This window comes from Bidens hawaiensis, unplaced genomic scaffold (assembly GCF_021521415.1).
Source record: "Bidens hawaiensis isolate Kalapana, Puna unplaced genomic scaffold, B.hawaiensis_p1.1 tig00021378_1, whole genome shotgun sequence".
Lineage (NCBI taxonomy): Eukaryota > Viridiplantae > Streptophyta > Magnoliopsida > Asterales > Asteraceae > Bidens > Bidens hawaiensis.
Window position 1 is genome coordinate 220,146 of NW_027493320.1, and position 72,089 is coordinate 292,234.

A 72,089-nucleotide genomic window follows, 5' to 3' on the forward strand; every position below is an offset into this window, starting at 1 on the left:
GGAATTTTCATATAGATGTCACTATCTAGTGATCCATACAAGTAAGCTGTGACAACATCCATAAGACGCATCTCTAACTTTTTAGAGACTGCTAAGCTGATTAAATATCTAAACGTAATAGCATCCATGACAGGAGAATACGTTTCTTCATAGTCAATTCCTGGCCTCTGAGAAAAACCTTGAGCTACAAGTCTTGCTTTATATCTTGTAACTTCATTTTTCTCATTTCTTTTTCTCACAAAAACCCATTTATATCCTACAGGTTTCATTGACTTTGGTGTAATGACAACAGGTACAAAAACCTTTCGATTGTTTAGTGAGTTTAATTCAGCTTGCATAGCATCTTTCCATTTGTTCCAATCTTGTCGATTTTTACAATCATCTACAGATTTTGGTTCAGGGTCATCATTTTCTTCTATGATATCGCTTGCCACAGAATAAGAAAATATATCATCAATATTTTCCATTTCATCTCGATCCCACATTATATGTGATTTACCATAGTTTATTGACAATTCTTTATTGGAATCATTTATTTCTTCCTGAGGAAATGTTATATCATTTATTCTTTCCTGAGGGAAGGTTTTGTCAATCATTCCTTCCTTAGGGTCAGCATCCTTCTCAGAACCCTTTCTTTTTCGAGGATTTTTATCCTTTGAACCGATTGGCCTTCCACGTTTTAAACGTTTTTGAGATTCATGAGGTGCATTATTATGGTTTTGCTTGCTTGGAATCTCAACTCGAGCTGGAGCATTAGCAGCTGGTATATGAGATTTAGTGACCCTGTTTATATCAGTAAATGCATCAGGTAACTGATTTGCAATTTCTTGTAGATGTATTATTTTTTGAACCTCTGTCTCACTTTGTTTTGATCTTGGGTCTAGGTGTAACAATGATGGTACACACCATGATATATCTCTTTCTTGCTTTTTCATTTCTCCCCCTAATGCTGGGAACATTGTCTCGTTAAAATGACAATCAGCAAAACGTGCTGTAAATACATCACCTGTTAAAGGTTCAAGGTATCTTATGATGGAAGATGTTTCATATCCAACATATATTCCCAACCTTCTTTGGGGACCCATTTTTGTGCGTTGTGGTGGTGCAATAGGAACATACACAGCACAACCAAAAATTCTAAGATGAGAGATATTTGGCTCATTTCCAGAAACAAGTTGTGTGGGAGAGTATTTATGATTTGCACTTGGTCTTACGCGGATTAATGATCCAGCATGCATAATTGCATGACCCCAAATAGAAACATGGAGTTTTGTCCTCATTATTAATGGTCTAGCTATTAGCTGTAGGCGTTTGATCAACGACTCGGCTAAGCCATTTTGTGTGTGTACATGAGCAACAGGGTGTTCTACAACAATCCCCACAGACATGCAATAATCATCAAAAGCATGTGATGTAAATTCTCCCGCATTATCAAGCCTTACTCTTTTAATGGTATAATCCGGAAAATGTGCACGTAATTTGATAATTTGAGCAAGAAATTTTGCAAAAGCAACATTACGAGTCGATAATAAAGAGATATTAGACCATCTGCTAGATGCGTCTATTAAGACCATGAAGTATCTAAATGGTCCACATGGTGGATGAATTGGTCCACATATGTCACCTTGAATTCTTTCAAGAAACATTGGTGTTTCTTTATCGACTTTTAATGGCGAAGGCCTTGTAATTAATTTTCCAAGAGAACAAGATGTACATTGAGGCATTTTATCTATTTTGTGGATCTTTTGACCTTTCAGTGGATGCCCATGTGTATTTTCAATGATCCTTTTCATCATTGTGGATCCTGGATGGCCTAATCTGTCATGCCATAAGTTTATGATACCAGAATCGCAACAATTTTCTTTGACTGCCATATGTGCTTGAGGCACATTTATATATGTATAATGCAAACCAGAATGGAGCATTGGCAATTTTTCCAATATTTGATCTTTGCTTATGATATGCAAATATTTTTCATTACTAACAGTCCTTGACTGAGTATCATATCCATTATGATATATGTTTCTGAAACTCAACAAATTTCTTGTTGATTTTGGGGAAAATAAAGCATTTTCTATTTTGAGCTTTGTACCATTTGGTAATGCTAAATTAGCTTTTCCCACTCCTTCTATCAAGTTTGTAGGACCTGATATTGTATTGATGATCCCTTTTGTTGGTTTCAGTTCATAAAAATATTTTTTAGATCTAAGTATAGTATGCGTGGCTCCACTATCCGCTATACATATATCTTCTTCATTTGTTTGATCTTGTGCTCCGGTGATTTTCATTTTAAATCTTGAAAAATATTAAGAGAGAAAAAAAATAAGTGTATAACGAAGACATATGATATTTTAATAAGAACTTTAATTGGAACACAAGTAGTACATGGAAGAGAAACTACATAATTAAAGATAATGAGAACACACTTAATAATTGCATCTAATTATAATAGTCAAGCAACTTTGTTTCAAAGTTCTATCCCAAAGTCTTCAACGCTCAGCTCAGCATTGATATTATTAAAGTTATCAACATGGTTTACTTCTTTCTCTTTTCCTTTTAGAGAGGCTTGGTACAGTTCACACAGATGTGGAGCTGTGCGACAAGCCTTTGCCCAGTGGTTTGTACTTCCACATCTAAAACATGAAGTGCCATTGTTTTCGGACCTACCAGCTTCATTCCATTTATTTTTGTGGTTGGAATTGGTATTGTGTGGGACATGATAATTATTGGCTCTCTGGTTATGACCACGACCACGGCCACGACCACGACCGTAAGAGTTATTGTTCCATTTGAATGGATGCTTACGATCATTAAAATGCCTTTTGTCAAAATGACCACGTCCACGTCCACGGCCTCGTCCTCGACTTTGTTCCCATTTATGATCAGAATTTTTATGAGAACTTTTGTGAGCAACATGTGCTTCTGGTATTGCTAGTGAACCCGTGGGACGAGATTGATGATTTTTCATCAATAATTCATTATTTTTCTCGGCTACAAGGAGTAATGCATTTAGATCAGAGTATCTCTTAAAATTCTGCAAACGATAATGTGTTTGCAAGTTTATATTTGATGCATGAAACGTGGAGAAAGTTTTCTCTAACTTTTCTTCCTCTGTTACGGGATACCCACAAAATTCTAGCTTTGAACAAATTCGGTATAAAGCAGAGGTGTAATCATTTACCCTCTTAAAATCTTGGAACCTAAGACTGTTCCATTCATCTCTAGAAGTAGGAAGTAAAACTTCCTTTAGATGACCGAATCTGCTTTTCAAATCTTCCCATATCATATATGGGTTATCATAATTAAAATACTCATGCTGTAGCAATTCATCAATATGTTTATGGATGAAAACATCAGCTCTTGCTTTATCCTGGTCAGAGCAATCATTGTGTTCATGGATTGCGTCTAACACATCCATAGATTTTAAATGTCTTTTGACATTTGCTGTCCAAGACATATAATTTTCTCCAGAAATGTTGAGTGCTGGGAATTCGAGTTTTGCTATATTTGACATTTTGTTGCTAAACATAATAGAGCAAATAATAAGATAAATATTAGAATCCATATATATCAATCAACAATGAGATACAATACATTGGTAGAGCTATAAACATATAAAAGAAAAAGAACATGCCGAACTCTTCAGATGGGAGATTAAAAATTAGAATGAGAAGTAGTATAAGCATTATAGTGACCAACATCAAAACCGGGTGAATCATTTTGAGAATTTTATCTTGGATAAATTTAATAAGAAGAATGTTTGTTGTAATGAAATGGGGTTAATGATTGGTTATTTATAGTGGAGGTTTATAACCCATTTATAACGGTTATATTACCGTTTATAACGGTAATATTACCGTTTGTGTGTGTGTGTATATATAATATATAATATTAATTATTTTAAAGTAAGATAATAAATAAGATATTAAATACAGTTTATTTTATAAAATATATATAATTAGTATGCACAATAATAAGAATAGAATTGTTAGTGTAAATAAATCTAACTTCTAAAATAGTTATCAAATTTTAATAACAATGTTTATACACATTATTGCTATTACTCAGTATATTAGTTAGTATATGTATATGCATAGATATATATCTAATGTACATAATTAAAGAAATGTTTATGATGCTTATGTAGATACCTTTGTGTCTATTACCTTTCTTGGTTAGGATATAAGCGGCTCGTGCTGATAACGTGTTATGATATTACTCTTAATTACAACAAGATTATTTAATTGATAAAGAGACAGGGGATAAGAAAAGTGAGAATGTAATATCTTTTGGGATGCCAGTACTCGTTATACATACACTCTATTTATAATGTTAGAATACTGTTTGTGAATACTATTTAGGGGGGACAAACATGCATTATTGCTTTGAAAGAAATGGTCATAAAAAATCGTCGGTGGATTCACCTTTGAAAAAGTGGTCATCCAAAAAAACGTCGGTGGATTCATAATAAAAACTTTATATTTTTTCTCTTTTCACAAATGAACACGGGAATATAAGAAAGAAAGGAAAGAAAATAAAAGATTTTCCATCACTTTTTTTTCATTAACTTGTCACATCTCTTTCCTTTCATTTCCTTTCAATTCGGAATGAAACCAATCATCTAATCCCTTCAAATGTACTCTTCAATTTCCTTCGCTACCCCCTCCATTTCTTTTTATTTTCTTTTCCTTCAATAAAACTCGGGAACACAACTCATATTGTTCCTTTCATTTCTTTAAAAAAAAACCTGTGGAATACAACAGTTTTCTTCTTTCCATTCCTTTCCTTTAAGTGAACTCGAGAACACAACGTTAGGGTTATATGAATATTGAATCACCCACCACAGACCACACGGTATATGCTGGGTTTTGTGGGCAGTTGCAAAATACACTTGTACATTTTGTACATTGTGCATCAAAGATAGTTATGAAATTACATTTTTGCCCATCATTAAGTATAGATAAGAGTATAACCCTAACTATTGGACAATGACGGTTTAGTTCCTCAACTATCGAATGCCTAACAATATAGAACAACTACAAGCCCCGAGGTTTTCAAACTAAAAAATGACAACATTTGAAGCCTATATTTACATAATTTTGACCCGCCAGTGACCCTCGGGTCAAACTAAAAAAATTCCTGATCCTTGCCTACCTAAAAACTACCCATTTCGTGTTTCTTTTTACCCACATTTTTTTAAACGGTTCAATTGTTGTAATACAATGGTGATTCTTAATTTGGGATAAACTTTTGCCTCTTTTGTGTATACTGATTCTAATTTATTTATTTATTTTTTATAAAATTTATGTTAAAAATAAAAGGATCAAATTACAATAAAGATGCAGGTAAGCGGGCAACAAGCTGCGCCGCCACCCCCTTTTGAATGGCAAAACCGATTCTACTGAAAACAATCGTTCTTCGGCGTCGATAAGATACTGTGCACGACCCGCTGAACTCTTTTTAGAAACGCAACAGCATCGGGGGCAAGAGACCCGAATGTGTCAAAAGCAAAAGAAATGAAGGCGTGTTGATTCTCCACACACGCCTTCTCGTGCATAGCAATTTTTCCTGCTTCTGCCTTTAGCACGACATGCCTAGCAACAAACCCAATGTCCCTAAGCCCGACAAGAGGGGACACCCCAGTAAGGTCCACACAAGCATGCTTCCCCCCCCCCCCCCCCCGCCCATCCAAACACAAGAATGTCCACTGGTCGGAGAGTAGACCTTCCTTCACGTGGATCCGACAAGAAATTCACAGGAGCCTCTTTTCTTGCCGAGATTTCCGCCCGTTTTAACACATCACAAAGGACATCCCCTGACCAAATCATGTCTATATTTAAACCCAGGGAGTTCTTTGCAATGAACCGCGTGTTCACCAAAATTATCTAAACAAACCTTACGACAGATCGGGCATGACTCATCAACTGGGAACAGGGGGATCATTAAACGATATTTAAGAATGGTTCGGTACTCCACTGCTGACATGTGTTGGCCTAACCCTTCGATTGGGGTGACAGTCAAAAAGTCTTGAGCATGAGGAGCCTGAAGACATTCTAATACCGCTCTTTGACGAGAGGACATGCCAAAATTTTCTCCCAAACTTTGGAGGGTTTTACTATAAAGGGTACTCGCCAAAGCATTTTGGGCTTTAGGTGGGCGGTGTCCTTATTAGCAAACCCGCCAAGATCAAAATCGGGAATAGAGTTGTGCAAATAATCCATCGCACACCCAAAATCGGAATCCAACCCATCACCACCACAATCACGCAAAATGTGGTCATGTAACTTCCAAGATTGTGCTCTCGAGGCGACGAAAGTATATGTGAAAACATCCTAAGCTGAATATAACCCTAAACCACCGAAATGGATAGGGAGAGAGGCTAATCTCCATTGAAAATCCCCAAAAACAGACCCCCACATACCACAATATCCTCAATCGCCGCTCGAAGCCCTTTGTCAAAAACAGAGACAGCTTCCTTAACAAACATAGGCTGACATGTTCGGAGTCCAAACAACAATTTAGCCACCCCCATACATGAGCGAAGCAAGAGAAGCTCACATTGAGGCAAGGGCGGACACAAGCTTTCAGGAAGGGGGGCAGCCGCCCACCTTAAAATTTTTCATTTTAGCGTAATAAGTATGTGAAAATCGCGAGCGCCCCCGTCAAATTTTATAGTCGCCCCCTTTGAACTTTTAAAACTATTGAAGAAAAGAAAAGAGTAAATTTTGATTGATCGGAAAACTTTTCCGGCAAAGTCTGTATAGGAAAACCTCCATTTTCTCTTTATGGAGAAGATGACTTTCTTTCTAATCCTTTTATGTAATAGTGTGAGTCTTTACACAAAAGCTACATACATCAATATACTATTCAAACTTTAAATAATTTAATTATTTATTATAATCTAATAAAACTTTCTCATATGGAAATAATGTATATTATGTTTTTTTAATTTTCATTATTCTTTATTTATCCTTTTATAAATATATATTTTAACTAATAAATATACATAAAACATGATATTACTTAGCATATAATTTAAATACAAACTAAAATAACAGTAAAGAAAAAAAATCATTTTCTCACTTGTTGTACATTTATAATTTATTTGTTTCTGTTCCGCCTTAAATTTGTTTTAATAAATTTATACTTTCTTAGTGTACAAAATTTAGTTTATAAGACGTTTAGATTTTTATGTTAAAAAGTTTTTTATGTTATTACTTCATTAGTCTATTTTGCATCAGTTGAAAAACGTATATCATACGATACAACCTTCGGTTAAAAGTTTAGTTATGCCACTTATTATATATAAGTAATAATGTTTGATGTCTTTGTTAATTATATCAAATTTAGTTGGGCTATATTTTATTTAAACAGGCTATCGAAATTTTTTTATATAATATTAGTCAAACGACCGCTAAAAATTTCTGCCCACCATAAATATTATTTATGGGTCCGCCACTGCATTGAGGGTCACGCAGATGAGTAAGACATCTCATTAGTTCCACAGCTCTTGAAGCTCTGGTAATGGCCAAACTACTGATAAACCCAGCATCCCGGCTAACTGCACCTCCAAGGAGTTTTACCCCTAACTCCGGTCTCCCAATCCCGACAGGAAATAAACCTACTTTTGTCTTTACCCCATTGCACGACGGCCAGTATACTTCTGTCTTTTTAATATTAAGCTCAAGCCCTAAACTTGGCCCCTTAGATCTAATTATATCCAAGGCTTTAGCCACTTCAATGGTGTCTCCTATAATCGTGCCATCATCTAAGTACCATGCATGGAAAAGTAACTTGCAACCATCTCGTACTTGATGAATGAGGGGGTGTAAAGCTAAAGTAAAGAGAAGGGGTCCTAAAGGATCACCTTGTTGAACCCCAGTAGTTGACTGGATACAATCATTCCCTACATATAGCCTAGCAGGTTGCCCGTAAAGAAAATCAACCCATAGGGAAATAGATGGGCATCTGGCACGAACTTCTTGCAAGAGTGTGGTCCTATCCACCAGGTTGAAGGCATTAGAAAAATCTACTGTAAGCAAAGTCAACGACCCATCCGAGTGGAACATATTAAGAAATCTATTCGCGCTATGAAGCACCGCCTCCGCTCCACTCGGGATCCCCACCCAGAATTGAAATCACCAAGGTATTTTGCCATCTCTTTCCCAACACTCCTCATAGCCACTTTGGATACAAGTCTTCTCCAAATCGCGCCAACGGACTTAGGCCTAACCCCAATGTCGGGCTTAAGCAGTGGCGTTAGAGGGGCCGAAGCCACAAACTCCGCCAAAGAAATAGGGCATCTCCCCCCTAACCACAAGTTAACCACCTCAGTGATAACCTTAAGCAACCCCACGGCAATCGCGGATCCTTCCCCGCATAGGGCATCCAAAATATGTTGGGCCCTAAGCCCATCTCTACCACAGGAAGTCCCTTTAGGAAACGATTTAATACACCCTAGGACACTTTCAACGTCCACAACCAAAGGGGCCACCGAGAGTAAGGCAGGCGGGGGAAAAACGGGATTCTTATCAAGCAACGCTTTCATAGTAGCGTCACCAAGAGGAGCAACACCCGAAGAGCACAAAACTTTAACTGCGGCCGTGAAGTGCCCATCAACAACTTTCCGAATACATTGCTTAACATTGATGCCCTCCCTCGAATGATCACCCCCGAAGGAGCCCTCATCGGCTCTTGAGCCCATATCCATCGGTTGGTTAAAGAGCGATTGGATAAGATCAACACATCCGCTTCCATCACCCCAACTTGCTTGGGCCTGTCGAATAGAATGACATTGTAAGGATTTCCTATTCCCCGACCTACGCTCCTGTCGGTTGGAAGGCTTGACAACTTGTAATGTGCAACGGGGTAATATCAAAAGTTTAACCCACGCTTCAATGGACTCTGACCTAGACACCACCTTGCACAATGAAGCAGATAATTTATAGTTGCATGTGGTAATCATATACTTTTTTGATATAACTTGTTGCATGACTTGCATCTCAAATTTTAGGTACACATTTTCATTTTCTTTTCATGTAATTTATACATACATACATATATCAAATGATATGGACCAACTTAGTTTAACAACTCGTGAACTTAAGCAAAGATGATGAAGATTGAAGATTCATTTTAACATGGTTAACCCAGTTATCACAATTGTTTCTTGATTAATAGTTTCATGTTACATGTTGGTACTTCAAGTTATCACAATTGTTTCTTGATTAATAGTTTCATGTTACATGTTGGTACTTCGTAGTCAAATGTGAAATGAGTAAACCATGTGTTTAATACCCTTAAATAAAATAGAACGATGTTCGATTTTGTGTAGGTATTTTACGAGAGTGGCAATATGTCAGCTATATCACAACTTAAGATAGTTTGAATTTGTTGCATGAAGTTGCGTGACACGCTTAAGACATTTGGATGATAAAACTCAAACAGAAGTTAGGATATTCATGAACAAATAGCCATTTTCTTTCACATTATTGCTCATCATGAACCCACATCTCGAATATTAGCAATGATTTGTATAATTAGTTAAATTAATACCTCATAATATGTCGTAGATGAAAAAGATGGTATGTAAACATTGAAGCTAAGCTGTTATTGTGCATAAGCAAAAGACTTTTGAGTCCTGCTATTCCACAATTAAAATATATTTTTAAGTCTTTCAAAATTTAGGATGCTACAAAATTATTTTGTAAATGCATCAATGTTACAAGATTTAAGATGTTACGAACACTAGTCTGGTCTAATAACAAATGCGTATGGCCTTCAACTAAAGAGTTGTGGGTTCTAATCTCACTTAAGACATGATAGAAAGTAGAAACATTAGTTCAAAAAAAATACAATATGACGTTGTCAACTATAAGAGTGGGGTCTTTTATTTTTGGGACGAAGGAAATGAATGAGCATTAATATATAGCAAAATTGTATAATAAAATTGATTGTGAAGCCATCTAGGTCGGGGGACTATTCATTACCAATTTACCACAACACTATACAACCTCTCGAATGTCTTCCACATTGAATCTAGAGATTAAGGATCGGCCTTCGAAGGATATAATATTTTGAATCTTTAGATGATTAGTTTTCTCTTTCAGAAAATGATTCATTGAATTTATGATGGATTTATCGTTTTGCTTCCTCTTTAATGGAATTTGGGTATGTTCCCCACAACCCGTTTATAGTCAAGCCATTAACACGAAATGATAAAAAAACAACCAAACAATTATTAAATGTGATAACAATGTTTTCATCATATCAATTAATCGTTTCCAGGACCAGATATCATATAAATGGCTTAGGTTAAATTTTTATTTTTAACAACATTTTGATTTTACTGTCATCCACATTTCATGGGATTTAAACCGTTACTTTTAAAACGACAAAACAAACATCATACAACTTAACTCCTTGACATCACTAGCTTAAAGGCCGTTGGCCTTAGGTTGTCCTTTATTAACTAATTTATTTAAAAGATAACTATTAGACCATCTCCAATGGTTAGTTTTTCTAGGTTCAAACCAAACCAAAAATCATCTAAACCATTGGAGTGGTTGGTTCAAACCAAAAACCAAGGTTTGAGGTTTGGTTTTTCAAACCAATAAAACAAACCATTGTGGGCCCCAAACTCACATCTTTCACTCCACACACAAATATATATATATATCCATATTTATATTTTTAAAATATATTAAAATATTATACATATATACATATTTTTTATATTTATTTCAAAAATCATGTCTTTTTGTTTGTGTATAATTTACGTAACGACTAGTTTAACGGTTAAATTTTTTAGCGGCTAGTTTTTTAACGATTTTATTATCGATTTTACAACGCTTAATTTGATTTTATTATTTATTTTTAATGATTTTATTATCGATTTATTAATTGGCATTTTAAATTATGTAACTTTTTAGTTTATCTATTTGTTATAGTTTAGTTAATCTACTTTTTCCTAAAATTTTATTATATTGCTATTTATTTAAATAAAAATTATAAAAAATAAATATTATATAGTATTGTGAAATTCTTATTTAAAATAGTTGTAAAAGTAAGTGATGATGTGAAAATGTAAAGATGGTTTTAGAAGATGTATTGTTGGAGTAAAAAAGATGGTTTTTAAGAAAGTTGATGTGGCAGTGATATGGCTGGTTTAAACCTAAAACTATTGGAGATGGTCTTAAGTCAGCTAAGCCCAATATACGACTCAGATTGGCATTTATTAGTTGTACTTATAAAATTATTTATTTAGTGAAACAACAATTTCATAAAAGAGTTATTGATATCAACTTAAAAATGTTATTGATACCAACTTAAAAACGATAAGAAAAGAGAGCCCCATGTGGAGTTAAATACATTAGACATGGGTAGTCTTAAATGGCCATTTGTTTGTCCCACTACAATTTTTCGTTCTCACAAACTTTCCTACATTTAAATAGGAAATCATATATACGAGAGCGTATGAGAAAACTTTGTAAACAAACATTTCAAACATTTTTTTTTCATTCTTTCTATATCTTATTAATATTTGGAAAAGAAAAAGCAATATATGTAGTTAACAAGTTACATATGTATACTCTCAAGTTACGTATATGTAACGAGTATAAGATATATAACTTCATAAGTTATATATATGTAATTTTGTGAGCTATATATCTTTTCACAATACTAACCTTATAATTAAAAGAAATGAAAAAATAAACAAAAAAAAGTGATTGGTTGACAGTAGTTTTCTCGTTTTTCTCATAATATTTTTTTGGCTTTTCTATGAACCATTTTGTATAGATAAGTACAAACGGTGTTAGTTAAGTGGACCAAAATTTTCAAGAAATGTAAATCACACGTACATTGCCAATGCAAGATTCAAACCTTTAGATAAAAGTGACAATTTTTGCTAGAACACATAGACGGAAATTAAACTTGTATTTTCTATATAGTATTTCAAATTAGGAGACTCTTTCCATCTAATCGAGTGTTTTTACGACATTTTAATACCTCATTTTATCTATTATGAGACTTAAACATTTACTTTTTAAAGCGCAGTCTATCTTAACAGATACATTGATACCATTAAACTACAAATCTATTGGTTATATGAAATAATAAAAATATATGTAAAATGGACAAAATGAATAACCAACCAATAAACAACCGACTAAGGTAGGTGGATCAGGAAATGAGAACCATAGAGCATTTATACCTTTATTGCGAACTTCATCAACCACCCTCTCACATCCTAAATTATTACTCTCAACCCCCTCTATAATAATGTCAAATGACATAAATACAAACTATATAAAAATGGAATATGAGGCAATTTATACTCTCAACCTCCTCTTTATTAAATGGTAAATGACATAAGTTCAAACTATACATGGAATATGAGGCTTGATTTGGTTCTAGAACCATTTTATGGATTTATTAATAACTTAAAGATGGATATTTTAAAGAAGCAAGTAAATATTAAATTAAGTTTCAAAACTTTATATAATTAGAATAGATATCTTTAAAAAGTTGAGTAGTTCAACTCACAAGAATCAAGTGCAAATGCAAGTACAAACATTAAGCATGAGTTGGTCACAAGATTTATAGTAATTGTGGAATAATAACTACATTTTAGCTTTACTAACATGTACAACTTCATTCTCCATTAAACTACCAATTGTATTGTAATAATTTGGGTGTTCTATGTGTGAGAACTGTGTGGGACTATGATGTGTGTATAGATATTTTGTAATAAAATATAATCATAGTGTTTCAATTAATGAGGATGTTGAATTATGTCTTAAGTGTTCAAATTTATAATGAGTATTAAATTTGATATACACCCATAACTTATTTTGCTATTTCTTTTAGCGACCATATTTATTTCTCTTTTTAGAATTTGAATGTCAAATCTACCCTACATCACATCACTGTAATATAACTTGAAAATTGAAATTTAATTGTAATAAAACATAATGAGTTAAGTGTCATTTTAGTATCCGTGGTTTGCTTTATTATGCAACTTTAGTATCATTTTTGAATTTATTGTAAATTACTACCTCACTTTTCTAAAACTTGTTATTTTAGTACTTTAGTCTAACATCGTTTATTTTTGTACGTTAAGTGAAGGGTAATTTGGTAACTTCGTTATTCTATTTATTTTTTTTTTCTTTTTTGTCCGTTTTATACTTCCATAACCACCCACCATTGCCATCGTTGTCAACACCAAAATCAGCATATACTTCAATTTTGCAATCCAAAAACATATTCTGTTAATGAAGCTTTAAATCAAGATTATACACTTCCAAATGAATCGTGGAGGCGACAAGAAACACCGGCCCAAACGTCGCCGCTGTTTGGAACAGATCTGGAATGGTGGTGGTGGTGGTGGTGGCCAGCAATACACTACTAAATTATTTGAGCAATCAGGCAATATGGCTGAACAATGGCCATCGATTCCTGTGGAACAAACCACAATCAGCCATATTTTGAATGAAATTGCTCCATTGCTTGAAGATTCGATGATCAATGAAGCCGGGAGTTTGAAGAATCGATGAACGATTGATGGGCAGGTGTTAGGATTTGGGCATTTAGGCTTATGAAAAAGCATAAAGGTGAAGTCATTTAATATTAAAGAAAAAAATAAATAAAATAACAAAGTTACGAAATACCCCTGACTTAACGCACAAAAATAAACGAGGTTAGAAGAAAGTACTAAAATAGCAAGTTTTAGAAAAGTGAGGTAGTCATTTGCAATAAATTCAAAAAAGGTACTAAAATTGCGTAATGAAATAAACCACAGGTACTAAAATGACACTTAACTCAAACATAATTTAACAATAAATGTTAATGAATAACTATAACTACAATACTTTTATTTCACCTACTTATAGCGACTATTATGACTTAAATGTCACCATTTTTAGTTTAAAAATTACACCACAAGCACTAGCTTAATTGCATATAAATACTCAAGGCTTTTTAGCCTGGTGAAACCAAAATATTGGATAATTTTTTTTTTAACGAGTGAAGGTTCAAGTCTAATATTTGATAAACATGTGTTTAACTGTTTAAGTAAATACACATTTAATTAAGAAATAATCCAATTTCAATAAAGAGACACAAACTATACCGTCAAATCTAATAGTCAATAAACAGATGTTTAAGTTGTTTTAAAAAGTTACAACTAAATTTATTACCATTCTTGTTCTCAAAATGACATCTTATTTTAACCATGTCATCAAAATCATGAAACCAATATCATATTAGCTCTCAAAAAGACAGTTTTCACCAACCTAACTTTTAAATGAAACATATTTATGTACATAACTACATATACTTTTGACTATAATTTCCATAAAGAGTAAAACAGTCTTTTCATACCACCTCTCACTATATAACCAAGTAGCACTCTCCAAACCTAAAGACGTTAATAACCATGACAATCTCCACTACCACCACCGTCGTCGCTACCGCTACCATTACCTTCTGCCTCCTTCTTACCCTAACTTCCGCTACCCCTCCCCCACACTCCTTCACCAAAATCTACGCCTTCGGAGACTCCTACACCGACACGGGCAACACGGCCTCTGACACAGGCCCAAGTGGCTTCAGCCACGTGTCCAACCTCCCATACGGCCGTACATATTTCCACCACCCAACCAACCGTTATTCAGACGGCCGTTTAGTCATAGACTTCATAACACAATCCCTAAAACTACCTTTCCTCCCACCCTACCTAAACCGAAAAGCCGACACCTCGAACGGCATTAACTACGCGGTTGCCGGGTCCACCGCGATCCGACACGCGTTTTTTGTCAAAAATAACCTTACATTATCTATAACAACACAATCATTACAAACACAATTAAATTGGTTTATTAAAACATTAGAGGGGTTGAAATGTAAAAATGCAATATTAACACCTAGAGAGTGTGCTAATGTGTTTAAGGATGCATTGGTTTGGGCTGGTGAGATTGGAGCTAATGACTATGCTTACACCATTGGTTCGAGTGTCACCGGAAACACCATTAGACGGCGAGCCATTCGCAGTGTCACAGGGTTTGTTGAGGTAATTATTATTATTATTATTATTATTATTATTATTATTATTATTATTTATGAGAAAATAAGTAGACGTTATTTTTATGGTTGAGTAGGTGACAAATGCAAATTTTGCTTATCTATAAATAACTAAAATAAGGAAAACTAGAAATTATTAAATAAATAATTTTAACTTTTGTGTATTGGTTGATAATAACTTTAAATATCATTATCAGCGGTACCAACTTTCAGCTATTTTTGTCTTGGTGGAGCTCCGTTATAAAACACTTAACATCATTAAGTTTTTTCTGAGTTTCAATTTTCAAACCAATGTTTTAGGGCTTTTGATCGGAAGAACAATACGATTCGACTGATGTCAAACTTATCTCGAAACGATGATTCAAATGACTTGATTTTTGTTAATTGGTAATTCAAACATCCTAATTGAAACATTGTTTTGTCGCTTGGACCAACGTTTCGAGATAAGTTTTACATTGGTCGACTCGTATCGTTCTTTCGATCAAAAGCCCTAAAACATCGGTTTGAAACTCGGAAAAAAACTTAACGGCATTAAATGTTTTTAACAGATGTTCATTGAGACAAAAATCGTTGAAAGTTGGGACCGTTGATGATAATTTTTAAAGTTAGAATTATTATCGGGCAATACACAAAAATTAATATTATTTATTTTCAATTTGCAAAATATAAATAAATAATATGTTTTGTCTTTCCAACCGGTGAGGATTCATATCTTATGAATGAACATTTTTTTTTTAAAAAACAGTAGTTCAAAAAAATAAACAAATACGCGTAAATAAAATAAATCCCGAAATTAATTTTCAAAATATCAATAAAAATTAGCTATTCTTCGGAAAAGGATCCTATTGTCGGTTGCCGATCGAACTTTTTGGACGATTGGATCGGACTCAAAAAGGATATTTACTAGGTGTAAACAGTTATGTGTAAGTAAATATTATTTCACATCAAATTACCAAAATAGTTATTTTTCTAGACAGTCATATGTTAGTATTATGTCAAATTATTCTTTTTTGATTGCAAAATGCTTGAACTCTTTTAGCTCATTTTATGTTCTTGAGAAATATATAAATCTGGCCACTTATGAATTTTTTAATGTATTACTTACAAGAATTGAATATTCTTTTGCTAGGCATTACTGAGCAAAGGTGCAAAATACATAGTGGTACAAGGCCTCCCTCCAACGGGTTGCCTAACCCTAGCCATGTACCTTTCACCCGAGACTGACCGTGACGACATGGGTTGCGTAGGCACGATCAACAACCAAAGCTATATCCATAACACCATTCTCCAAACCAACATTCGAAACCTAAGAATAAAATACCCGAAAGCAATTATTGTCTATGCTGATTATTGGAACGCTTATCGTTATGTGATAAAGAACGCACCAAGGCTAGGCTTCCGTGAGCTTTACAAAGTATGTTGTGGACATATTGGTGAACCCTACAACTTCGACGTTGCTGCTACTTGTGGGTCCCGAGCTGCAAGCTCGTGTCAAAACCCCTCTCAGTATATCAACTGGGATGGAGTTCACCTTACCGAAGCTATGTATAAAGTAGTTTCTGATATGTTTCTTAATGGTCCTTATACTCGGCCACCGTTTAAGTACTTGTTGAGAAGTAAACAAAACTCAGGCTAGATGACAATAAATGTCTTTTTGTAATGTTTATTCATTTAGCAACAACAACTTCATAAGTGGATTGATTTGAGTTATTTGTATCTTTAGCGAGTTAATTAATAAAATTAGGGTAACGACATTCAAGGATCATTCATCGAAGAGCATGCGAAATCAACTCCTTTTGGCAAAGTGTAAATCACTTAACCAAGTACTTATATAACTTACATTTTATAATTACCATTGCTGATGAGCATACAATCGTAGTTAGTAGAAAATGCAACACACGACATGTTGTATCATTGTCCATCGGCTCGATTGTATATGTCCTTCACAATCTTTAACTTCTTATCTACCAATCGTGTCACAAAGGTTATTTTTTCTTGAACCTTGACATCGAAGTTTGTTTTTACATGATCCGAGCACATGAAATGTAAGATGATTGTTGAAGGGTATGAGTCACTAGAACATTACAATTCTAGCAGACCCTGCCCCTTTATTATTGATAGATAATATTGTCGTTCTTTTTCTTCGTTTGATTATGAGTCTTGTTAACTAAGAAAACAAAACCGTGGTGTTTCCCCTTCACGAGTCGTATCTAGTATAGGGTCTAAATAGTTTCTTATGTTTATTAGTTATTATTCTCGTTGCACTTGTTTTTCTTTTTTGAACTAAACAACAGTTTGAGCCGTTTATACTTTTTAATTTGCAATATTAACCGGCTTTGGCATATGCTTATTCGTACTTTGAGAAGTGAGCACTCTTGAGTATTTTTCTTCATCTTTTGGTGTCGATCATCATGTTTATTCGATGAAGAGACAACGGGTTCGAACTCGATTACCAAACCCAAGATATAAACAAGTAGGTTGTGAGTGAGTCCAGTGGGTCAAATATATGAACCTAAACTCATGATGTCCAAACTGGGATGGACTGGGTTGTTGAGAAGCCCAATGATAGAAATGTAATAACCTAAAATCAACCGATTAGCCTGTGGAGTATTAGGCCCAAAAGAACCATGGTCCATGGCTACTTGGCCCGAAAACTATGCTTGATTTACTTAAGACAATTATTAGAGGTGAAAAAAAAAACTCGAACCCAGAATCAGGTTTTTTTATACATAGATTTTTACTATCTGAACTTGTACCTGACCCTACCCTATCTTACCCATAGGGTACAGATAACGTATGCGTTTTAGTACCAAAACCCGCAGCCGAAACTGGATCCGATTTGTACCCGGTAATGCCCGAAAACCGAAACTGATTCCATACCCGGAACCGGGTTTTTCAATACCTGATATCGTGTTTTTCAAATACCTGATATATATATCCGAAAAATATCTGAAAAATACCCCAAAAAATGTGCAACACCTTAAAAAACCCAATCTATACCAAAAATAGGGTTTTTAATACTCGGTTCTAAACCCGACCCGAACCCGGTGCATAAGGTATGTTTTTAGACACAATACACGGACCCGAAACCAACCTGGGTATTGCCAATACCCGATTTTCCAATATCCGACCATACCCGAACTTAATTCCTTACCGGGAATCGGACATTTGAAAAACCCAATTTATGCACCTTTAACCGTTATGATTTATGAGATAATAAATTAACAATGATCTCATTATCTCAAGTAACAAAGTACCAAATTACAAATATATGAAAAAAAATAATATCAAGATGAAAAGTTATTTGAGGGAGTCAATGATAGAACTACCTTCATCTCGAACTCAACTTGCATGTTTATAGTTATGCTAAACTTGAGCCAAATTATAATTGAATTATAGTCGGATTTTTACTAAGCTAATTGCAAGAGAGTTATATAAACAAGTTGTGAACCAATTTTTTGTTGAAATCTCACATGAAATTCATCCACGACTGGTATTTAACTTTATTAAGAAATAGGATTACTATAAATATTTTTACCAAGCTCGTTTTCATTCATATCAAAGATATAAAAAAGTTAGGAATAGTTATTAGATAAGTGTTATAAAAAAACGTACAATAGGAACAATATTAAAAGTTGTTTTATCCTCAACACCATTTTAAAGGTCGCGTCTTCTCCCCTTGCTAGACATTAATTCGAAACCTAACGGCATACCAACCTAGGTGAGCCTTGACACCTTTGAGGTGATACATAAGATCAGTTTTTTCTCTTTAAATTGGATTACAATAAGGTTAAGATAAGTAGTTTAACTTGATTAGATTGGTGGTGTTCTTTTATTTCTCTGTTAAGGTGGTGTTTGGGATTCCTTATTGAAACCTATTTTGGCAATTTTAACTTTCGATGGAAGTTAATAGTTTAAAAGTTGTTTGGTAACCCATAAATCCTTTTAGATTTTAACTTCTTAGAGAGTGTAAAAATAAGGTTTTTGAAAAGTTTAAGAATCCCAACTTTATGAACTTTTGAGTTTGGTGAGGATGAGTATTACCCATTACACTCTTCTCAATTACAATCTTAAACATTTTTTTTTAAACAACTTAAAAAATGTCATTTTACATTAATAAGGTAAGTCAACCTTTTTTTTAAAACAACTATAAGGCCAATAATTTGTGACTTACGATATCAATATGGCGAAACTCATATTATATATTTATGTCAAGCGATTACTTAAAGTTGGCGTGAATCGCTTAAAGTTGGCGTGAATTTCGGATCCAAGACGAGAATTTCGGTGCACAAGTTTATGTCAAGCGATTACTTTTGTTCGATCGTTTGTTTATACCACACTCGTCTCGATCATTTATCAAGAACAAAATCCGTTCGTTTGTCCGATTTTAGGACCTACAACAACTTATTGCTTAAAAGTTAATCCAAACATTTTTTACTTTTTAAAACTCATTTTCAAAAAGTCATGTGTTAATAGGCCTTTTTGCAAGAAATTATTTTGGACTTGAATAAGGAATCCTAAATTTAAATTGTAAGTTGTATTGAGTTTGTCAGTTAGCATCTTGCTAGTTTTCTAATTTTAATGTTACTAACATAGTAACATTGTTATATTTAAAAAAAAGGTTCTTTTAAACTTATTTTATTTCATTAAAATAAGTTGATAAGATTGGGAAAATCTATATAAAATTTGACACAAACAATCACGACCCACAACTAGCTGACGCAGGTAGTTGGATCCAGTAGTTGAGAACCATTTAAAGCTTCATAAAAAAATTCACCACCTCATCATCTGTAACTATAAATACTATAAATAGAATACAAATATTTTCTTGTTATAGACTTATAATAGTATTTGATGTGTACAAGTTGTCTACACGGATTTGAGCACAAAAGTTTAAAACTTCATTCATTATATAGAAACATAGATATTACATCAACATAGCAGGTAGGCGGGCAACAAGCTGCGTCGCCACCCCTTTCTGAATTGCAAACCCTAACCTGCTAAAGACATACCCCTGCCTCTTTGGAGTCGACACATTGCTATGCACAACCCGTTGGACCCTGGTTAGGAAACGGATAGCTCTTAGTGGTGAGGGATCAGTCACTTCCATGGGTCTGCTCTCAGCCATCACTGAAGTCGTCAACTTATGGCTAGGGGATCTGTGCCCCAAGGTGCTCGCTGAGTTTATTGCTTCGGCCCCCCTTACCCCTTTATTAAAGCCGGATAATGGAATTCGGCCCATTGCTGTGGGGGCTATCTGGCGTAGGTTGGTTTCTAAAGTGGCTATGAAGATGGTTGGGAAGGAAATGACTCAGTATTTAGGGGACTTTCAGTTTGGGGTAGGGACCCCTAATGGGGCAGAGGCGGTGCTTCACAGCGCGAACCGGTTTCTTAACTCCTTTCACACGGACGGTACTTTAGTTATGCTTACTGTGGACTTCTCCAACACCTTCAATATGGTCGACCGCACAGCCCTTCTCCGGGAGGTTCATCATCATTGCCCGTCTATCTATCTATGGGTCCAGTTCCTTTATGCCCGGCCAGCTAGGTTGTACGTTGGTGATGACTATATAGGGGCTACTACTGGGGTTCAGCAGAGAGACCCCCTTGGGCCCCTCCTCTTTGCCTTAGCATTACACCCTCTTGTTCTCCGGGTACAAAATGACTGTAACCTCCATTTCATGCTTGGTACTTGGATGATGGGACTATTATTGGTGGTGCCAACGAAGTCGCTAAAGCCCTAGACATTATCAGCTCGGAAGGGCCATCATTGGGGCTGCAACTTAATATTAAGAAAACCGAGGTTTTTTGGCCAGCGTGTAATGGGGTGAAAGTCAAAGATTGGCTTTTCCCTAGTGGGATTGGTAGACCAGAGAGATGGGTAAAGCTCCTTGGAGGGGCTGTTAGTCGAGATCCCTACTTTATTAAGGAGTTGGCGAAGCGGAGAGCATCTCGTGCGGTTGATCTTATGAAACTCTTACCTTGCCTTAGGGATCCCCATATCAAACTCCTCCTGCTTAGGTCTTGCATGGGGGTTGCTAAGTTGCTTTTTGGGTTACGAACATGCCACCCCCATATGATGGATGATGCGGTTTCCTGTTTTGATAAGGGGCTTCGAGAAGCCAATGAAAACATAGTTGTATGTGGAGGCACGTTCTTTGGTGATCTTCAGTGGCGACTTGCATACTTGTTGGGGTTTTCGCTTTTGTAGCGTCGAGAGCTCAGTCTTGGAAGCTACAAAATCACATCTTAAGGAATAGCGGAGTTGTCGACCTGGACTCAGACTACGTGCAGGCCCTGGAACGCCTAAATAGCGCTCTCCCAGACTTTGACATTGGCGGTTTCTCTAATAAGGACACCGCCCCACCAAAGCCTCAAAAAACTTTGGCGAATTCCCTTTTTGGCAAAATCGCTCAGAGCCTGGGATAAGTTTTTGAATTGTCCCCCCGACAGAAGGCGGCTGTTGAATGCTTACAAGGTCCTCATGCCCAAGATTTTCTGATCGTTATCCCGATTGATGGCTTGGGCCAAAGCATGTATGCGGTCGAGTATAGGGCCATTCTTAAGTACCGTTTGATGGTCCCAATGTACCCAGAAGACGAAACATGTCCGATCTGCCGTAAGGCTTGCCTGGATAAATTCGGAGAGCATGCAGTTCATTGCAAGGAGATGCATGGGTTCAAATACCGACATGATTGGGTGCGGGATGTTCTTTGGGACATCTTAAGGCGAGCTGGGATATCAGCTAAAAAGGAAGCCCCCGTAAACTTCCTTACAGTCCCTACGGAAGGGAGATCCACTCTACGACCGGCAGATTTGCTCGTCTTTGGTTGGGCCGGGGGAAAACACGCTTGTGTTAACCTCACAGGGGTATCTCCCTTAGCTGGTTTGAGGGATAACGGGTTTGTAGCTGGGCAAGCAATGAAAAGGGCTGAAACGAAGAAGGTGGAGAAACATGCTAAAGCCTGCGAAGAGAACCAACATGTTTTTGTCCCTCTGGCTTTTGATACCTATGGCTCCTTGTCACCGGAAGCACAAAAGTTCGAACCTGAAAATCGCAAACATATTAACCCATAACGCCATATTTGGCTAGAGTTTTTGAGGTTTAACACGACACTAAGCGTTTGATCGGAATTTTTTATTTTGTGCATATAAATACTTTTAATTTACAAAATTGCAACAGAAATACAAAAGGTAATAAAATAATTATGTTTAAACTACAAAATCCCTGACTAATTTTTTTATTTTTAATCTATATAAAATGAATAATTGCATATATCATCTTCTAAACTTTTCTAATTGCTTAGGCAACTCAAAACAAAATTGCATATATCACCTTCCTCATTATAAAATTTTACTTTTTAAGAAAATAATTTTTTTTATAATTAGTCATTCTCCACACTTATTTGATTTATATATTTTTTTAAAATGATTTTTACATATCTTGCATTACAAAAAGACTCCTAATAAATCTTAAAACGTGAAACAAGCCATTTGTCACAATTCAACTAAATGGTATAGTTTTATATTTCATCGGGTTGGTTTTGGTTTTTAATATTTAAAACTGTGAGGATTGGTTTGGTTCATTGTTTTATTAAAGAACTGTTAAAATTAGACTATGAACGCCCCTAGTTATTGATATATGGTATTAGGAAGATACACTTTAGGAAAATCTTACCTCTACACTTCCGAACAATAACAAAAACTCTGATATATAAGTGAAACGTATTTAAATTCATTTATTAAATTAGTTATTAGCTCCAAATCTCCAATTTAGTCTTTAGCTCGATTCAAATTCAAACTCAATAATACTATAATGTCATACTTATCATACAAGAACAATGAATTTCAGGTTCATACTATTAAATATCCTATAACAGAAAGATATTCTAAATAATAATCTGTCACGTGAATTGATCATTCAACCATTACCAACAAAGTCAAATAGATGATAATTCATATATATATATATATATATATATATATTTAAAATTCATAATTGATAGCTAATTTTCTTATCTTATGAAATATAATACTCAACCATAACCTATTTGACGTGCACAATCAACCAATTATATCCAAAGTCAACTTTAACATGTATCTCTATAAAGGGTAAAATAGTCTTTATAATCAACTCCCAAGTATAAATATAACACATCAACAAGTTGTCTAAACAACACTTCAAATATAAAAAACGTTACAAAGTAGTAACTACTAATTAACCATGCCAATTTCCGCCACCACCACCGCGACCACCACCATCACCATCCTACTTCTCGTTACTCTCGCCTCCGGCAACCTTTCTCCACCATTCGATAGGATTTACGCCTTCGGAGCCTCTTATACCGACACTGGCAACACCAACTCCACAACCGGCCCTAGCATCTTTCGATACGTCTCTAACCCCCCTTACGGTCGCACTTTCTTCCACTACCCAACCAACCGCTATTCAGACGGCCGTTTAGTAATCGACTTCATAGCCAAATCACTCAATTACCTTTCCTCCCACCCTATCTTAACAACCAAAACAACAAAAGTACAAAAAGTATCAACTACGCTGTCGCGGGGTCCACCGCGATCCCATACGAGTTCTTTGTCAAAAATAACCTTACGTTAGATATAACACCTCAATCTTTACAAACTCAGTTAACATGGTTTGAGAAAACATTGGAGGGGTATAATTGTAAAAGTGCAATGTCAACTCCGGTAGAGTGTAGTAATGTGTTTAAGGATGCGTTAATTTGGGTTGGTGAGATTGGAGTCAATGACTATGCTTACAGTCTTGGGTCTACTACTGTGAGTAGACAAAACAATTCAACAGCTTGCTATTGAAAGTGTGACAGACTTCTTAGAGGTAAATATTTATTAGAGTAGAAACTTACTATATATTATTTATGTCAGTTTTTTTAATGTCCAAACCTACTAACCATTTAATGAACTATGTTCTATTTAGTTTTTTACAAATTTAACTTACAAAGCTACAATAAATTAAAATACAAATATTGATATATAGTAATAGTTATGTTTAAACTACAAATCCGTATACTATTTTTTTATATTTAAATTTATATTTAAAATATATAAAATATCAAACCACATTAAGTGAGTTACATAAAATACATGCAAAAAAGGTTATGAATTCCAACGAGACAACAAATGAATCCGTTGGGTTGACCTGAACGTGACCTGTTTGAGGGTTGAATCTAAAACCAAGTTGAGGTTAAACTCAAAATCGATAAATTTTGTGTTAGGTTTGTATCGATTTCTTATGAGATACCAAACTTATCACACCCTTAATATATTTGTAAGCATGTAAGCGCAAGCATGCAATAATCACTTTGTTAATAAGATACTTAGATTTAGTTTGGATTATGACTTCTTTAATTATTTAAAAAATAAATCAAATAGTCAGTTTCAAAAATTAGTTGCACAACTAATTAATGTTACAAATAAATTTAAATAATTTTGTTACAAGTAGTCAAGTACTACACCAATTGTGATTATGAATTGAATATTTTGTTATGTTTACATGTTTGATAATGTGTTTACTGTTTACGGGTTGAATCTAAAACCAAGTTGAGGTTAAACTCAAAATCCATATAAAAGTTTGTGTTTGATTTGTGTCGAGTTTGAGATGCAAAATTATCACACTCATATATATTTATAGGGTTTGGATCAAATACAAATGAAATTAACGTGCTAAACGTGAAAATCAAGTAGAGCAATCATTTTATGATGTAATTACATAATTACTCTACTTAATTTTCACGTTTAACATATTAATTTCATTTGTACGTTAGCTTTCCTCTATATTTATAAGCATGTAAATGTAAGCATGCAATAATCACTTTGTTAGATTGATTTAGTTCTGATTAAAACTTCTTTATTTAAAAAAAGTAAAATCAAATAGTCAGTTTCAAAAATTAGTTGCAGAACTAAATGTTAAAAATAAATGTAAATAATTTTGTTACAAGTAGTCAAGTACTACACCAATTGTGATTATGAATTGAATATTTTTTATTCTAATATTAAACAATACGAATCAAATAAGGGTGTTAATGCTTTCTTTACGTCTCACCTTAAATGCCATGATTCTAATTTCAAGTTTTCAACTAGTTTTTGTCCAACACAACAAGTTATATATCAAAAGCGGTGCAAGTTTGATCGAGAAAAACTCTTTTGATAAATAAGTAACATCTAATCCGATCAATCACACGACTACTTAAGTTTGGTGTACGTAACCTGAAAGTATACATCATAAACATGGTAAAGTTAAATACATATACACACACATACATAACGTACATGTTGAATAGGATTAAGGAACAATAATATGGTTACATAGTCTTGTGACTTTCTACGAAAATTCATTTACCGTATGATCGTATCCGAGCTGTCTCTCTGCTTAACTTGTATGATCAATCGCGTAGGCTAGAAAAGTCTCACATTGCGTAGGCAACTATTTCATTACTTTCAACTTCGAGTTCATGGTGACATTTTTTTTTGTCACGTTGATAGTAATATGTTTCTCACTTTGTGTAGAAAGTTGGATGACCTTTTTCATTTTTATTAATATTTTCCTTCCACCTCAAGGATATCATTAAACAAATATAACTTTTACTTTAGTATGTCGACCTCTAAACTAAAGGGTTGTGCAATTTACTAGCATGTGTAACAATACTAAAACCAAATAACATATGTTTAGGGGTTGTTTGGTTCATTCAGATCTGAATGACTCTCTGTCCCATTCAGCAACAACAATACGTCTGAATGATTTAGACATAATTTTAACCATTCAGATAGTTTTTTTGTTTGAAACCAAACATTCTGAAGTTTGAATGAATCAGATGTTTACATCTGAATGGTTCCATTCAGATGTAAACAAACAGCCCTCGATAAAGAGTTTGATCAAGAAAACACATGTCACACCTTGTATAGTTGTATAAGGCCACCTTAGCTTTCTTGTCCATAATCTTTAATACTAAACATATGTGACTTCAAACGCCATACTTGTTTCTTTTTAAGAAAAAAGTATAATAATCTATAAACAAATAGTGATAAAATTCACGAGAAACACCTCAAGATTACTAAAAACTTCAACGAAAGTATTTGAGTTAACAAAATAATCATCTAAGAACACTTAAATAAGATAGTTCCGTATAGATTTATAAGTATCTTCAAAACAAGATATAAAATAATGTATTGTTATGCAAAATAGTAGTAAAAAACTTTACTAAACACTCATCTATAATAATAATATTGTGTTTAACCAATTTTCTTTCAAATTTATAAATATAGACTGACTATTTATATTTGTTGGTTTGATAGACACTACTCAACAAAGGTGCAAAATATGTGGCGGTACAAGGCCTCCCTACCACCGGTTGCTTATCCCTGTCTCTCTACCTTTCACCGACATCTGCCCGTGATGACATAGGCTGCGTAGCAGCGTCCAACAATCAAATCTACATCCATAACACCGTTCTACAAGCCAGCATTCAAAACTTAAGAAGAAAATACCCGAAAGCAGTTATTGTCTATGTTGATTATTATAATGCTTATCGTTATGTAATAAAAAACGGACCAAGGCTAGGATTTCGTGAGCTTTTTAAAGTATGTTGTGGGTTTGGTGGTGGACCCTACAACGTTGACTTGAAAGCCATTTGTGGGTCCCAATCATCGAGCTCGTGTGATAACCCTTCTCAATATGTCAGCTGGGATGGACTTCATCTTACTGAATCCATGCATAAAGTACTCACTCGTTTGTTTCTTAGAGGCCCTTTCACTAATCCCTCGTTCGAGTACTTGTTGAGACGTAAACAATACTCAAACTAGATGACAATAAGTGTGGTTTTGTGATATCTTATGACATTTAATATTGTCAACAATATCGATCTATTTCTGATAAATAGGTTGATTCAAAGTGTATCTCCTTTTAAAGTATGGAATATACGAAATAAGAAAGAAATATTATAAAGGATCAAATGGTGCATGAGGTTATTTTTCATTAATAAAAACTAGACTAAATTGTAATGAGAGATAATGGGTTTAAAAAATAAAAATGTTTGTACAAACGAGTGAATCTAAACAAGCATAAGCGAAAAAACATACATGAATGTCCATGAACATAAATTAACAAATAAGCATGTGTTCTTGTTCATTAATTTAACAAAATGAACAATATATTTTGTTGATGTACACTCGTTCATTTGATAAAGGAAATAAACGATATTTCCGCCAAATGATTCATTATACGTTGGATTGTGTTGTTATACATAGTTTCATGCTATTTATGATCCTAAAAGCCATTTGTGGATTGAAATCCACGAGCTCGTGTAATAACTCTTCTCAATATGTCTGCCGGGAGTCCGGGATATACTTCATCTTACCGAGACTATGCATAAAGTACTTTCTCATATGTTTCTTATAGGTCCTTTCATTCATCCATCGTTCAAGTACTTGAGACGTAAACGACACCCAAACTAGATGACAATAAGTGTGTTTTTTTGTGATTTCTTATGACATTTAGCACGTGCCACCAATATCGATCTATTTACTCATAAACAGGTTGATTCGAAGTGTATCTCCTTTTAAAGTATCATGTAATGATAATTCCTAAAAACACATACTTTCATAGAACAATTACACCAAATATTATTTGAGCAATAAACATATTTTGGATAATCATTCAAGGGTCAATCACCCCAAAAGCAAGCGATATCAACTCGTTCGACAACAAAAATCCATCCGGATCACTTAACCGAATAAACCCAATCTCACTTTCCAGTTTCTCATCATCTAAAACCAACGAACTAAACTCGTCTTCTGTAATTTCTCGTCTTTCATCATCCAAAATCAACACGTGCCCGCTTTTCATATAAGGCTCATAAACCTTACACAATTCAACACCAACCTCACTTCCAAAATCTTCTATAAAACTCTTAAATTCCAACCCTTTTGAAGTTCTTAAAGAAAGCATAATAACATCCATAGCCATTTCCCATTCATCAACATCATCATCATCATCATTTTCTTGGCCCATATTAATTAACCCATCTTCCAAATTCTTCACATAATTTGTGTACTCTTTTAGCTTTTTTGGTCTTGAATATCTTGTACCGTTTATGCAACTCGCGGAACCTAAACCGTATGCATAAAAAGGTCTGTTTATCCAATATGTGTAGTTGTGCTTGCACTCAAAACCGGTTTTGCTGTAGCTGCTGACTTCATAATGGTTGTAATTAGCCTCACCGAGCTTTTTTGAAGCCATTCGGTAGAATTTTGCAGATTGGGTGTCGGAAGGCAGTGGGAACTCACCTGGAGTGTACCTGCAAATCATTGTGTACCCGTTTTTATATTTGTAAAAACTCATTCGGGTAACAGATAGATAGGGAAAACGGGTGGGTCGGGTAATGGGGAAAACGATGGAACACAAACAGCTAAACAAACAGAATTTTCTTGTTCGTGCCCGTTAGTTAAAAAAATGAACGTGTTTGTGTTCGTTTACGTTCATTTGTTAATAGTATTAACGGACAGTTCAAGAATGTAGACGAACACAAACGAACGAACATAACTGAACATAGATGAGCATACATAAACTAAAAGTAAACGTAAATAACCAACCTGTTGGGCCTAAAAAAAAGAAAAAAAAAACTTGACCAAAATATAATGCATGATACTTCGGTTTCTTAAATTAGACTACATTTCAATGGGCCTAAAAAATTAGAACCGATTATATAATCAAGCATAAACGAACAAACATAACGAATTTAAATGAATGAACATAAACAAATTTAAATGAACGAACGTAAATAAAGTTCACGAACATAAATTAACGAAGAAACATGTGCTCATATTTTCTTTTGTCCACCCGTTCAGTAAACAAACGAACATAAATGAGCGGTTCACTGAACGTTCTACTAACTAAAAGAACAAAATTTTTTAACTGATTTTCTATTCTTATATATAGTTTTGTATTCAACATGATCACAAAGACCATATTATTATAACAATAATCACACCATTTTACGACACAGCGATTTGTGAGATTTTATGCATTGACTACAGTTTGAATAACTTTCGACCCGTTTGACCCATTGAACTCGTTTTTTTAGTTCATTTTATTTAACCTAACCTCATTAGATCATGCAGATATAAAACATAACTTAAACCATTAACCTAATCTAATGGCAGTTATGTATCAACATGATTATATACATGTAGGCACATATCTCGATATATAATATGTACAAATACAGTAAAACTTACAATGATCCAAATTTGGTATCTTTTTCAATCTGCAAGTCATAAACCGAGACATGATTCGGCTGCGCATCAACCGCAAGCCTCAAACTCTCTTCCCACATCGCCTCACTCTGATTCGGAAGCGACGCAATAAGATCCAAACTCCAATTCCCGACCCCACACGCCCGAACAATCTCAATCGCCTCGTAAACCTCCTTAACACCATGCGCCCTCCCGCACGCCTTCAACAACTCATCTTGAAACGCCTGAACACCTAAGGACACGCGGTTCACACCCAACTCCATAAACTCACTCATCTTCACACCATCAAATGTTCCAGGGTCCATTTCCATTGACACCTCAGCATCTGAACACACACCTACTTTTAACCTCAGTGTTTCAAGAATCTTGGAAACTAAACTTGGTGGGACCAGTGAAGGTGTGCCGCCACCAAAAAACACAGTTTTGAGAGGTGGGTATTGGTCAAAATTTAACCTTGTGGCTTCAATTTCACGGATGATAAGATTAATGTAGTTTAATATTCTTGGGTCATTGTCTAGTGTTTGTGGGGTTGATGAGCCGAGAGCGAGTATTGGGAAGTCGCAATAATGGCAGCGTTTGCGGCAGAATGGGAGGTGGATGTAAGCTGAGGCTGGTGGGAGTTTGTATGATGGGGTTTTGAGTGTGTTTTTGGTTGAGGCATTTCGTCGAACAGTTGGGGTGCATTGAGGTTTTGTGTTGTAAAAACTTGGTGGTTTGAAGGTGAGAAGGTGGTTTGGTTTGGGTTTAATGTGGAGGGTTGATAGGATTGGAGTAATGGTTGATTTCAACATGGTTTTGGGTTTGGTTTTTGATTGGGAAATTGAGTTGGTTTGTGTAATATGTTTGAAACTAGTGTGTCATGGCAGGTTTAAAAGAAGTAAAGCACATTTGGTTTTGTTTACAATGAGTTGGGTATCGGTTACGAGACGGGTTTTGATAATTTTAGTCGCATACTCATTGTAAAACTGTATCGCTTACTCGTTGGATATGGGCTACTGATTATGAGTCAAGTTACTAAGTTTATTAACAAGTGTCGTGCATATTTGTTTATAGTTATCCAATTATATTACGGGTTGAAATATTTGTAATTCGACGGGTATCACCTAATACCATTCATATCTTAAGGCTACAAAATATTATAATTAGTTCCATACTAGAATACCTGTAATTTATTCAACGTTAAAGGCAAATCAATGACGATGGCAAATTTATTAATGACATAAAAATGATGAAAAGAGGAAAAACCGCAATTATTAACTTTTAGATATTTAATATAGTATTTCTATACTTTAGAAACGATTTTTCGAAAAGATTGTTGTATAGTTGGTAAACGTTGTGTGACTATATATGGTTGTGTTTTTATGTGTATGTGATTGTGCGATTATGTACATAATTCGCATATATTATCTTTTTTTTTGAACCATAAACAAACACCCTCTAGTTCATCTTCTAAAACTGCACCATTATTCAGTAAGAGACTCGAATCCTCAACCTCATAAGGACATCATATTACACACCATGATACCACTAGGACAACGACTATTTGGTGTGCGTGGTTATATATATACAACAACTATGCTAGTAAAATCTCACAAATATCAAAAGCTAATGTTAACGAAGTGTGTGAATGTTTGTTATTGACTGCACCCTATACAATAATCGTGTTTTCAGTTAAACCATTACGCGTTTTGAGTGAAAAAACTATTATGTAAACCTGATATCACAACCTGTCGTCATGGGCACTCATATATAAAATTATCCACAATGACATATTTTAAACAAGTGGAAGGTTTTGAGATCTTTGTAAAGTTAAACATTAAAAAGTGACCATTTTGAAACTAGCAAAGCCTGATATGCATAATTTTCACAATCATCAAGGCTACTATAACAATCAACAAATGTTATGTTTCATAATTATCGGGTCGTACACAGTAACTTATCGACACCGAAGAACTATAACTTTGTTTTCAGTAGGATTGAGTTTACCATTAAAAGAAAATAGCTAATCAGCTTGTTGCATGTTTACCGACTTCTCTATATAATTGGATCATTTGATTTGATTGAGTATTAAAAAGATATAATAATAGTAATTTTGTCAAGACCTGAGGGACCTATCCTGCGTGTACATAAGAAATTGACCCAAACAAATAACCGGAAGCATCAAAATAACCCGACGGAGCAGCCATGGACGGCGGCGAACGAACACGGACGGAGAATACGAACACCGAAACTGAACCAAACACTAATACCAAACTACTCGAGTTCGTCGGAAACGTCATCGTTTCAATCAACGAATCCAAACACGTCGATCAAGTCATTCACGCACTCTACTCTTTCGCCATCCGTATTTTCCCACTCGATTCCGTCGCAATTGCAGGTATATTAACTCGTTGTTATTATTATTATTATTATTATTATTATTATATACACTTTATGTTAACTAGGTTAATAATTTGCAGGTAGCATTGACAAACAGTACAGAGATGAGGTGTGTAATATTATGCTCCTTGCTTGTGTTTTAGTTATTAGTTGTTACTGAATGCTTTGGTTTTCGAGCTCGTAATTGAAGTGAATTTATATGTTGTTTTACATGTAAATAAACATTTTATATGCTACAAACACACACCACACCTAGACGTGTACAACAGCTAATGCTGTCAATTATGGGGCACCTGTTTAAGACACGATTAAACCTATTCATAAAAAAAGTACACCATGTGATTTTTTTTAATTTTTTAAATAATTGAAATTAGTAGGCTAGTGTCCATCATTTTTCCTTAACGATGTTATAGACATGAGATATAAAGTAGTTAAATAAGTCGTGTATTCATGTTTGATACTTGTGTTAAGCATGTTGTTTTTAACTTGTTTAATTCGATAAGACTTGTTTTGCCAGCTCTAACACTAGTTTGACTTGATCATACGGCCCATATGAAGTAATATCAAGTCTGCTCACTAGAGTCTGTTAGATCATATGGGCCGTATGATTGCGTGAAAAATGGTCATACGGGCTGTATGATTTTGTTAGTGTTACAAAAGCCATTTATTTGTCAGTTAAACGCATCATATGGGTTGCATGATTTGCCCTTAAAGTGACTCATATGACCTTTTTACGCCTACTATACTGCCCATGTGACTATTCATCCATGTCAAACGGCCTATATGTCACGTCAGTGGAGTTTGGATATTGTGTTCCTTTATACTACATTTTTTATTTCATTAAATAGATTGTTTTTGTAATTTGGGTAGGTTATTGGAGGAGAAGTTCCTTCAGTACATGAAAGAGATAACTGGTGGCACGTGTTCTATCAAAGTACTGCATTTCCAACACTGGCTAGAGTGTTGTTAGTTGGTAATCACTGTATTCCATATCTCCTATGCACATAGCACTAGTGATTTATAAAAAAATGCTTTCGTATATAGAAACCGTTCCTTATTGTATTGTATGTATCAAGGATATAGCTTTTTAGGATGCTGATTTTAGGTGTTTCAATACGCAGATGTTGTTTTGAATTGGCTACTGTATTTTGTGTATTAAGGATATAACTTTCTGGGATGCTAATTTTAGGTGTTTTAATATGCAGATGTTGCTTTGAATTGGCTAACTTGTTTCCCCATTTCCGCAAAGAAACATTTGTATGATGTATTCTTTTTAAAGGGCAGTGTATCCGAGGTTGTAGAAACTTTAGTTCCTTATCTACAATATCACTCAAATGGGAAACTTGAAACAAGCATATGCTCAAATACCGAGAGGTACTGTCAATGATCTTGTTTCGATAAATATATCGATAATATTTATAATGCCTTTTCTTTAGAATTTATATATTTAGATCTAACCCCAGTATTTATGACAGATTGCTTGCACTATGCTTGCTTGAAAATGATGGTGTGCTCCAATTGGCTAGAGATTTTTTTCACAAACCCGATAACATAAATTTTGAGCAGCACAAATATGTAATCTCTAAAGTGTCACAACTTGTTACATCTGTCCCTGATAAAGCAAGATTGGGGGCTTCAACCTTACTTTCATCACAGTATCCTTCATATTTGTTAACATCAAAGAAGATAACTGAAGTTTATTTTTATTACTTTATCATGTATTTTGTTTTATCTTGACAATAATTTATCAGCTTATACATCAAAAGGATAACAATTCAACTAATTCAAGCAGCAGAAGAGTGGAATAAAAACTGTTATGATAAATCAACTAACTTCAATACAAGTGATTTGGATGATTCTATTTTATTTATTGGGGATGCATTTGCTCGTATTTGTCGGCGAGGGTCCACAGGTATGTTATGGTATCACAACTCACAAGTATGAATACTTTAATCTTATTTGCGTTAATTCGATTAAGGATAACGTTTGATAACCAACACATGCAGATGTGCTTCTAAGTGAAATGGTTCCTCGAATTATTACTGAAGTTCAATGCCTTGTGCAGCCTGGGAATGAGTTGACCGTTTCTGAGGCTTTTAAGTCAAAGCCCGGTTTGCAGTTTTGGTCAAAGATAATGGAGGTGATTAAAGATTCATATGCTGTAGAAAGAATATCTGAGCAGCTTTTACATAAACTAGCAACTCAAAACATTGATGATGTTGAAGGTTACTGGATTCTTTGGTTGTTGTTTCACCATGTTTTTGAGCTCCAATCATCAATCAGGTCTATGTTTACAGAAAGATTTTTACTCTGGAAATTGTTTCCAGTATGTTGTCTGAGATGGATTCTTCAATTTTCGATTATTCAGTGTCCTCCTGATACTGATTTCAAAGTCAAAAGTGGAAGTCATTGCAATCTATCGGATACTATTAAACGTCTTCTTGCAGTATGGTCCAAACGAGATTTTGTCCAGTCAGCACCAATAGAGCAACAAGCTTGTATCCTTTTATTAATTTATTTTCTAACATTAACAAGTTGTTGAATAGGTTATAGTGATTTCTTAACTTGAGATTCAGATTTAACTGCAGCAGTTGGCCTTTTGTTAGAAAAGCTAAATAAAGAAGATTTAGATGCTACTAAAGATGCAATGCATTTGATTCTTCAAGGAGTTAGTTGTATACACTCGTTTCTTTAACTGATAAATAATAATAATAACTAACTTCTGTTTCCTGTTCATTTCATTCATTTGTTTGATGATGTCAGGTAGACTTGAAAGCCCTTCACATTTGGTTCGCAAGATGGCCAACAGTATTGCTTTAGTCTTCTCAAAAGTGATTGACCCGAGTAATCCTTTATATCTTGATGATGACTGCAAAGAGGAGAATATTAATTGGGAGTTCACTTCAGCGAATGCTGACATGGCAATATCAGATGGCAAGGAAACGGATGTAAACCAAGATAAGGGTCATAAAGATGCAAAGGCTAAGAATATGAATAAAGAGATAAAGCAGTTAACTTTGGTTGATCCTGATGAGGTTATTGATCCTGCAACATTGAATTATGAAGCTACTTCTGATGTAGAAAGCAACAATGATGAAGATGATGATGATGTGTCTGAAACATCAAGTGAATCTTCTTTGCAACCGTATGATTTGTCTGATGATGATACCGATTTGAAGAAGAATTTTTCACAGTTGGTTGATGTTGTTGGAGCATTAAGGAAGTCTGATGATGCTGATGGTGTAAGTTGTTGTTTTCTTATAAAGTTATCTTATAAGTTTGTAAACGAACTTAACAAACACCAATGGGGCATGATCATGTTCGCTTGTTTAACTACTGAACAACCGATCGAACACGAATGGTTAAACTAACAGTGCTATCTTGTTCGTGCTCCTTTGTTAAGGAAATGAACGTGTTTATGTTTGTATTTGTTCGTTAATAGGATAAACGAACGGTTCACGGATGTATATGAACATAAACGAACGAATATAACTGAACATAGATGAATGGATATGAACGAACATAAATGAGGTTTACACTAGTTAAAAGTAAACGTGAATATCAATCTATTGGGCCTGAAAATTTCACAACCAGCTAGACTAAATTGTAATGTGTGATACTATAATTTCACAAAATTAAACTATATTTTAATGGGCCTAAGCCAACATAAAAGAACGTAAATATGAACATAAACGATGTAAATGAACGAACATTCGCAAGCGTAATTGGACGAACGGAACATGTGTTTATGTTCTTTCGTTTAACTAAATAAACAAACATAAATGAACTTCCCGCCGAACGATTTACAAACAGTTCACTGAACATTCAGTATGTTTACAAGCCTACCTAGTAGCTTTAAGTGCTTGTTTAAACAGATTCTGCTTCTGATTATCTAATTTCTGATAAACATTTTCATACGTGCTTCAGTAAACCTGATATCTAAGGGGGAAATAAGATTACTTTTGTACCCTTGTTTAATCTAATCTGGAAGATGATTTTGCTCAAATCCCACTTAATCATTTGTTCAAACTTCAAAATTACATGACTTGTTTTTAATAGTCTTGTTGCAACTTCACTTAATATTATTTCATATGGCTCAAGCCGATTTATATATGATATTGTGACACACTCACACATAATCTTTTTGCAGGTTAAAAGAGCTTTAGATGTTGCTGAAAAGCTTATTAGAGCCGCACCAGATGAGCTTCCATTTATAGCAAGTGATCTAGTCAGAACCCTTGTCCAGGTTCGTTGCTCAGATTCAACTTTAGAAGGAGAAGAAGAATCTGCAGAAGAAAAAAGACAAAAAGCCTTAATTGCTCTAATTGTGAATTGTCCTTTAGGAACTTTAGATCCAATAAACAAACTACTATACTCACCTAATGTTGACACGAGTCAAAGGATCATGATTCTTGATGTCATGACTGATGCAGCACTTGAACTCGCTCACACAAAAACCGCTCGACAAAAGCACCCTACAAAACCCCATATATTGACCACCGCTGAAAGTCAACCATGGTTCCTGCCAAGTAGCATTGGGCCCGCGGGTTCAACTGTTTGGAAAGAAATATCAGGAACCGTGTCTCCGCTGAGTCTGACTTATACTTACGAACGAGACCTTCCGAGCAAACCGGGCCAGGTAAAACGAGGAAAGTCAAGGCGGTGGAGTGTTAAGTCAATGGATGTGTTGCAGGATAACCGGGTGGAATGGTCTCAGAATAAGTTTCCTCCGTTTGCAGCTGTGTTTATGCTTCCAGCCATGCAAGGGTTTGACAAAAAAAGTCACGGGGTTGACTTTCTTGGTAGGGATTTTATTGTTCTTGGAAAACTTATTCACATGCTTGGTATTTGTATGAAGTGTTCTGCCATGCATCCTGAAGCATCGGCTTTGGCACTCCCGTTACTGGATATGTTGAGTACCAGGTATTTTGAATGCCTATTCGCATCGGTTAAATTGTGTAATAAGAATTGGTTTTTTTCAATCCATTTACTTATGAATGGGCCCATTTGGGTTACGCATTATCTCTAACGGGTCAAATGTGTAACTTCAAAAAAGTTAGCTTAAGAGAATCCGGTCCAATTCGGTTTGAACGGAAGTTGTTAAAGTGATATTTAATGAATAAAGTCTCTTAAAGTCAGGTTAATCAAATAAATATTTAGATTAATGCTGAAGTAAACAAGTAATGTTCTATTTCTAATCATATTTGATGCACAAAAATGGCACAATATACTATTTGTAATCATATTCAGGAACTTGTAAGTTGATTTTTATATTGATGGCATTAATTGCAGGGAAATATGCCATCACGCAGAAGCATATGTTCGTACATCTGTGCTATTCGCAGCATCATGCATATTGTTGGCTCTTAATCCAACTTATGTAGCATCTGCATTGGCTGAAGGGGCCAGTGAACTATCGAGAGGGCTAGAATGGGTGCGCACATGGGCTCTTTCAGTAGCTGAATCAGACACCGATAAAGAATGCTACACAGTGAGTACAAACAACTAACCTAATCAACTGTTCATGTGAACATACATAGCTTACTGGTAGTTATTTTGTTAGATGGCAATGGCGTGTCTTCACCTCCATTCTGAAATGGCCCTCCAAACATCAAGAGCATTGGAGTCGTCTGATAGTGTAATTCAAGCAAGAGGCATAAGTCTTCCATCAAATCTATCGATGGGGAAAAATCAGAATCTCATTCTAATATCTGAAAATACTGCATTACTTACCTGGTATGTTTGTTTTTAATTCTTCATTCATTTTTTCTTAACATGCTCTTATAACGTTTTGCATTCTTAATTTGTTTTTAGTGTGTGAAAACTGGTGCTATAATTATTGTACATAGAAGTTGGATGATTGTCATACAAGCCATGGATGAAAGATCAAGGCCGGTTTTGTTCTCTTTTTTGTTTACTTTATAAAAAACCGTAAAATGTTAGATGGTTAAGTTAGAAGATGTGAAAGTTATTTAGGTCTAACGAACGTATCATGCACAGTTGGTGTATTATATCTGGGTATGTCTTTTATTTTTTCTTGTTCAAGTGTTTTGACTTTTTGGCTTAACGGTTAACTTGGTTTGGCTTTGAGGTGGGCATGTTGGGTAACGGATCAAAACAAGCCGTGCTATGAAATTTATATCATTTAGGGTATGCTTGTTTGAATAAACTTGATTTGGGGGTTTTACGCACGTGAAGTACAAAAAGCTTTTTGGTATGTTAAGTTCTATTTGATCAGATATCTTTGTAGCTAAATTTTATTATTTTGATGTGTTGGAGAGAATATAAACTAAATTTCAATTCAGAAGATTAAGTTCATTTTTGAAGTTAGATCCACTTGGTTATGAGCCGTGTTCGCAGTTTAGTGGGTATAACACGACACAAAGCCAAAGGTATAACACGAAGCTAGTGCAAACTAGAAGCCGAAATTTTAACATGAAGCTAAAGTATGTCAAGACATAAAGGACCGAACAAAGCAGCCAGTGAGTAATATGTCAAGAAGTAAGAATCAACATAGCAGTAATGAGTTTACATGGGCGGATACAAACATCAAACATGCTTATTAGTGTCGCAGTTTGTTGCTTGTTTGCTTACAAGTTAAGATTATGGATATTTTTCATTGAAAATTGAAATAGTAAATCAATACTCTAAAATTACAAAATATAACAAAACTATATATACGTTAAAATAATTATGTTAACTATAAAATTTGATATAATATACTCGATCAATTTATGTTATGATATACTCCCTCCGTCCCATTATAAGTGTCATACTTTGAATTTTCAAGTCTTTTTTTTGCAACGTTGACCGTAAATATTTTTGTTCGTGTCATATAATACTTGATGAAAATTATATCAATGTAAAATACGTTTAAAACCCAATCCATTCATATATTTTACATCAAGTATTAGATAACACCAACAAAAATATTGTCGGTCAAAGTTAAACAAGAAAGACTAGAAAAATCAAACTAAGACACTTAAATTGGGACGGAGGGAGTAAAATATACTTTTTAATAGGTCTGTAAACGAACTGAACGAACATGAACACTAAATCGAACAAATATATTGTGTTCATGTTCGTCTATTTAAAAAATGAACATGTTTGTGTTCGTTTGTTTAAAATCTAAACGAATAGTTCACGGACATAAATAGCACACCTAAATAAACACAAACAAACATAAACAGACACAAATGAACACACTTATATGAACACAAATGAGCAAATACAAAACCTTTAAGTAGATGACTCATATAAATTATATTTAATTTTTTTCCTATTAATACATAAATAAACAACAAATATATGGATATAGACAAACATAAATGAATGAATGAAACATGTGTTCATGTTCGCTTGTTTAATTAAAGAACCTATTTTTTTGTTCATGTCCGTTCGTTTATTAAATTCCTTTTGTTTATTAAATAAACGAACTTCTCGTCAAAAAGTTCACAAATAGTTCATCTAGTTCGTTTACAGACATACTTCTTAAAGAGTAAAGTGTCATTTTCGTTCTTATGGTTTGGCAAATAATGCGAATTTAGTCCAAAAAGTTTATTTTTTTGCATATGGATCCTCCACGTTTCCTAATTCTTGCCAATGACATCCAAATCACTAACCCCGTTAAATTTAGTCGTTAAGTCAGGGGTAAATATGTTTTTTCACTCATTCTTTATTATAATACTTATTTCAGTTAGCTGCGGTTTTCGTCCATGTGGTTTGTCCAAATATGCGGTTTTGGTCAAGTAGTTTCAAATTTCCAAATTTCATCTCTATTAATTGTGTGATTTTCGTCCTTGTGACCCAGTAGTTTGTACCATAAGGACGAAAATGACACTTTAGTCCCTAAAAAATAAAAAGATTAAATGGTTCAAAACAAAAACTGAAAACACAGTAATAATAAAACCAAAACCACCATTGCATATGCAGCAGAGAACACCTGCTTAAACCCTTCTCCTCCAATGGCAGCAGCTTCATCTCTCATAACCTCTCTCTCCTCACTTTCTCTCTCATCTTCATCTCCCCAACCACCACCACCAACCTCTATCTCACTAAAAACCCTAACAATCAATCAACCTCTAATAACAACAACAACTGCTCCTCCTCCTGACATCCACTCCGTACTGTTTCCTTCACTCGCCTTCTCGAACACGTTATTCTTCAAACGGCCGTACAACGTGCAGGTGATCGTAGCTCCCGACGAGTCCGAAGAGAGCCTGGTCGGTAGGTTCCGTCGCGAGGTCTTCAGAGCGAATGTGATTCAGGAGTGTAAGCGCAGGAGGTTCTTCGAGACCAATCAGGAGATGCGCAAACGCAAGATTCGAGACGCCGCTAGACGGAGATCCCGAAGGTAGTTATTATTAAATTAATGAGTCAACCGTGCGAATCAAGCAGTGTAATTATATATACATGGGAAGGTTAATATGCAAATGAAATTAACCCTCTAATCGTGAGAATTAGAGGTGGCAAATGGGTTGGGTTGGGTCGGCTCGAATGAGTCATGGGATGAAATGAGTCATGGGTCAAAAATGAGTTTAGGTCATAACGGGTCAATTAAAAAGTCTAAAAAAAACCCTAAAAAATATTAATTTTTTATTTTTATTTTTATTTTTATTTTTTTGAATTTTTTTGGAGGGGTTTTCTATTAATATCAAAAACCCTAAAAAATATTCAAAAAAATAATAATAATAATAATAAAAAAATCATAACTTAAAATATAAATAAAAAACAAAAAGTCTAAAAAAAACTAAAATGTTTCCGCCATTATTCTTGTTTCATAAAAAAAAAAACCCACCGAGAATCGAATTGAAACCGAAAAATTCGACGAAAATGAAACAAAAAGCCAAAACCGGACCACATCAATCGAAATAAAAAAAAACAATCAAAATGGAACTAAAAGAATTCAAACCGAACAAAAACGAAACTGAAAAACGGACAAAAACAAGTCCGGAATCGACCAAAAAGAAACCAAAACCCAACCGGTCACGGGTGAAAACTCGTGTTGGCTTGAAACCTGAACCGAACCCATTCCAATCTGAAACCCGTTCCAATCCGAAATCTGTCTTGAACGAAAACCCGTTCCGATCCGAAACCTGTCACATTTCCTTAGGACACTAACCCATATCGACCAATTTCTTTGAACTTGTCAACCCATTTTGACCTAAAAATAAAAGAATGGAATTTCAAATGACTCATATTGACCCAATTAGTTAAAACCTTTTACCCAAACCAACTCATTTAATTTTTAAAACAACTCAAATTGACCCATTTCAAAAGGGTTTGGGTTAAGATTGCCACCCTAAGTGAGAATCAAGTAGAGTAATTATATATACAAGATAAATTTATCTTGTATATATAATTACTCTACTTGATTCTCACGTTTAGCGCGTTAATTTCATTTTGACCCCATATATACAAGGTAGTGTGATCATGTAATTACATTGTAGACATTATGCTATAATTACACTATGTTGTAATTACACTACTTAATTCGCATAGTTAGCACACTTTTTTAGTTTGTAAGTTAACTTTCCAGTTTCCACTATGGTTATGTAATGAATTAGGTTAATCTCATTGTTTAGATTGTAGAATGTGGATATCTGAATTAGGCAGTGTTGTTGAATAAATTTTACAAGTTTGACCGATGTTGACCAAATAACGATTAATTGGCGGGGGTACCGACTAACGATTAGTTGTAGTCTAGATGTCATTTTTACAACCATGGAATTTGGTTTACAATAGGTCTAACTTTATACCAATGAGTAGTGTTTACATCGAAATAGAAGGCAGGCAAACAAGCAACAAGCTGTGCCGTTGGACTCGAATAAGTAGCTCCATAGCCTCAGGCGCAAGGAAACCGAAAGTACCAAATGCAAATGGAATAAATAAACACGTGTTGGTTGAATCATATGATTCTTACTCATACTTAAATCATAAGCGTTTTGATTACATAGAAGTGTTAAGATCTACAATCTTAGATATGACAGTTGCAGAAAACTAAGAATTAAAGGCACTGTATACATGGTTAGGGAGGGGGATGTGTGATTTGATTTCAAAGCGATTATCGGATTGGAGTTTATATTTCAGAACCAGAACAGATAATTAAGTAATCATCTGAGTAAAGTTAGGATAGTTGTATATTTACTTAGTTTACCTTTGTTAACTTCTTACCTGCTAGTCCTAAACTCCATTGTTGCTAGGACTCTGAAACCTGAAGACCCTGAAATCCTACTGAATCTTAAAACTTTTTCATCTCTGTGATCAACTTTCGATATCTCAATTCTGTTTTTGCCCGTTCAACTCCTCAAATACTCGTGATTGATTTTCTAAAATGAACTTAACAGTTTAGCCACAAGACTAGCCATGTGTGCTGTTTATGGCTATAGAACTAGACAAGAACCTCTTTGTTACAAGATTGTTAAACAGGACGTGAACCGTTGGGTCCTTCAGATTTTGGCTGTTAACATGATCTTTATTGGCTATTAATATTATGTCTAAAATTCCAATACGTGGTTTGCTTTTTCCATACAGGCGTCAACAACGACCAGTGGACAAAAAAGACGAAACCCCACGAAAGAAGGTGGTTGATGACAAACCTGACAATTGGGACCTCATTGATGTTGAAGTCCTGTACTGTCGATGAGGGCTAACCTGACAAACATTCTTTTTGCTGGTCACGAGGGTACAATCTTGCACCTTGACGCTATGTGCATTTTGACAACTAATGACTTGGATTTTGCCTTTAGAATGAATTTGCGCAAGTAATTCTAGTGCTGTTAGTTGTAACAATAACGGTATCGTGCTATATCTAGGTTTATATTTTTTGGGTATGTCTAAGTAACCAGTATTTGACAGTTGATCATGTATTTGCTCCTTTGTGGTAAATTTGTTTGGGAAATTTTTACCAAACAAGATTCTCAACTTTTTTAAAAATATTTAGTCATAAAAAATGCATAGTTTACTCAAAACCTAAAAAAGCTCCTTTGTGGTTAATTTGTTTGGGAAATTTTGGAGCTCATTTGATAAACGAATTTTGAGCTTCATATACCGAGTTTGACTACGCTCGCGAGCCTAAACGAGCCAATCATTTAGATAAATATGATAATTTGTATATTTGTATTTCATATGATACTATTAGGGGGTGTTTGGTACAGAGAATGGAATTGTAGAGAAATGGAATTGCAGAGAAAGGGAATTGGTCTGGAGAATGAGAATTGACTGTTCTGTTTGGTAGTACAGATTTCAGTAGAGAAATATAGCTGAGAATCATTTCTCTTGTTTGGTACATAGGAAATAAACAGAGAATTATATCAACTTTATCATTAGCACAAGTATTTTTTTCATAACAAATATTTATTAAAAAATAAAAAACATATAAAAAGATGCATAAATTCCAACCAAAATATGCATTGATCAAACCAATTCACATACAAAACATAGCTTTTAAGCAAAAAACATCAACCATAGTTAAAACCAATTCACATACAAAACTATTCTTTAGTCCCCCTCTAGTTTCTAGCATATCACAAAGTGTTGTAAATGCATGTATATTCATTCTTATGTTAACAACACTCGTAACATCACTTTCATAAACCATCCTCACCATGTTTTCACGCCTATTATGGTAACTCATTAAATATTTTGTACGTAAAGTCATTGACTCAATCGACCGACGCAAATGATAAGTACACAACATCCACCAAGAATCGTAACATAAATGACATAAAATGCACCTATGGCAACTATTCTTTGTCTGGAAGGTGATCTTGCCATCTACACATAAAAATATAAGAAAATTCAAGAAAAGCAAATAACTCCAAAATATAATCCAAATATTAGCAACAAAGTGATCATGAAAGCAAGAAAAATGATTACAGGCTACTTTATTCACTGACTTGCTGAATGTTGTTTAATTGCCAATGTTTACATCAATATATATGTTATTTTGGATGAAATTGAACATCCAAGTTTCCATGTGAGTTACAAGTCAATGTTATACAAGATCCCTAAGATTTCCATGTGAGTTACAAGTCAATTTATAGATAAAAATGGTGTAAAAAGTGATGATTTGTTGATATGTAGAAATCTGAGTTTTTTGGTCAGATTTGAGTTTGTAAATATAGATTTATTTATCAACAAAACAATTGAAATAAATTATGAAAATATTTTCACAGAAACTTCAACATCTCTAGGTGTTTATATATTTTTCTCAAATTTTTAAAGTATGCATAAGGTTTTCAACTAAAATGCTAATTATCAAAGGTATCTAAAACTTACTGTTCAGAGTTTGTAAATATCAAAATTTCTCAAAAATTGACTACTCAGGATTTGCATACAAGGCCAATTGGGAAATATTCTAGACACTTAAAATGTTCATTAGAAAGAGGAATGAAGTCTAAAACTTCAAAAACAAGAGAGTTATGCTCTTTAGAAGTGGACCTAAAATCTGTCAGTCAAAAACAGATTTGACCTTCGGTTTTATTTTTCACGTTTGGGTAATCAAAACTTCTCTAAAAATTATGAAACCAGTGGGGTTTGAAACTAGACTCTTTGAACTTAATGTTAGACTCAAGAAACGATCAATTTGCATCTGTTATGATCAAAATATTGTTTGAACAAAACAGCATTACAGATTTCATCAGCAACAGCATTTAAGCAACTCATGTAAACATTCAATTTATCGGTTCCAACATTCAACCTAGCATCTAAATATCATTCTAACATAAAATTCATGATTCAAACTCATCAATTTCATACCATATAATGTTCAATTCCCAACCTAGACATCAAAGATTTCATCAAGAGTCGAATTAAACATAAACCATTGAAATCTAACATATCTAAATCGCTTACCAACAACATACAAACATCCCATGATAACAATCGACATCAGCAGCTGAGTTTGGATCGAGGTTTAGGTCTGGTCGAGCATAAGAAAGTCGAAAAAATGAAAGTTTCATACCTAGGATCGTTGGAATCGAAGCAAGGATCGCGAATACGAACTCGGTTCTTGGATTGGAGATGATTTGTGGGTGATTAGAGGCTGCAAGTCGATCGAACAGCAGGGAGAGGCGTGAGTTTGCTGCTGTAGATCGAACAGCAGGGAGAGACGTGAGAGAGTGAGGCTGAGAAATGAAACCCTAGAAATCCAATTCTCCGCTTTTTTTAGAGAAACAAAATCAGAGAAATGGAAATGGTTTATTTCCATTTCTCACCTCTTTCTTTCATAAACAAACAAGAGAATTCTTTCCAATTCCATTTCTCACCCCTCAATTCCCTCTACCAAACACCCCCTTGGTTACATCATAAGTGCTACTGTATAGAATTTCAGCCTGGCTGGGCACCATTTCATCCTAGGTCAGGCATCCATTGAGCCTAATTGGTCAGACAACACCGTAGCCAAACCTGCACCAATCGAGCCTAATTGCTCGGTTGTAAAATTCCAGCTCATATTAGAATTCGAGCTCAACTCGAGCTTGGCATGCCATATATTTTTTGCCATTAACATTAAATTAAATACACTGTACCAATCATCAACATTAAATTAAGCACACTATGTACAAAACATCAAGAATACAAGAAAATACTTAATTTAACAAATAACAAACACCATGCCAATGCCATCAGTGAAAGTTATCTGATTCGTAGTGTACATTATTCATCCGCCAAAAACACTAACGAAAGACGAAACAGTTTTTAACTAGAGGTAACAAATTCTTGAAGCTCAGCATTGTTCTCAAACTTGTGCATATTATCTTCATTCATCACAACCCATGCTTCAATCCCATCATCTTTTAAAGAATCTACAAAAATGACAGCGTTTTCATCAGCAAAATCAGCACAACTAACCCAAACCGGCTTTCCCCATCCGAAATCACCTTTGTTAAACGCAAATCTGCACCAACTCGCAAACCTGAACACCCCTACACCCTCCTGAATCATAAACTTTCTTATTTCTCTAAAATTACCTCTAGCAATCTCGAAACCTTTCTTGCTCATTAGACTCTTCACATACGCAATATCAATCTTGTTAAACGAGTCCCTCAACTTCACCACACGAGTAGCCATGCTCGCGGTTCGTTCGGCTTCTGCACTCGACATTTGAAAAAGATTGCCGAGTTGGTGATCTTGTAACATAGGTTCCATTTTCCTCCTCAAGTTAATCGAATTAAAAGCCACCGAGACTTCACAGTCACCTAAAGCCGTGGTCCCACACTTCCAAATGAAAGCGGTCAACACCTCGACCCTGGTCGGGTTCATGTTATAGTCTTTCACCGCTTCGTGTTTCAGTTTGTTTATGGCTAAGGAACTGAACACGAACCTCTTTGTCACAAGATTCTTAAACCGGACAACTGTTAGATCCTTCGGGTTTCGATTGAACTCACATGACTCCACTGGAGGGAACAAAACCGCCGAGTCAAGAACCGGGCTAGGCAAAGGGGTCACCGACCCTTTAGCCAATGCGAACCAGTGGCTCACAAATGATGAAATACTACAAGCATCACCTATCCTATGTGACATGGACACACCGACCGCAATGCCACCACATTCAAACAAGTTAACTTGAATAACCAACTGATCATCCACATATGACGAATCCACCTTCACAAGTTTATTCAAATCTTCGATAACCGGACTTTTGATTACGTCTAAAAGGCTGGATTCGACTCGGGCTATCAAGAACTCAACCCCTTGATCGGTGCAGTCAACCGTGTTTTTATTCTTGGCTAATCTTCCTGCCAAAGGGTAGTAATGAGTCAATGTTTTAGATAGTGAGGCTTTGAGTTTGGTGGTTATTTCGTGTTGCGTTGTGGTGGTTGATACATCATGTGAGTAGTAAAGTATGACTGGGATGTAATATGGTGGAATTTGTTGATCTATGAAGGAGAATTTGTAGGTTTTGAGGTTACAAGGAGTTGGAGAAGATGGTGCAATAAGCTCCTTAGAAAGTATTGTAACCTTCATGTTTAGGCTTAAAAGAGTAAGGTTTTTTTTTCCTTGCATATGTGTGTGAAACCTTAAAATGACAAATATATGGTTCCAACTGTAAAAAGCTATGTTTTTATGGGAAGAAAACATATCTATAAGACAAGTGATTCTGAGTTTGGTACTTACAAGGCAACATGTGGTTCTTTTTATGGGTAGCACATTACTAAACCTTTATGTAGAATCTCTCTATATATTTAATGACACAGTGTGCAAGGCATGAAAGCTGACAGTATAATTATTAACTTTAAGGAGATATATGTAATAAGTCCTCTTACTAAGGAGATATATGTAAAAATCCCGTATAATTATATGTTGACTAGAAGCATCTTTTTGCATTATTAGACGAAGTTACACCGATTGTTTCTTTTGTTTTACCGGTGTTGCATATTTGGTTTCTAACTAGTGTTAGAAATTACATAGATGGTATTCCATGTTCAGTAGAATGTAAGACACGGGAATGAGCAAGAAATGCAATATATATAAAGTATAAACTAGACTAAATTACAGTTTTTGTCTTTTATACGTTGGCAAATTATAGATTGGTTGATTGGGTCCTTTGAAAGAATCACTTTCACTCGCTATCATTTATATTAAAAAGTATACACCGTACTCAACCACCACCGCCTGCAACCATTGCCTGAGACACCACCCTCTCCAAAGCTGCAACCAAAGTCATGTTTCCGAGGACCCCATTGTCCGGTTTAAGAATCTTGTGACAAAGAGGTTCGTGTTCAGTTCGTTAGCTAGGTTTAAGAATCTTGTGACAAAGAGGTTCGTGTTCAGTTCGTTAGCTATAAACAAACTTAGACACCACCGACAGGTCATTTTTACCACCATATACCACCCCGTCCCTGTCTTTTGTTAAAACGATATAAGCAGTCAAAAGATGTCGTTGACCACCACCTAGAGCCACAGTACTTACTAGACGTAGATGGAGAGAAAAGGGAATGCAATAATTGACGAGACGTTTTTTACTTTATCATGAATCTGCTTTAAATGCATTTAGAGAAATGATCGTGAAGGTATTCATAGAAAACTAGTACAACCCACCCCCCTATAAAAATAAAATAAAATTAAGACATATATAAAATTAATAATTTGTCTTATGCTATTCAAAGATTCTTGAACATATTCAATTGTTCGTGACTTCTTGATGTCCTTGATCAAGTATCACCCATATTAAAACAACCCTTCTTTTTCATTTTATTTTAAATTAAGGCTAGTGAAGTAATCTTTTATTTTAGGATTCATTTAATGTCGTTATTAGTTAGTTAATTATCGCCATTTTATAAGAGCCTAGACAACAAATCATATATCAAAGAAACACATGAAAACCACATTAACCTAACCACAAGACACGAAGACATATTCTACACAATCAACTACTTAAATTCTAAACCCTATAAGGGTGTGTTTGGTTGAAAGAAATGGAATGAAGGGGGAATGTAATGGGAGAAAGAATGGAATGGACAAATGTATGAAATGGATCATTACCATTCCTTTGTCTTGTTTGGTTACCATATGAGAATGAAATGAATAATTACTTTATGTTGTTTGGTATCCGAAAAAAATTTTAGGAATTAAATAGAAATAACAAAAATATTCCTATCCCAAAATATATATTTTATTTACAAAAAGAAAACTGAAATGGCGACGGTGGTGGTAGCTCTAGAGATGAAAATGGTGGTTGCAGTGGCGGTCAGTCAGCGGGGGTGGTGGTTGTGGTGGTGGTGGTCAAGCGATGGTAGCATTAATAGTGATGGCGGTGGTCGGGTGGTGGTGGCCATGCAGTGATAGTGGTGGTGGTTATGGTAGTGTGGCGACGGTGACAATGGTTTCCGTGGTTATGGCGAAGATGGTGGCGGTGGTAGCTTTGGTGGTGGTGGTGGAGGAGGTGGTGATGGCGACGGTAGCGGTCAGGTGGTGGGGCGGCGGAGGTGGTGGTAGTGGTGGTGACGCTGGTGGTGGTGGTCAGATGATGGTGGTGGTTATGGTAGTGGTGGTGGTGGTGGTTGTTGTTAGATGATGGTGTTGTTGAGAAAGTAGGTTGAAGGAGGAATGGAATGAAAAAAAAGAAGGGGGGGGGGTGGGAATGAGTTGTTTTGATGGCATGAGATTCCATGTGTAATGGATGATTCCATTCCATTGTGCAACCAAACACCTCATATTTCATTCCCACGTAATGAATCATTCCATTCCCCCTGTCATTACTGCATAACAAACGCTACCTAACATTTGACCACTCATAGTAAACAATATTATATTTTACTCGCAGGAGATTTGCGGCCTTGTTTTTGTTGTTTCAGTGTAGATTTTTAAGGAAGTCATCCATCATGAAATAATTTATTTTTTATTCGTATCAGATTAATTGAACACTGATAGTTTGATACAATATCTCATACGCTTTTACTTAGAGTTGATCAAAAAAACCGGTTCCTGGAACCGAACCGGTGGACCCGAACCGGAACCGAACCGGTTCCTACCCGTTTTTGGTAGGAACCGGACCCTATCTGATTCAACCCGATGATCCGTGACCGGTTCTTGCGTTTCTGAGTGGGGGCGGGTAGGAACCGGAACCGAACCGGAACCGGTTCTGGAACCGAACCATCCGGAACCGGTTCTTAACCGGTTCTAGCCGTTGGATCGAATATAGCCGTTGGAAATCGTTTTTTTTGGCCATTTTTTGACCGTTGGGGTCAAAAATAGCCGTTTTTTGGCTCCCCCAAGCACCCCACTACTAGTATAAATAGGTATTTGGTGTCATGGGTTCATCACAACACTCAAAACGCAAACCCGAACGCAAAAAAATACAAAAAAACGCTATTACAACGTTTTGAGTTCTCTAATATCTTGTTTTCTCTTCTTCTATATTCATATTTGTTGTTATGGCTGCCTCACAATCATCGGTTGGTTAAGGTTCCAACGCCGAACCAAGTTTCGTTCGTATTGTACCTCATAATCGTAATCAAGAGATTTGGTGCAATTGAAATTTGGTTGAATTGAGTGACCATTCATTGAAGGCTCGGTGCAAGTTTTGTGGGGTTTATTTAAACCCACTTTCGAATTCAAATTTGAAGAAACACATCGAAAATCCGTATTGCAAGGCGTTGAAAAAGAACGTCGATTCGCAACAAACGCAAATGGATAGTGAAGGCGGAATATTTACATACCAAATTGATCGAGTTCAAGATCGTATGGCGAAGTTTGTGATTCAAGAAGCTTTGCCGTTTAGCCACTTCGACAACCCTCGCTTAACCGCCATGATTCGAGATACGCTTCAACCACAATACACTCACGTAAGTCGTCATACTCTTAAACGTTATTGTTTAAAATTGTGGAAGAAGGCCAAAGAGGTACTAATTGCATATTTTGAAAATATAAATACGGGAATAAACTTAACTAGTGATGTTTGGTCGGCTCCACATGGTCTACCCGAATCTTATCTTTGTGTCACCGCTCATTGGGTAGACCCGTCATCGTGGGAAATGATGAAACGCACCATTGCTTTCGAACTCTTTGAGTATCCACATACGGGAGATAATTTGTTTGAAATTTTAGATTATGTTATAAAAACTTATAAACTAGAAAATAAAATATTTTCAATGGCATTTGATAACGCATCGAATAATACATCGGCGGTTGATAAATTAAAATTAAAATATACGCCGATTTGCAATGGTGTATTTTTTCACTCAAGGTGTGTTGCACATATCATTAATTTAATCGTGCAAGACGGACTTGCTTCGGATGAGGTTACATCGGTTATAAACGATTTTAGACTAATGATACATGAAGTTTTTAAGAAAAGTAAAAAAAGACAAATGGATTATAGAAAATTTTGTAAAGATACGGGAAGAAAAGCTTTGGGAGCTAATTGGGATGTACCTCATCGATGGAATTCCACTTGCACAATGTTTCAAAGTGCTTTGGAACAAAGAGAAACTTTACAAATGTTTCATTCTAGTCTTGCCGAGAATGATTTGGCAATCCCCTTTTCAAATGAGAAATGGGAAATTATCAATGACTTATCGACTTTTCTTGAAGTTTTTAAAACATCAACTACGAAACTATCGGGAACGTATTATCCGACAAGTCCCTTGGTTCTTTCGGAGTTATTTTTAATGGTTAACAATCTTAAAGAATTTGAAAATAAAAGTCCAATGTTTTCAAACATCATATTACCAATGAAGTTTAAATTAAAAAAATACTTTCTTGAATTGCCACCGGTTTTTACTTGCGCCGCCGCTTTAAACCCAATGTTAAATGTTACGGGGGTTGAATGTGTGATAGACGAAATTTTTTCAGCCTTAGATATGCATGAAATTGACCCAAACTTTTCAACAGAGACAAAAAATTATTTTAACTTGAATTTTAAATTTATGTATGACTTTTATTTAAATAAATATGGGTCAAACATACACATGCCTATGCCAGGGGGGTCTTTGTAACACCCCGACCAAAGGCGGATTATACATCGGGGCGCCACATATTGTTTCATTACTCGTGACACTATTGGGTGTCAATATTTAATAAATACATTCATTCGCGCACGCGCAAAGTAACCATAAGATAACATAAATCATCATAAATCAATATATTATAAATCATAATATTCGAACAGCAATAACTTGTCTTGATACATTTTAATCTAGGTCCAAAATAAAGAAAACTTCCTACGTGTCCACAAGCTCCAAAACAGCTACTGCAAACCTGAACACGTGTTAAAATAAACGTCAAACACTTGCGTGTTGGTGAGAAATCAAGTTTAATACAATATATAGATAACAATAAATCTGCGCGCAACATGTGTATGTCTGGTTTTCAACAAGGGTGTAATCTAATCGGGACCAACTCTAAGATTCATAGACTGCCAGTGCTCACAATTGAGCTCACAAACAAGAAAGACTGTGCAAGTGTAAACAAAAGAGAAAATCATAAACGATAGTTCTCCCGTGTTCATCTAATGGTACCATGAGAACTGCGGAATAGACCGACAAGACGGTTAATGATCCACACATACAAATAAACAGCCAAGTCTACGTCCTCAACACATGGGATACTGCGCGACTAAAGTTCATAAACAGTTTAAGACTCTAAGTTTGTATGAACACATGAACATCCCAAAACATTAAAAGCAAAAAGGGATTAGATACGAGATTACTCACTTGATAAACGATGCGGTGTAAGATAAAGCAAGAACCAACTTTAAACAAGCACAAGTTAACCTATAAGTAAGATTATTGTTTTAATAATTTGTTTTAAGTCTTGATTATAAGTTAGCATAATTAATAAGTAAATTATTATATATAATATATTACCGAAAAAGCAGGGCAGAACAGGGAGGAAGACGGATGCAAAGAGAGAGGAGACGGCAGAGGAAGAACAACGGCAAGGAGCAAGAGAGGACAGGAGAGATTAAGTGTTTTGTGTGTGTAGTGTTAGGAAAATAACATTATTATTTATAGAGAAACCCTAGGGAACACAATCCCTAGAAAAGAGGAAAAGATCTCAAAAAGCAAAAGATTCCAAAAGATATCAAAAGATATGGCAGCTGCAGGGGGCAAGATAAAGCTGACAGGGAACAGTAAACAGGCATGGGCGGGTCAGATAAAGGTACTGGTCAAGCATGGAAAAAGCAGATCTCAAAAGATAATGTCAGTCACTTTTTCTGTCAACCAATGGGGTTGGTGCGCATGCTGCGCCGAAAGTGGCTTTTCAGACATAAGATAGGTCAGGTCAACAGCACAGAAGATAAGACAACACAAAAGCAAACGGCTAGATTAAACAGAAAACTCAAAGGGTTTAGCGCGAGAAGGCTAAGGCGCGCCGCGGGAAGAATCACATTTCTTAGCGCGCCGCGGGAAGAATCACATTTCTTAGCGCGCCGCGGGAGGAACTACAATTCCTAGCGCGCCGCGGGAAGAACTATAATTCTTCGCGCGTCGAGGGATGAACTACGATTCTTAGCGCGCTGCGAGAAGAACTACAAATCCTTAGCGCGTCGCGGGAAGAACTACCGTTCTTAGCGCGCTGCGAGAATTACAATTCTTAGCGCGCTGCGAGAAGAGTTCGTCACGCGTATCGCTGGAACAGATGGTCTTCACGCAGGCTTCCTTGAAAGGAGTCTGGCGCGTGGAGCTGCGCAGACAACCTTAGGCGGGAAGAAACAAAGGATAAGGAGAGGAGAAAAAGAAGGAAACAAGGCTTAAGGGCGGGACGGCGACAAGAGGGAACAGAAGGCGGAAAGAGAGAAGAAGAGGGACGGGACGGCGGAAAGAAAGAGAGAGAAAGAGGCGGGAAGGAAAATATATTATTATTATTAAAAGTAAAATATAAGTATGAATAAATATTAAATCATAAAAGAAAGAGATCGGATCAGAGAAACGGGTACCTGGGTCGGGTCGGATCGGGGCAGATGTCACAGTCTCCCCTACTTTAAGAAATTTTGTCCCGAAATTTATCTCGAAGTAGGTTGCGCAGAGAACAGGTGCGGGTACTTGATCTTCATTTGATCTTCCCTTTCCCATGTAAACTCGGCTCCGCGCTTGGACTCCCAGCGAACTTTAACAATAGGGATACGGCTGCGCTTGGTTTGCTTAACCTCGCGATCCATAATCTCAACAGGCTTCTCAACGAAATGCATAGATTCATCAACTTGAACTTCATCAAGTGGAATGTGAAGGTTCTCGTCAGCTAAACACTTCTTGAGATTGGATACATGGAACGTTGGATGCACATTACTGAGCGCGGGCGGCAGGTCAAGTCTGTAGGCAACTTTTCCTACACGCGCGAGAATCTTAAATGGTCCAACATATCGAGGAGCAAGCTTACCTTTCTTCCCAAAGCGGACAACACCCTTCCAGGGCGACACTTTGAGGAGAACAAGATTACCAACTTGAAATTCGAGAGGCTTCCGCCTACGATCTGCGTAACTCTTCTGTCGGCTTCTGGCAGTCAGCAGATGATCACGGATCTTGGCGATTTTATCGGTTGTCTCTTGAACAAGTTCGGGTCCTGTGATTTGAGTTTCACCCACTTCGCTCCAACAAATCGGGGAGTGGCACTTACGACCGTAAAGTGCTTCAAATGGGGCCATACCGATACTGGAATGATAGCTGTTATTATAAGAGAACTCAATCAAAGGCATGTGCGAATCCCAATTACCTCCAAAATCAAGTACACAAGATCGGAGCATATCCTCAAGAGTTTGAATAGTTCGCTCAGACTGACCGTCAGTCTGAGGATGATATGCCGTACTCATGTCCAAGCGAGTTCCTAGCGCAGATTGGAGAGATTTCCAAAAGCGAGATATAAAACGGCCATCGCGATCGGATATGATGCTCAAAGGAGTACCATGGCGGCAGACAATTTCCTTGACATAAAGCTGCGCGAGTTGCTCAACACGGTAGTTTTCACGAATGGGCAGGAAGTGAGCAGACTTAGTCAAACGATCCACTATTACCCAAATGCTATCATGTTTGCTTGCTGTCAGAGGTAACTTGGTAATGAAGTCCATCGCTATACCTTCCCATTTCCACGTAGGAATTTCTGGTTGTTCGAGCAAACCAGATGGGCGTTGGTGTTCAGCTTTTACCTTAGAACAAGTCAGGCATTTAGCTACGAACACAGCAATATCCTTTTTCATACCGGGCCACCAATAAGTAATGCGCAAATCCTTGTACATCTTATCAGCGCCAGGATGAATAGAATACCGAGATTTGTGCGCCTCACTCAGGATATCAGCGCGAAGATTCTCATCAAAGGGAATCCAGATGCGATTGAGATAGCAGAGAATTCCACTCAGATTGGGCACAAAATGTGCTTCCGCGCCACACGCTAACTCGGCGCGAAGGTTACCATTACTGATGGATGCGCGCTGCGCGTCATGAATGCGTGATTCCAGACTGCTCTGAATCGGCGCAAAGTGAAGTTGCGTGCGCGGCAAGATACAGTTAAGTTGGCAGGGTTTGCGGCTGAGCGCATCGGCTACCACATTAGCCTTACCAGGATGATACCGGATCTCACAATCGTAATCGCTGATGAGTTCGTTCCATCAGCGTTGCCTCGTGTTAAGTTCCTTTTGATCAAAGATATGCTGAAGGCTTTTATGGTCAGTGTAAAGGATACACTTAGTACCATAAAGGTAGTGTCTCCAGATCTTCAAGGCAAAAACAACTGCGCCTAGTTCGAGGTCGTGAGTTGTATAATTCTTCTCGTGAACCTTGAGTTGCCTTGATGCGTAGGCGATAACCTTGCCTCGTTGCATAAGAACACAACCGAGACCTTGGTTGGAGGCATCGCAGTACACGACAAAATCATCATTACCCTCAGGTAGCGCAAGGACAGGAGCTTCACACAACAAACGCTTGAGCGTCAGAAAGGCGGCTTCTTGCTTCGAGCCCCAAATATACGGTTTACCTTTGTGCGTTAGAGCTGTTAAAGGCAAAGCGATCTTCGAGAAGTTCGAAATGAAGCGCCGGTAATAACCAGCTAAGCCCAGAAAGGAACGGATCTCGGAAGGAGTGGTCGGCGTAACCCAGTTCTTGATTGCTTCAATTTTGGATGGGTCGACATGGATACCCATCTTGTTAACAACATGGCCAAGAAACTGTACTTCACCCGACCAAAATTCACACTTGGAGAGCTTGGCAAAGAGCTGCTCGGCTCTAAGCTTTTGCAACACCAACCGAAGATGTTGCTCATGCTCGGCCTTGGTCTTAGAATAAATCAGAACGTCATCGATAAACACAATCACGAATTTATCCAAGAAAGGCCTACACACCCGATTCATTAGATCCATGAAAACGGCGGGTGCGTTGGTTAAACCGAAGGACATGACCAAGAATTCAAAATGGCCATAACGAGTTCGAAAAGCAGTCTTCGGAACATCTTCATCGCGGATGCGCAACTGGTGATAGCCAGAGCGGAGATCAATCTTAGAAAAACAAGAGGCACCTTGGAGTTGATCAAAGAGGTCGTCAATGCGCGGTAAGGGATACCGGTTCTTAATGGTGAGTTTGTTCAACTCGCGGTAATCAATACACATGCGAAACGATCCATCTTTCTTTTTAACGAACAACACCGGAGCACCCCAGGGCGAAGAGCTAGGGCGAATGAATCCGTTAGCGGTCAACTCTTGAAGTTGGCTTGCCAATTCTTGCATCTCAGCGGGCGCAAGACGGTAAGGAGATTTAGCTACGGGGGAAGCACCAGGGACAAGATCAATACGGAACTCGACTTCACGAGCGGGAGGGATACCAGGAAGATCATCAGGAAAAACTTCAGGGAAATCACGCACAACAGGGATATCGCGAAGCTTCTTCTTTTCTTCAGCAGGTTTAACCACATGGGCTAAGAATGCAATACACCTTTTCCGCATGAGCCTTCGGGCTTCGGCGCAAGACATAAGTTTAAGACCGCGGGAGGGTTTCTCGCCGTAGATATGAAGATCACCATTTCTCGAGGTATGCGAATCATCTTCTTGGCGCAAATAACTTCGGCGCGATTATGCGTAAGCCAGTCCATACCAATGATAACATCAAAGCTTCCAAGAGGCATGGGGATGAGGTCGATCAGAAAATCGTTTTCGTTAAGGTTAAGCGTGCAATCTTTAATCACTGAGTTAATTAAAACAGTTTCGCCATTAGCCAATTCAACTGAAAAATTTTCTTTTAAATCGTTGCGCGGTCGCGCAAGCTTCTGCTCAAACGCGCGAGAAATAAAACTTCGATCGGCGCCAGTATCGAAAAGAACAGAAGCATAAAATCCGTTAAGCAAAAATGTACCATTAACTACGTCATTATTCGCTTGCGCTTGGTGCGCGGTTATGTTAAAAGCTCGTCCGCGTGTCACTTGGTTCGAAATCTGGTTCACCGGGTTCGCTTGCGTAATCTGAACTTGTAGCCTTGGGCACGCGTTCCGGAAATGACTGGGATCACCGCAGTTAAAGCACGACCTGGGTCGTGGGTTTTGGTAGGTTGGTTGTGGGTTCTGCGGGTAGACTGGTGGTGTCGGCGCAATTGGATTGGCGGGAAGGACTCTACAGTTTTCTGCAAGGTGACCAGCGTGGCCACATCGGTTACAAAGTCGACATGGGACATGAGGTGGGTGGTGGAGTCTACAGGTTGGGCAAAAGGGGTGGTTTCCTGTGTAAGGTTTCTTAGTTGGCGGGGCAGGGAGTGCTGGATTGGTTAGGGTATAGTTGTGGACTACAGGTGTTGGGTAGGCTGACAGTGGGTTAGGCGCGTATACTAGAGGTTGGTAGGCGGGTTGCTGGACTATGGGCGGGCTGGTAAGCGCGTAAGCTTGTCTGCGCCTACGTTTCGGGTTGTTATGGTTTGAGGGTTCTGGTTTGGTTTCTGTTGGTTCAGGGACAGTCTTGGTGAGTTTGGTCTTCTCAGATCCCCGCAGGAACAGGGTTCCTGCTCTGACATGGTTGTCGCTGAGCACAGCGGCCAACTCGATGGCGTCAGAGAGGGTTACTGGGTTTCTGGCCCATACAGAATCTTGAATTTCCATGGGGAGACCCCCAAGGAATTTCTCGATGGCTCGGCGGGAAGGGGTAACAAGGTGAGGGACAAGCAGGCTTAGTTCATGGAAGCGCGTCGCGTACTCGCGCGCTTCACCGCTGTATTGCTTCAAGTTCCAAAATTCTTCCTCCAGGCGCTTAACTTCGTTGGGAGGGCAGAATTCTCGCGTCAGAATTTCTTTGAATTCCTCCCAGGGCATGCTAGAAGCAGTTTCTACGCCACGCGCATGAGCTACTCCATTCCACCATGTAAGCGCTCTAGATTCCAGGACACTGGAAGCATATAGGGTTCGTCTGTCTGGAGGGCATTGGGTATGGAGGAAAGTGTTTTCTATTTTCTCAAGCCACTGGAGCATCACGGTGGCTCCTTCAAGACCTGTGAACTTTGGAGGGTTACCCACGTTAAAGGACTTAATGTTGTAACCAGAGGTGTTAGCATTGTTTTGGCTCAAAACTTGGGCTATTGCGGCGGCCATTTCCTGGGAACGTTGCTGCGAACGTCTGCGCGCGGCTTCTTTCTTCTTGAGATGGCGAGCTGATAGCGGAGGCATTCTATAAAAGTTTTAATTTTAGTTAATATCTTAGCGCAAAGTATAATCTTATAAAGCTTGGTTTCGCGGAGTCAGTTACTGTCAAAAGTTAAAGTAAAATAAATGACCCTAAATGCAGACTTAATAAAGGTAACAAATTCGAATCAGAAATCGACAATTCATGTATCACCATGACTTTCCGAATTCCCAATTTAAAATATACGAGCAAACGAGTATTGGAGATTGACGATTCATGTATCACCATGACTTTTCAATCTTCAATATAAAATGTACAAGAAAATGAGTATTGGAGGTTGACAATTCATGTATCACCATGACTTTTCAAGTCTCCAACCTCAGAACATAATCGTAAATGGAAATTGAAAATCAACTATTCATGTATCACCATGACTTTTCGGATTTTCAAATCCAACAAACGAATATGTAAGTAAAATCAATAAAAATCGAAATTCAACAAAAATCGAAATATCGCGAAATAAAACATAAAATCATATACTGCGCAAGCGCGAGCATATTCATAAATAACGAGTAATTAACAATAAGCGTGCAAACATGAGATTTCTCTCATGCGCGAGAAGGGACTCTTAGGTATTCTAGGCCGTTACGTCTAACCACCTATCCTAAAGTCAACGAGCTCTGATACCAATCTGTAACACCCCGACCAAAGGCGGATTATACATCGGGGCGCCACATATTGTTTCATTACTCGTGACACTATTGGGTGTCAATATTTAATAAATACATTCATTCGCGCACAGCGCAAAGTAACCATAAGATAACATAAATCATCATAAATCAATATATTATAAATCATAATATTCGAACAGCAATAACTTGTCTTGATACATTTTAATCTAGGTCCAAAATAAAGAAAACTTCCTACGTGTCCACAAGCTCCAAAACAGCTACTGCAAACCTGAACACGTGTTAAAATAAACGTCAAACACTTGCGTGTTGGTGAGAAATCAAGTTTAATACAATATATAGATAACAATAAATCTGCGCGCAACATGTGTATGTCTGGTTTTCAACAAGGGTGTAATCTGATCGGGACCAACTCTAAGATTCATAGACTGCCAGTGCTCACAATTGAGCTCACAAACAAGAAAGACTGTGCAAGTGTAAACAAAAGAGAAAATCATAAACGATAGTTCTCCCGTGTTCATCTAATGGTACCATGAGAACTGCGGAATAGACCGACAAGACGGTTAATGATCCACACATACAAATAAACAGCCAAGTCTACGTCCTCAACACATGGGATACTGCGCGACTAAAGTTCATAAACAGTTTAAGACTCTAAGTTTGTATGAACACATGAACATCCCAAAACATTAAAAGCAAAAAGGGATTAGATACGAGATTACTCACTTGATAAACGATGCGGTGTAAGATAAAGCAAGAACCAACTTTAAACAAGCACAAGTTAACCTATAAGTAAGATTATTGTTTTAATAATTTGTTTTAAGTCTTGATTATAAGTTAGCATAATTAATAAGTAAATTATTATATATAATATATTACCGAAAAAGCAGGGCAGAACAGGGAGGAAGACGGAGGCAAAGAGAGAGGAGACGGCAGAGGAAGAACAACGGCAAGGAGCAAGAGAGGACAGGAGAGATTAAGTGTTTTGTGTGTGTAGTGTTAGGAAAATAACATTATTATTTATAGAGAAACCCTAGGGAACACAATCCCTAGAAAAGAGGAAAAGATCTCAAAAAGCAAAAGATTCCAAAAGATATCAAAAGATATGGCAGCTGCAGGGGGCAAGATAAAGCTGACAGGGAACAGTAAACAGGCATGGGCGGGTCAGATAAAGGTACTGGTCAAGCATGGAAAAAGCAGATCTCAAAAGATAATGTCAGTCACTTTTTCTGTCAACCAATGGGGTTGGTGCGCATGCTGCGCCGAAAGTGGCTTTTCAGACATAAGATAGGTCAGGTCAACAGCACAGAAGATAAGACAACACAAAAGCAAACGGCTAGATTAAACAGAAAACTCAAAGGGTTTAGCGCGAGAAGGCTAAGGCGCGCCGCGGGAAGAATCACATTTCTTAGCGCGCCGCGGGAAGAATCACATTTCTTAGCGCGCCGCGGGAGGCCGCGGGAAGAACTATAATTCTTCGCGCGTCGAGGGATGAACTACGATTCTTAGCGCGCTGCGAGAAGAACTACAAATCCTTAGCGCGTCGCGGGAAGAACTACCGTTCTTAGCGCGCTGCGAGAATTACAATTCTTAGCGCGCTGCGAGAAGAGTTCGTCACGCGTATCGCTGGAACAAATGGTCTTCACGCAGGCTTCCTTGAAAGGAGTCTGGCGCGTGGAGCTGCGCAGACAACCTTAGGCGGGAAGAAACAAAGGATAAGGAGAGGAGAAAAAGAAGGAAACAAGGCTTAAGGGCGGGACGGCGACAAGAGGGAACAGAAGGCGGAAAGAGAGAAGAAGAGGGACGGGACGGCGGAAAGAAAGAGAGAGAAAGAGGCGGGAAGGAAAATATATTATTATTATTAAAAGTAAAATATAAGTATGAATAAATATTAAATCATAAAAGAAAGAGATCGGATCAGAGAAACGGGTACCTGGGTCGGGTCGGATCGGGGCAGATGTCACAGTCTTCATCAAGTTCAAGTGCTACTAGAGTACGAGATCCCATGATTAGCCTTATGAACACCGTTCGCAACGTAACGGCTAAAAAACAAAGGGGTAACACCCCTTCAAGCGAACTAGGAAGGTATAGTGCAAATGATTACTCTACCGGTTTATCCGAAGAGGAATATGGCACTTTTGATGTTTTGGCTTAGTGGAAGGTAAAGGAAACCGAGTTTCCGATTCTTGCCACCATGGCCCGTGATTTACTAACCGTCCAAGCTTCTACGGTAGCTTCGGAATCCGCTTTTTCTCTTAGTGGCAGGGTAATATCGGTGAGAAGAACAAGACTAAATTCGGAGTCGGTAAAGATGTGCATTTGCTTAAAGGATCACTTGGACTCAATCGATCGTATTCAACATGTAACCACTCTCGAAGATGAAACACCACTTGATGTTCGAGTGCACGACGAACAAGAAGGCATTTCTACAAGTAATTCCGAGGAAGAAGTCGCCGCTCAATAATTACGACGAACAAGAAGGCTTTTCTAGAAATAATATGTCACAACTTTATATTTATAAGTTTAATGTTTTGTTAGTTTGTTTTTGAAAATTTTAAAACATGTAACCTTTTTTTTTTGAACTTCTTAAAGTAAATAAAATGAATTTTATGTTAATTGTTTTGTTTATTTTTCATGCTATACAAATACGAATCGTAGTTTAGAATCCAAATCGCAAACGAAAAACGAAAAAAAAAAAAAATTTTACACTGTAACCGGTTGGAACCGGTTACAGTGTAGGAACCGGTTTAGGAACCGGTAAGAACCGGTTAGATAGGTTAGGGGTCCGAGGGTGGGAGAACCGGTTCGGTTCCCTAACCGGTTCGAGCCTGGAACCGGTTTAAAAGGGGGTTTTGAATATAGGAACCGGTTAGGAACCGGTTCCGGTTCCTAGTCCCAAACCGTTTTAAACATCTTTACTTTTACTACCATCTCTTTAAGTTGTCCATTATGTTGGATTCTCTTATCAATTTATCGGCTCCGAAGTAATCGTAAAAGATAACAAAAGGGGATGGGAAGATCCAACGGCGAAGCTTGGACGAAAGTAGGAGATGCGAGAAGAAGATCAAATTCACATCTATCATATTAGTTACCCCCCTTTGTTCTCCTCCGCTTCGTTATACCATGACTCATGTCTCATGAGACCTTTCAGCTTATTGGGCTGCCTTAACCAGGCTAATTCGGGCTTGGGTCCGGCTCATAGCCAGACGTGTTTTTGGTATTTTTTTTATGTTATTTTATTGTTCATCATTTAAGACCAAATTTAATGTGTTGGCTATTACTTATGGACAAAAAAAACATAATTATATAGCCTCGTTCGCATACTAGGATATGAAAAACTATATATTAGAAAGTATAACAAGAACGTATATACTTAACTTTAACATTTTTCGACTACTTAATTACTTATTATCTTACTATTGTTATTTGAGAGACAAATAAGGAATTTCCAAATATTGTCCATCCTAGTAGGATCCAAAATGGCGTTACGAAATATTAAGCTCGGATTGTGAGTAACTTTACAAACGAGCTTGTTTCGTTGCTAATACTTTTCTAGCAAAAAAAATACTGCGTTATAACATGTTTGTGATGAAACGCTTAAATGATGAAACAACATTTGAGATAGAAACACTTTTAGGATGGATTTGCAACTTTATAATTTAGGGCGTATTTAAGTCGTTAGCATTGTTGGCAAAATTACCTCTATTTTATGCCTTTTCTTGTTTACAAATATATATAAAATCCTACAAAGATATAAACAAATATGTAACAAACAACAATTACTATATTCTTGTTTACAAATATATCCATATCTAAAATCCCACCCAAAAATCTATAAATACTCAAATTTTACTACATGATCATTGATTCATTGTATGAACATTATGCAACAATTATTTTTAAAACACAATCTTCAAACAAAACATGTTATATATAAACACATTACAACAAAATTCAACCTAACAAGACCTGTTTTTTTACCCCTTCTGACTTTTGCATGTTCTTCTATTTGGTACTAAAAAGTGGGAGAGAAATCAAGGCAATGTGTACATAACGTATAAATGGTTATAAATGGTCAAACACGATCAAAATTGGTCGATGATGGCCAAACGTAGCGATAATCGACCATGTATAATCATGATGGATCCTATTTAACCAACTATAACTTTATTTTACTAATTAGGATTGTCAAAGATTTATCATGTTTAATCAACAATAACCATGACAGACCAAGATTAACCATGTATGGCCGGTTATGATCATGATTTACAATTTTTGACCAATTATAACCATAACCATGGGCAAAGGCAAAACAAGTGTATAAGCTTCTGATTTGACCCTTTTGTAACTGTTTGAACTTGTTACCAGAAAACTCATGGGATATGCCAATATCGTGGCATCGGATAAATCACAACTTGCACCGAACAAGTTGCCATCATGAAATTGTGACATGAAACTAGTGCATGCCTATTCAAACATGAGAACATAGACAAAGGCAAAAGAAGTGTACCGCATGCTCGAATAACACATCGAGTTGATTGATCAGATAGAGCAATGGCATAATTATATTTTGGAATTTCTACATGAAATTTAACGTTGGATTTGTGACCGATAATTTTTGAGGCAACATTAACGGAAAAATGTGTCACCGACGTCATTTGCAATGGCTTATTTCGTCACAAACTATTGTCTTTACAAGTTACTAGAAGAAACAATCTCAAATCAGTCGCTAAGTTAGCGACCGAATGAGGAAGTCACAAATTTCGTATCGTAGGCTGTACATAATATTTCCGTCTCTAATTAGTTTTTGTTTAACAACAAATGTTATTCCTATTATACTTTGCACCGTTAATGCTACTCATCTGCCCATATTTAAACCTAAGGCATTTCCTCTAAGAGGCTAGTGACTCTATGAAGTAATAAGTCTTTCAATTTAATGAAATGATAATATTAAAGAAAACAATCTTCAAGTGGTAAACATTTGTTTCCTTCTATCATTTTCTTATTTTGGTCGTTATATTAGGTTTTAAATAATTCTAACTATCACTTTTTGTTAGCTTCCGGTTTCAACTGACAAAATGGTTGGCGACAGTCTCATCTTTTAACAAGTTTGCTTCCAACGATCCACGACTAACGAAAGTGTAAATCCGTTAGCCTCCGGTCACTGGAAAAATGTTCTCGGTCGTAAAACTTCTTTTTTCGCTGTAAAACTCAACCTTTTCATCCTAAACCTCTTTGAAACTTTAGATTGGACCTTTAGAAGCTCTTCTTTGTAAAAACCCCAATTATTGAGGTCATCGAAACCCTAAGTGATAGTCGCTGAAAAACGTTTTCGGTCGGAAAACCCCATTTTTCAAGTGGAAATTGTTGGTGGTGGTGTTCAGATAATGGTGGTCACCATTGGTGATCAACGGTGGTGTTCAAGATGTTCACATGGTGGTTGTTGGTCGGTCGACGGTGTTCAAGTGGTGGTGGTTAGCGTTGGTTGTGTTTAGGTTGAGTTTTCCGACGAAAAGTAGTTTTCCGGCAAAAAAATGTTTTTCCAGCGGCCGGTTACGCTTCTGTTAGTCGTGGATCGTTGGAACCAAACATGTTAAAGGGTGGGACTGTCTCCAGCCATTTCATTAGTTAAGACCTAGCAACAACCAAAAAGTGATAGTTAGATTATTTAAAACAAATATACCATTTATTAATAACAAAACATAGCTTAGTTTTTATATTTGACCAATTTAAAAACATAACTTCACTTGAATACCAAATGTTATTTAACTCTCACCCCCAAAATCAACACTCTCACCATTGATATTGGATGCTACATCTCCATGATTAGAGATGAGTTCTTCGTGATCTTATTCAAGTACTAGCTTAGATGCAAATAAATCCATATCAGTAAATGTGTCAAATCCAGAACTTAACATTTCCAGCACGAAACCGCGACGATCGGCTTCGATTTCCAACCGAGAACCAAACAACCTTTCTCTTCCACAATAGTGTACCCTTTAGAAATATCAAGTTTTTCAAGCCATTGTTTCGTTTGATTCGTCGTTTTAATCGGTGTACCTTGGAACCCAGCCCGGCTCATTCGACGCTTCCATTGATCCACCCGCTCGTGCCTTTCCACCCGGTTTGGCCTTCACAACTCAAAATGTTCTTGATTTCCTCCGCAAAGTAAAATTGTTCGATTTTTGCTCGTTTAGTGTCATATTTTGGTAACATTGCATCAAGTGAGTCGAAAATGGCTGAATAATAGTGTAGTGCTTCCATAAACCGTCCTAGGAAGAACGGTCCATTATGGTTCGAGTCTTGTTCCACAAGGATCAAGACTTTCGGGGAAAGTTCGTGGATTATTTGGAGAACCGAGTTTAACGCACCTCGGCTCTCTTTTACGACACAATGAAGTTGGAGAATACTGTTTACCGCTAAGGCTTCGTTTTTGTAGGACTTAATGTCCTCAGGTTTAAGGGTCTCCAAACTACTTTCCACAATAGAAAACTCGAAATCTATGCCTTTTTCTGAGGCATAGACTTCTAGTTCGTTACCAATGGTCACAAACTGGTTAACAAAAGGACCAACTGCAACTGCAGTGATCCTTAGGCGGCGTGGGGTCCATGTCTGACTCAGACTTTGAATTAACCCACGCCATTGGTGTCCTTGTTGTAGACCTAGCGTCATTCCTAGGTCCACTACGTGAACATTCTTCTCTCCCTCAAAGGCTTCCAGTATTATTTCGTTCGCAACAAAGTGACTAAATTTAATGTGTAGGCATGTCTCATAAACAAGTCGTAACGCCTCTTCCTTTTTTTCTAATGCAATTGTGTTCATGTTTTTCGCAGGGGCTACCAGCCCAACTGCATCAAGCGGTTGCATTGATGCCAGTCGGTCTGTGAGCCCCTGCATAAAACATGACGCCACCCTTTGGAAAGACGTCCCAAAAACAAGAGCATTGCTACGAAGCTCAGCCAACAAACTCGTTGCATGCGCTTTATCACGACACGCAACTGCCTCCGCACAAGACATAAGCAATCAGACAAGATGCGTCCCGTCCCTATTTCCTTCATCCTCAAAACTCCCGTCCTCATAAACCGCATCCTCGATGGCCTCAGCGGCCAAGTATCTTTGCGTATACGTTAAAACATGGTCACGAAACCGAAGTTTTGGCAAGCTGTTTGTACTGTTACTTCTATGGATTGCCACATTACTTGTATCTAACGACGCACAGTCGTTTAAACTTGATTCAGGCATGCTTTTCGATCGTTTTATCATCTTGTTTGACAAACATCCAACCTGCCAAAAATTCGGATTATCAAAAACCAACAAATTATGTCGAGGATATAACGATGACATCGAAAGATCTTGACTATCATACTCTTCATCACGAAAAATGTCTAGTTTTCGTTTGTTTCCGCCATGTTCGAGTCTTGGATCGGTTCCATTGACACCCTTTTTAACATGATTAACAAATTGTTCATTGTAAAGTGGTTTTGTCAATAGACCAGGAGCCATTTAGGGTTTTCTTTTTGTGTTTGAAGTTCAAATTAGACTCCAAAAGGCTCCGACCAAACCATAAGCATAGTGTTGTGGACTTATATAGACAAAATGTTCTTGGTTTTGTCAATTTAATTGTTGGATTTAATGGTCGGTTCGGGTCAAGTCAATGCGACTGACCCGATGTGACCCGGTATGAGTTACACCGGGGGTAACGAAATATATAAACTCACTTAAACGTTAACTGGGCCCGACACATCAAGATGGTGGTTTAGGCTTTGGTTGGTATTTGGGCTTAAGCCCAATGGGATTAAGGTTGGTTAAATCCTAAGATATTATCTATATATAGAATACTATATATATTAATATGTTTTAACCTAATCCCAACAAAAAGAAGATAAAACCCTAAACTACCACCTTAGTCACCAGCCGCAATTCCGGCGCCGTTTTCCGGCGACCGGTTTTCCGGCGACTTGAACACTCCGGCAACCTCCACTGGTGTTGTATCTTTGTTCCACCACTGTTGTAGTTGTTCCACACCTCAGCCGCAGACCAATAACACAACCACAGCCCGTTTTCCGGTGACCTAATTCCGGCAACCCGGTTTTCCGGTTAACTGCCATTCCGGCAGCCGCTGCTGCTGTTGCTGCACCTCACTGAAGCTGCACCACCACCCCTGCTCACCGACGCCGCCCTCAGCCACAACCCGGTTTTCCGCTAGCCCCGATTTTCCGGTGAGCCGTTTTTCCGGTCACCGGATTTTGGCTACAGCCGGTTATTGCAGCTGCCGGAATCAGTTGTTACAGCTGCTTGTGTTCTTGTTATTGTTGCTGAGCTGCTACTGTTCACTGGAGCCACCACTATAGACCACCGGACCTCCGCCGCCGCCGCCACCGGTTGCCGCCGTCACCGGAGCCTCTCGTTGGTCGTTTTGATTGTGTCGCTATCGTCTAGCACGTTTCGTTAAGCCCTCGGTGTCTTCCCGGTTTCGATAACCGAGGTATATCGACTACTTTAACTGTGGTTGATTTATTATTCGTTTATTCGTACTCGTATAAAGTTGTAATCGGATCCGGGTCTTGGGTTTCGGTTTATGGTTCGCTTAATCGTTTATATTCCGCTGCGTTTTATAGTTCGTTTATACATATATATTAATATTGATTAATATCTATCGAAACGAAATAATTATTAACTAGAATGGATTTTATATATTTGACTGTTTTCGTTCCGAACCACCGTTGAAACCCAACATTAATAACAATAAAGGTACATGTATTAATAAAATAGTGTAAACATAGAAATGATTGATGGCTTATTCATTTGTCTTTTGGACAGGAATTATATGCTTGCATTGTTAACCATATTGCTCCTAAAATGTCCCCAAGGTATAGGGATCACAAGCTGTATGATATATTATTGGTAATAAGTTAATAACTTAATTTGTTGGTTGTATCTTTAAATTGGGTTATTGCTTGTGAATTGAGGTATTTCATTGTTTTTAGGTTTTGGTAGACTCGTAATCTCAATCAGATAATTTAAACAATTCGAGAACTAGCGTATAAGTTTTTGTTGTGAAAAATAGTACCCAAAATAAACGGATGATTTGTGTTTTGTATGTCACAAATCATCACATTGTTTGGTTCAAATAACACAACGTTTCATGGAATAGTATGTCAACTTAACGGTTAAAACAGTTAACGGTTAATTCTGGTTTGCCAATAGTGGCGTCAGTCATATGATTTTCATCACTAATACAAGTTCTTATTAAAACAAGATTCTTGTTAATTGATTGCATTGTTCTGAATTACTATTCTCCCATGCTAGTGATAGTGATTTTCGTGTAATCAAATTATTTAGTCTTTATGGGTACATGAACCCAGATATGACACGAGATCAAAAATCATGTCACAGTGTCTGTCATACATATAAACATAAACACGATACAAATTTTTTCAATAAAGTATTTAAGTTTCATTGAAAATGGAGTTCACGTGGAGTTTTTTTTTTGTATTATAAGCTATAGCAAATACCGGTATGGTACCAGAACTTTGACAAACTAAATTGATGTCGTCCCAACAATATCGGTACTATGTAAATTCCAACCGGAACACATCAATCTTGGAATCCGTATTACTATTAATGATATTTGTATTTATGGTTTTATATTGATGTAAAAATATGTCGACGTCCCTTTGGCATATTACGACCTTTTTTTTCTCTCTCTCTCTCTTCCTATTGAGTTACTAATGCCGGAATCACATGCATATATACCCTAATGAGCCGAATCGATATCGACCTTTTTTTAAGCTAAAATGATTGATTTTTTTAACATTGTTACCCATGTTACCCATCTATAAGACACATCAATTTTCTATAACTTTTATCAGTTTCTAAATATTGGTTTTCCGTCCTTTTAAGCAAAATACCAACAACTTTTTATTTTTAATTTCGAACATTCATTCATTACTATTTCAATTATAAATTACAGACTAACGGCAGATAGACGGGCAACCAGCCGCGCCACTACCCCATTCTGAATAGCAAATCCTACCCTACTAAACACAACGTTCCCCTTAGCATGGGCGGAGTTACTGCTAACCACCTGTTGAACCCGTTTAAGGAACTGAACCGCGTCAGGGCCGAGACTCTTTTAAATTATTATTTTGATGTAACTCTTTTGAAGCAGTTAAAGTTACAAGAAACTCATCGATTTTACACTTGGTATGAATAAATATACGATTCCACAAACAATAGAAATGATGCGCTTAAATGTAATTATCATTGATTCCCATACATATTTTTATTCTACATGTAAAAAACCATTTATTTAAATGCAATGATCAAGACTTTCTTGTTTTGTAGAGAATCTAACATGCCTTTTTAACTTTACCATAGTTGGTCAGGAAATGAAAACAGTTATATGCTTGAATTTTAAATGCATCCAAATAATGATATTTTTATTAAGTCATTGGTAGAAAGAGAGTATTTAAACCATGATCTTCGGTCATCGGTGTGATCTTGCATGATGTAGATTAGTGATGAAGTAAATAACCTTTTTTAACTAGCTGGTATAAAGTTTTTATATTGATCATTTTAATAAGTACTATACATGTGATAACTTGACATTAAAATACCCATATTAGTCGGTGACGGATCAAGAAATTTTTGTGAGTAGGAGCGGAAAACGGGCCGGGTCAAACAAACATGTTTTGATAGTGTGAAAAATGAAAAGGTGAGCATGAAGAACAATGATTTGTTTAGCAAATAGATTGATGCATTGTTGATGGGCACAAGTTCATGAACATTTGCGTGAGTCTACTATGGCAACATGTTTGAGTAAAGCCGTGAAATCGATTGATGCATTGTTGATAAAGTCTATGAATAAACTATGAATTTCATGAGCCATTTGAGTAAAGCCGTGAAATCGGTATGAAAAACATTGAGAAAATATCTTGGAATTATATATTTTCTTTCTAAATATCTAGTGTGCCAAGGTATGTAAGGCATAGTTCCGTGATATACCTTCTCTTTAGGTGAATCCAAAAATACATTGTGCAATAGTATCCTTCGCCTATGCAAGGAAAGGCTTATTCATACATGCATATAATATAATTATATAATTTTTTTGTATAAAGTATAAATATATAATAATCCATATAACTGAGGTGCCTAATAAATATATTAATTTTTGTGTTCTTATTCGTTTATCCTCTACATAAACCTATTCAACCAAAACATATAGACCAATCGAAGCACATAAAACGCTATTTTTAGAACTATTAAATGAATTAATTATTTATATATCTTAATACTAGCTTTAGAAACCCGTGTATTATACGGGATAAGTTAATATATAAAGTACAATAAATAATTTAATATAAATAAAACTATGTAAATAAATGTATTACAAATATAATAGTTTTAAATCGTCAAATATATTTTAACTTTAAATCAAGAATGAGTTGTTCTATCATCGGCATACAATAATTACAATAATGAAGCAGTGCCACTGGAAGCAACATTTGAAACAATGAGACCTTTCTGAAAGATGTAACTAAAGTCTTTCACAAAAATGTTATACATTCCATACCCGACCATAAACCAAAAAGACATCATATTTTCCTTTTTAAACAGATATATCTCCATTATTTTTTTACTTATATTTGGTTTACTCAATTTATATTATTTCCAAACTTAGCAACAAAATTCACAAATTTAGTTGTGGTCTATATAAAAAAACAGTTTTTTGGTTTTTAAGTAAGATCATACCAATTATTTTTTTATATTTTAATTTGAACTAAAACTTTTATAAACACATTATGCTAAATAAAATCAAAAAGACTGAAATTATTTTGACTCATAGATTGGTTTTAAAAGTCGGTGTGTCAATAATGTTATAGCAATATAGATCAGAATAACGGTTTGTGTAATGAAACTAAATTGCGAGTAATTAATTTGGGTAGGCGTTTTGTTGAAGTAAAAGTTATTTCAGGTACTAATACTGGTTATCACACTTATATAATTCGTTGTGGTCTAACACCTTCAGATAAGAAACTTTCGTTTAAATTGAAGAGAAGATAGTTTTTTTCCAGTTGTAGTCTGTTTTGCAATGAAAATTAACAAAATTCAAGTTAGCAAAAGTTGACATGTATCTCAAAGACCCGGTGTTTACACATAGAAAACTCTATGTAGCTTTATCAAGAGCTAAGAGTGGTGTTAAAATTCTTATATTAAACAAGGAAGACAAAGTTACAAATAAAGAATAAATATGGTTTATAAGGAAGTCTTTGTTGTAGCTTATAAATTTTACATTTTTAACCTTTGATTATGTTTTCAAAGATTGTAATTTAAATGTTATTTGGGTTTATCTTTGTTTCATAATCATTTGTTTTCGTACCAATATCATTTACAACTTTAAGTATGTTGTCGTCCTGAATAACATATAACAACTTATGTTGTCATTTCAAATGACATGTGTTTGTTCGAAAATATCAATATTTACACCCGTGTCGTACACGGGTTAATAACCTAGTGTGTGTGTATATATATATATATGACACATAATTATTATATTAATATTTTTTTATATATAGTATGTTTAGAATATAATTTATGGCGTTAATAATTCAATCAATGAAGATTGACCAATTAATACGGTATGTTAATTTATAATCAATACTATATTGAGAACCAATATTTTATTCTTTTCTATCAATAGAAGAGAACTGATTTTGCCGGGAATTTGATAGTGAGAATTAACCTTAGAATGTCATATGTCCAGAATTATTTTGTTTTACTAGTATAGGTAGATGTCCTAGACATGTGACAATACAAAGAAGACTGAGGCTACAATTAGGTTGGCTTGAGACTTGGGGGTGAATTTCGAGGGCATGAAAGACCTTGTTTGCAAGATTATAGAAGAAGAAGAATATTTTAAAACCCTAAGTTGATCATGTGTACTTTTGGTTTTTAATAGCTTTTTTTGGTGGTTTTCATTCCTTTTGGTTTCATTGATTGTTTGTTTTGGGGTTTTTTACTAGTTTCCTGCTAGTCCTTTTTATAAAATTTTTCGTTAAAAAATATCTACCTATCTACCTCTACCTATACTAATAAACAAAAATAATGATGATGTGCCATAACCACATTCAATCTTAATTTTAATTTCTCTCATATTTTCTAATCTTCACTCTCCTTAATCCATGTTATCTATGGGTCATGGGTTTAGTTAGTATTATCTATTAGTTGTAACTCATATGAAAAAAAAGTATTTAATGTAATTTAAATCACAATAATTTTTACTAACCCGTTGCATCTAAATTTACTATTAGATATAGAAAGTTTGAACATAACTTTTAAAAAATGAATTATTTAATTAGTTAAATAATGATTTACGAACCATTGTCACATAATAATTAGTGACATATGTTTATTATATATATCTTCAAATTTAGTTGAATAAATACAATATTTATAATCTTACAATTTGTAAAACACCATTTAAATTACATTCATATAAAACATCTTTAATATGTTTAGTTACCAATAATTGATTTTATGTCATCTTAAACATTATTTCAATCTTAAGAAACTGTAAAATTTAAGTATGTAACATTTGAAGTGTGTGATTATATTAAAATTAATCT

The 72,089-nt window shown here is 36.2% G+C and overlaps 5 protein-coding genes and 2 pseudogenes across 6 annotated transcripts; 4 read left to right on the plus strand and 3 right to left on the minus strand.

Annotated features, from left to right (window-relative positions):
• Window positions 1–14,428: 14,428 nt before the first annotated feature.
• Window positions 14,429–16,773, plus strand: LOC143563388 (GDSL esterase/lipase At3g48460-like). The gene is made up of 2 exons (XM_077050937.1): window positions 14,429–15,070; window positions 16,211–16,773. Exons 1-2 carry the CDS (start codon window positions 14,438–14,440, stop codon window positions 16,715–16,717), a joined length of 1,140 nt encoding a protein of 379 aa, XP_076907052.1. The 5' UTR covers window positions 14,429–14,437; the 3' UTR covers window positions 16,718–16,773.
• Window positions 16,774–23,182: 6,409 nt separating this feature from the next.
• LOC143563389 (GDSL esterase/lipase At3g48460-like) lies at window positions 23,183–27,117 on the plus strand (annotated as a pseudogene). Its single transcript, XR_013140661.1, has 2 exons — window positions 23,183–23,935; window positions 26,410–27,117. The product of XR_013140661.1 is annotated as a GDSL esterase/lipase At3g48460-like (transcript).
• A 501-nt stretch (window positions 27,118–27,618) lies between these two features.
• On the minus strand, window positions 27,619–30,258 carry LOC143563409 (uncharacterized). Its single transcript, XM_077050954.1, has 2 exons — window positions 29,350–30,258; window positions 27,619–28,409 (listed from the first exon to the last, which is right to left on the minus strand). The coding sequence occupies exons 1-2, from the start codon at window positions 30,156–30,158 to the stop codon at window positions 27,770–27,772; spliced, it is 1,449 nt and encodes a 482-aa protein (XP_076907069.1). The 5' UTR covers window positions 30,159–30,258; the 3' UTR covers window positions 27,619–27,769.
• A 1,255-nt stretch (window positions 30,259–31,513) lies between these two features.
• Window positions 31,514–37,567, plus strand: LOC143563397 (uncharacterized). The gene is made up of 13 exons (XM_077050942.1): window positions 31,514–31,744; window positions 31,827–31,855; window positions 32,617–32,719; window positions 32,952–33,120; window positions 33,222–33,401; window positions 33,498–33,658; window positions 33,753–34,244; window positions 34,323–34,421; window positions 34,510–34,988; window positions 35,897–36,669; window positions 37,039–37,237; window positions 37,310–37,482; window positions 37,561–37,567. Exons 1-13 carry the CDS (start codon window positions 31,552–31,554, stop codon window positions 37,565–37,567), a joined length of 3,057 nt encoding a protein of 1,018 aa, XP_076907057.1. The 5' UTR covers window positions 31,514–31,551.
• A 2,143-nt stretch (window positions 37,568–39,710) lies between these two features.
• On the plus strand, window positions 39,711–42,610 carry LOC143563398 (uncharacterized). Its single transcript, XM_077050943.1, has 2 exons — window positions 39,711–40,099; window positions 42,280–42,610. The coding sequence occupies exons 1-2, from the start codon at window positions 39,711–39,713 to the stop codon at window positions 42,389–42,391; spliced, it is 501 nt and encodes a 166-aa protein (XP_076907058.1). The 3' UTR covers window positions 42,392–42,610.
• Window positions 42,611–45,122: 2,512 nt separating this feature from the next.
• LOC143563390 (stemmadenine O-acetyltransferase-like) lies at window positions 45,123–46,721 on the minus strand. The gene has a single exon (XM_077050938.1). The coding sequence runs from the start codon at window positions 46,711–46,713 to the stop codon at window positions 45,445–45,447; it is 1,269 nt and encodes a 422-aa protein (XP_076907053.1). The 5' UTR covers window positions 46,714–46,721; the 3' UTR covers window positions 45,123–45,444.
• Window positions 46,722–64,372: 17,651 nt separating this feature from the next.
• Window positions 64,373–65,991, minus strand: LOC143563392 (GRAS family protein RAD1 pseudogene; annotated as a pseudogene).
• Between the last annotated feature and the right edge of the window lie 6,098 nt (window positions 65,992–72,089).

Excerpts from the sequence above, each read along its gene's own strand:
- LOC143563388 (XM_077050937.1), top strand. The coding sequence starts at position 14,438 with ATGACAATCTCCACTACCACCACCGTCGTCGCTACCGCTACCATTACC. Across the intron at positions 15,071-16,210 it reads GTGTCACAGGGTTTGTTGAG|GCATTACTGAGCAAAGGTGC; the intron begins GTAATTATTATT and ends TTCTTTTGCTAG.
- LOC143563409 (XM_077050954.1), bottom strand. The coding sequence starts at position 30,158 with ATGTTGAAATCAACCATTACTCCAATCCTATCAACCCTCCACATTAAA. Across the intron at positions 28,410-29,349 it reads GATACCAAATTTGGATCATT|GTACACTCCAGGTGAGTTCC; the intron begins GTAAGTTTTACT and ends AATGATTTGCAG.
- LOC143563397 (XM_077050942.1), top strand. The coding sequence starts at position 31,552 with ATGGACGGCGGCGAACGAACACGGACGGAGAATACGAACACCGAAACT. Across the intron at positions 33,121-33,221 it reads ATATGCTCAAATACCGAGAG|ATTGCTTGCACTATGCTTGC; the intron begins GTACTGTCAATG and ends TATTTATGACAG. Across the intron at positions 33,659-33,752 it reads TTGTCGGCGAGGGTCCACAG|ATGTGCTTCTAAGTGAAATG; the intron begins GTATGTTATGGT and ends CAACACATGCAG.
- LOC143563398 (XM_077050943.1), top strand. The coding sequence starts at position 39,711 with ATGGCAGCAGCTTCATCTCTCATAACCTCTCTCTCCTCACTTTCTCTC. Across the intron at positions 40,100-42,279 it reads GCTAGACGGAGATCCCGAAG|GCGTCAACAACGACCAGTGG; the intron begins GTAGTTATTATT and ends TTTTCCATACAG.
- LOC143563390 (XM_077050938.1), bottom strand. The coding sequence starts at position 46,713 with ATGAAGGTTACAATACTTTCTAAGGAGCTTATTGCACCATCTTCTCCA.